The 70,439-nt window shown below is 32.9% G+C and overlaps 1 protein-coding gene across 7 annotated transcripts; it reads left to right on the top strand.

The window, feature by feature from the left end:
• Positions 1-29,109: 29,109 nt before the first annotated feature.
• Positions 29,110-63,221, top strand: LOC148622347 (uncharacterized). Of its 7 annotated transcripts, XM_088572200.1 has the most exons (22): positions 29,227-29,430; positions 38,038-38,134; positions 39,021-39,128; positions 39,310-39,812; positions 40,239-40,312; positions 41,506-41,570; positions 42,457-43,584; positions 44,259-44,357; positions 45,478-45,609; positions 46,034-46,156; positions 46,824-46,895; positions 48,068-48,192; positions 51,259-51,348; positions 52,824-52,913; positions 53,165-53,281; positions 54,951-55,104; positions 56,132-56,278; positions 56,867-56,922; positions 58,471-58,541; positions 59,342-59,370; positions 59,639-59,777; positions 61,102-63,221. In XM_088572200.1, the coding sequence occupies exons 3-22, from the start codon at positions 39,032-39,034 to the stop codon at positions 61,181-61,183; spliced, it is 3,393 nt and encodes a 1,130-aa protein (XP_088428326.1). In that variant the 5' UTR covers positions 29,227-29,430; positions 38,038-38,134; positions 39,021-39,031; the 3' UTR covers positions 61,184-63,221. The 7 variants fall into 7 exon arrangements, with proteins under 7 accessions (XP_088428325.1, XP_088428326.1, XP_088428324.1 ...); XM_088572199.1 differs by lacking the exons at positions 29,227-29,430; positions 38,038-38,134 and adding an exon at positions 29,110-29,191; XM_088572198.1 differs by lacking the exon at positions 38,038-38,134.
• The last annotated feature ends 7,218 nt before the right edge of the window (positions 63,222-70,439 follow it).

Genomic DNA, 70,439 nt, shown 5'->3' with positions numbered 1-70,439 from the left:
ATTTCAGCTATATTCAGACGATACTAGTTCATGTCAAATGAAGAAGGGAGTTTTTTGTTTTGTTTTTTGGGGGGTACAGGGGTGCAATTCTATTTTCTAATATAACCTTCTTGTTGGCAGTACATGTAAAAATAGTAAAATAATGGTATTCATCAATGTCTTGAAACTGAATAGCAATCAAATACGTTTGTATTTCATACATTTTAACAAAAACGTAATGTTATGAAAATTTCATTTTTTTACTATTTCCCTCTTTTGACGGAGAGCTGACTAGGTCATACCAAAGACATAAATTAGTAGTCGCTGTTTATTCGCCAAGCACAAGGAGAAAATGTCGAGTGGTTGCCTCGAAAAAGTCAGAATACCAAATACTTATAAATCAGTAGTCGCTGTTTCTTTGCCGAGCATAAGGAGAAATGGACGAGTGGTTGACTCGAAAAAGTCAGAATAATGTGTCCGAATATCCAGGCTGTTTCTTCTGTGAGGAGCGCGTTAAGATCTGATTCGGCATGTCGGTAAGGATGCCGAAAGTGACTCTTGTGGTTTTGTACTCAAAATTCAATTTTGTGTAGACAATAGTGAATTTAATTCAACAACATTTATACCGAGTTTAGTTCTAATTAGTCAAGTAGTCTCAGAAGAGATGAGTTTTGTATAATTGATAACGAAGACGACGACGACGACGACGACGACGGACGCCAAGTGATGACAATAGCTCACATAGACTTTGGCCAGGTGAGCTAAAAATAAGTTCAGATTAACAAACTTTATAATATACTACAAATTTAAATTTTGTCATACAAAATAATCTTTCAGTGCACAAAAGTTAATTTTGTCATGACAAAATTCATTTTTGTATCACAGATTTTACTTTTGTTACCTAATAAGAATATTGGGTAACAAAAGTCAACTTTGTATGCAAATTAGTTTAACTTGGATTCTGTGAACTAATTTGCATACAAAACTGAGCAATATTATGACAAAATTAAATTTTGTGTTTACACAATGGAATTCTGTCACAACAAAATCACCTTTGCATGCAATTTAACACAAAATTCACTATTGTTTCACCTAAAACTTCGTCGACTGTTCTAAAAAATGACAAACTGTTTGAATTGTGACGGTCTCTCGCATCCACAACGCCTGCTCAATACGTGGCGTCGAATGGGACTTCGATCTTTTTGTAATCAAAATCAATTTTGTGTACACAAAATTGATTTCCGTCATAACAAAATCATTTTTGTCGTTGTTTACAGAATTCTGTGTCTAATTCTCTCTCATTACGATTTTGTAACAAGGCTTCTCATTGGATATATCAACCGCGGATCTCGAGAAAGGGAATAACATATGGTTGATACGCTGCAAAAGTAAGTAATACTTTTATTAGGTATTACCTACTTTTGCAGTCATAATATTGCTCAGTTTTGTATGCAAATTAGTTCACAGAATCCAAGTTAAACTAATTTGCTTACAAAGTAGACTTGTCACCCAATATTTAAATTGAATAACAAAAGTAAAGTTTGTGATACAAAAATGAATTTTGTGATGACAAAAGTAACTTTTGTCCAGTGACAGATTACTTTGTATGACAAAATTTAAATTTGTAGTATGTTATAAATTTTGTTATTCTGAATTTATTTTAACAAAATTCACTATTGTCCGCACAAATTTGAATTTTGAGTACAAAACCACAAGAGTCCTATTCGGCGCCCCGTACTCAAGAGCGAAAATCCAAAAGCTCTAAACCCTTTTTCCACCAAATTGCAGAATATTATGGTGCTCATAATATTTTAAGATTCTTCATTTTCATTTTTTATGTTTTGGATTTCTTGTCCTTTTTGGGAGCATATTAGTATACAAAAGCAATGTAGAAAAGTCGAACTTCCCATTATTGATAAAAGAGAATTTGTTCGTATTGTAAATAATCAACTAATCACCTATATATCTAGAGATGCAAGTTATTTCTGTGTACATTGTTGCATATATCTGAGGTCGTAGAAGTATGAACCGATCGAACAGAATCCATCCGTTCCCTTCTTATTCGAAATAACTGATTTAATCCAAAACGAAACTCTTTACTAAGACAGCATGTTATGATGAAGTTAGAGGGAGTACATATCCAGTAGAAAACGTTTAATACAGCATTAGCAGTCCAGAGGTCAAAGTAACTGCTCCAAATGGGTATCTTCGACAATTTTCTGGTGATATCGATGGCGTGTATACAGACGTTTGGTATTTTATAAATAAGAAGAACTCCGGTGATACACGCGGTAGTGTAGGTTAGCCTTTTCTCAACACGCTCAAGTCGCGATATCATTTTAGGACCATTTATTAGTTTCTTCCGACTTGTCGAGCTTGATTTGACGGATTTTAGCAAGAGGATCTCCAATATAATTAGTATGATACACGGAACCAGATTGACAACGATAGTGTGAGTAGCTTGGAGAATTGCTGTGTAGTCGGAAAATTCGACAGTCAACCACGATGGGTCCCCAAACGCGCAAACTTGAATGGATGAGTTGCCATTTTGACTTAAAGGAATATCGACTTTAACGTAGCTGTAGTGAAAGAAGTGGATAAAACGAACCAGAACTGACAGCACAAAACATGTTACGATGAAAGTATGTGTGGTTCTTGAGGAACAAAGAGTTTCCGCTTTGAAGGGATGGGCAATTACCACGTATCGCTGAATTGTTAACATGATGGTTAGAAAGTAAGATGCATATACAAAAATATTTGGAAGCAGTTCTGTTAGATAGTGAAATGGTATGCACCATTCGTACGGGATGTACCGAAATTCTTGTTTGATAACGAAGAAATAGAACCAGAAAACACTTGGAAATATCGGTGCCACACTATCAGTCACCGCCAATGCAATAAGACATAAATGCGTCTTTGATGTCAATTTTCTGTCCATAAAAACATATATCATTACAGAATAAATTACGATATTCAGTAAGGTCCACACCGGCATAAAATATCCGAAGAGAACAAATTCAAATCCATGTCTATAATAAACTCTAAAATCAACAACGAATATTTCTGGAGAGGAGTCTTTTGTTATATTAGTTAAGTTGGTCCAGGAATTCATATTAACTGTGACTGCTTTCCACCAGAAAAGTATGATGAATATATCAGTATTCATTTACGTTATTACGAACTGTTTCAGTCTACAGCTTGAGGTATAGTCTAAAATAAAAAAATTACAACAGATGTTAGTGACAGGTTAACACAGTAAATAGTGGCACGATGGCTGGTTTAAGGTCCTCGTCAATCATTCAAGTACAACATTATCTGGTATTGTAAGCCGTCTACAACTGTCAGTGTGATATAGTATCCCCCCCCCCCAAAAAAAATGGAAAAAATAGTTCTGTTGGCGTGAAATCTTAACTTATCAAAAAATCTTCCCCAAAACATTTTGCTCGCTTTATTCATCCTTTAATTTTACTTATGCCACCCTATACAGAAATCCAGGATCCATCCCTGTTAAACCAACGAGAACTTTTTTCTAGAAGTTGACTCAACTTTACGATAAGCAAAGGAAAAACAATTTTCAGGAAATCAATCAGACTTAAAGATAAATATATTTCTGTAGTGTCCTTTACCTTGAGCTTAGATGAGATGGATCTTTTAAATATTGAGATTTCTAGTCAAAACAGTGGAAAAATAAATGCCAATTATCAAACTAGCATGATGGGATCGAAAGGAATTTATTTTGCTGATGCATCCAGTACAAATGTATCTTGCATGGGAAATGAAGAAGCCAGAAAATTCTTTTACGTATAAAAGATATCAAGTTTAGTTTTAATCAAATCTTTTGATAGCATTTCTGTTTATTTCGCTTATATTCTGGAAAATCGTCATAGTAAGGCCGTTTCTGATTGCATACAATTCACAAAAAGTACTGCAGAAAATAATAAACGAATAGCTGATAAGTCGAAAGGGTACTGGAAAGCTGTTGATGAACTTTTGTCAGATGACCTTAATACCGATTTGGAAGACGAAAAAAGAATCAGAGCTGCAGACAATAATATAGCCTAAAGGGTTAAATCCAAACATAAAAGGAAAGGGTCCACAGAAGTAGGCGGAAGACCGTCTTCATTCTCATTCAACAGTGGTGGTAGTCATGGTCTTTTCGTGCAGCTGGGGCTGCGGGCCCGTAAACGGCTAACTATAGCCATTGAAAGTTGGATATCTCTATTTAATTGCGGGTTTTATGGATACTGCATCGGCTAGAAATATAAGAATGGTGGAAGCATCCATACCCGATATACCAGAGGGGCTTCAACACAACTCAAGCCCTCAAGCACTCCAGGTTTTCATGTACAACAGACAATTTACAATTTATGAACTTAATAATTGTATTTGTCTTTTTTATTATCTAAAAGTGGGGTATTATTACATTGATAAATTTCCAAATCATCAGAACTTTGGCTTTGCTGGGATTTAGAGACATTTTTTTGTATTTACTATTGTTTTTTTTTTTTTGTTATTCTGTCAGGTATATTTTACTGACTTTGTTCATCCTTCGTTTAAAACTTCAAAGAAAAGGCGGTGTCAAGGTGACCGTATATTTATATGATGGTTTAACGTAGGCGGAAAATGAGTTTTGTAGTAGAAATCCTGTCTGTTTTTGTACCAAATAAGGATAGATGTATCACAATCTGGTTTCCAATTCAAAATACAATAAAGAGCTCCACTTTAAGCGCGTGATACACCCGTTGCCCTTTTAATTTGTCCTTATGCTTTTAATGAATTTATATGATCAACTAGAAATACTGTGAGCCCTGTCAAATGCCCCCTAAAAAAGGAAACGGACGGGCGGACAACGGTATACCATAATACGTCCCGTCTTAGACGGCGTCTAAAAATACCACTCATATTAATAATGCAAATACCGGTGTGCTGCTTCTGCTTGGGCCTCGAAAAATTGATTCCTCAAATTATCTTCAGAAAGTTTCTGACTTGATTGGTTTACCTGAAATTATTTTGTAAACTCCAAAAAGATAACCATTCAATTTTCTGGCTAAGTTTAGTGGAAAACTCCTTTACTACAGTTATAGGTAATGTTGTGGTTGCACATATTATGACTACATGTTTATTTGCTGTTGTGAGAATTAAGGGGCACAGGCAATATATTTGAACTGTTTTCCCACATGAATCAGAGAGCCCTTTTCAAAGAAAATATTTGTTTGAACCAAGTTCACACTTTACGTGTAGGTCCAGATTTTGATATTTATACTGATGTTAGTGATTCAATTCAAAAGACATTGATATCTCTTTCAAGTTCACCTGACCATAGGCCATGTGAGCTATTGTCATCCCTTGGCGTCCGTCGTGGTCGTCTTGCTTTGATTTCAACGATAATTGGTTTATATATAAAATGGTCTCTTGACATGAATGGTGATGATGAAAATGTTAGATAACCTTGGTTTAACAGGGCATAGGAAGGCCCCTGCCCAAATTTTTTCCAGAGGTTCTAAAACACTTTGAAGGCATTCCAATATTTTACAGTGCCTTAGATACTCTTTTGAACTTACAGCATTCATCAATATATATATGCTCTTTTTCACCATTTTTTAGCTCACCTTGCAAATAACTCAAAAACCGTTGCCTTCAGCAAAATTATGGTAATATTGTTCACCATCAAGAGACGGACCTAAAATTATTCAAAAACTGTTGCCGTTAGAAAAATTCTGGTTCAGGTCATAAAAATGTTATTAAAAGCATTTCTTGCATTTGACAATTCAGTTAATTTCAACGTAGCCTGTCTCATTCGTCAAGTTTTTTAAATAAGCAAATGGCAAACCATGTGAGCGATTCAGGCTTCCTTGGTCTTCATGTTATAAATGGCAGAGATGCCTTCTAAAAAATTGGCTTGTGAAAATAATTTACTACTTCCTACGGTTAATCTTACTATTAAATGCAAAAATAAAATTAAAAAAAAACAATTCTTAAATGTTTTAGTCATATTCTATTCATAATATTTTCGGGAAATCCACATGTTTCATGGCTGAAAATTTTATTCTAGGAATGTTTATAAATGTTCCTGGTCTAGATAAAGACACGTTTTAGCTATTTGATAATAGGTAAAATACACACTAGAAACGTGTATAGTTTAAATAATACCAAACCCCTAAAGAAATACAACTTTACTTCCGACGAGCAGACTGCCCCAGATATTATATTGTCATTAAAGCCACAGTCAAAGAGGAGCCGTTGCGCTATGGAAAAAACTGACATCATTTTAAGGTTTGTTAAACTTGTCCTCAGCCTCAATACCTTCCAATTTGTATTGAAACACTGAAGTCAGTCAGGTGGGGTGGCAAAAAGAACCCAAAAAAATGGGCCAGGCTTTGCTTTTTTTCTTTTTTTTTCTTTTTTTTTTTGTCGAGCTATCACTTCGGTTTCCTAAGTTAACATGTTTTGAGACTACGAAAACGAGTATGAAAAACGTTAGTGACCGACTACGTTCGTTTTGACATACCATCCTCACAACGATGCAATCTAGAATAGTTTGATCCACAGTCCTCAAAAGTGAATACATGTCTTCATTCGCTTCCTATCACTGCTTTCCGAAAAGGGAGGAGTCAAAAGCGCACCTTGCTACAGGCTTTTTTAGAGAGCTATGAGGCGTCCTTTTACAAGCTACAAAGGCACATGAAGTCGACATTGCAGGAGATCACTGTTTGCAACTGGAGAAGTTGTCGGGCTAGCGAACGTTTCCAAGTTTTACCTGAACGTCAGAAAATTTGTACTCTTTAGTTTGCAAACTATCTTGACTTATCGCATATAAGGTGATACCGCTTTTATCGGTAATTTGAGCAAAATTCCTTTGATGTGTACTTGCTGATAACGCTTGGATCGGCAAACTGACGATACAAGATATGATCGGGTCAGTTTGCAATAAGCATGCGCCAATATTTTTCAAGTGAATTTGATGAATTATTAAGAGACATGTCTTTACCCCAAATCTCACTGCAATAGAGTAATATTGGGGAGATTAATATATCAAATATTTTTTCAAGGACTCTACAGGGATTCTTCTTAATTTTGGAATATGCTTTTCTAGCCTTATCGACTAATACATTAATTTCTACATTAAAATTACCATTGAATTTCATTATAATACCTAAACATGTATACTCAGTCACAGTTTCAAGTTCAGTGTGATCAAAAAGAAATGTATTTTAAGGTTTTTTTTCCATTTGAATTAAATACTATAACTCTTGATTTATTTGTGTTTACTTCAAGTTTCCATGATTTGCAATTTGAATGCAGAATATCTAGACAATTTTGCAATCCATTTTGACTTTCTGATACTAAAATAATATCATCTGCATATAAAGGTATGTTAAGAGAAGACTTATCATTAACCACTGGATCCGTATTAGACTGGTTTAAATATTTGACTATGTCATCAATGAAAAAGTTAAATAAGAGGGGCATAATATATCCCCTTGCTTAACGACACGCTCTGAACAACAACTTGATCCAAGTCCATTTTAAAACTTTATTCTGAAATGAGTATCTGTATACATTGAAATAAGAATTTTTGAGAGTAGGGTTGGCAATTTCTTTTCGAGAATTTTGTAAAATAGACCAGTTCTCCAAACGGTGTCCGAAGCTTTTCGCGGATCGCGTGAGACTCACGCATTTTGAAGCTGATTCATTGCGGCCCTTGATCTAATGTTTTGCTTAAAATTATCTTTCAAACTTTTGCAGAATCTCATGCATTTACGCCTTGAAACTAGGCAGCTCCGGGTAGCCCTGCAGACTTTCTTTCTATCAATTTACTCAGGAGTTCCTTGAACTAATTATAAACAGCTTCCTTGGAAATGTACCCCCGCTTGGTATGAATATTAAGACAGAGTACATATGATTACTTTAACACATTTATTATTGTCAGTTTTGATCATTTCTTTTTAATCTTAAACTTCGCACATTTCGTCACAAAGTTCAAGATCTTTAATTCGTACACTCTCAAGGTTGTTTGCGTTTCTTTCGTCAGTTGTATAGTGAAACCGTACATGCCAAAATTTTGGGACTTTTTTTTCTATTTATCACGATTTATTTATTTTCATTATTATTTTTTTTTTTTTTTTTTTGGTTCTAACATATTCCTAGAATTAGTTTTTTTTAATTATAATGCAAAAAAAAACATATCAAGATATTTTATTTTTATGAAGGGGCTATTTGTCGGTCCAGACGGTAAAATAGCCGAAAAAATTATTGTTCCGTCCAAATGGACTAGTAGCAGAAAAAAATATATGTCCGTCCAATATTTGCGCATGTCTTCTATTACGTAATATCGAAGTTCGGACGCTCGACAGATACGATGGCCGACATCCGTGTTGGCAGTCGTTTCCCCCACTTATAAAGGATTGCAGATAGCCATTAGGGAGATTGAAAAAAATACGAATTCCGAAAGATTCGAGGAAGATTGACTCCGCTCGGAGGGAGGGGATCAAACGTTTTTTGAAGGATGATCTCAACTACTACTCTCTTCAACACGCATACATTATAGATTGGCAAAACGCTTATTAGTAAATCTACAGGAGAAAGCCCCGTGCAGGTCCGGGTGTTAAAAGAATAGGCCTGCAGCAGCGCTAAGCTTGTAAAAGGCGACTAAATAGTGCTCAGAAACCTAGCCGGGGGCTAGGCGCTCTGCCCACAGAGCAACTGGGATGTGTGCCCCAGGTGGTGGAATGGGGAACCCCTGGCGTGTTACATGCTGGGGTTGTCAGGCTATAATACGGAAAACCTGACCGCAAACCATAGTGGTGCATCGTGTTGGGAAAGATGCCACGTTCCTCGCACGTTAAAGAACCCTGCTGGGGTATTCGATAGGAGTAGGAACGTTTGCGCTCCGCCACAGGAGGCTAAATTGCCCGACCTTACCCACCCCCCTTTTTCCAGTGGCAATCAAAATTTGTCGATCCTATTATCCTTGTGACCCATCCTTTTTTTTCATTTCATGTTCATTGTCTGAATATAGCTGAAATATTGCTGCTTGGACGTTAAACCCCAACAAACAAACAAACAGGAAAGAGACCGAATCAAATGTATTACTTTTCTTAGCAGATCTCGAACATTTAGAAATATTATCATTTACTGCAGCGTCCAAGGCGTTTTCAAGATGTATCCCCGTGTGACCGAAAATCGTTAAGTGATTGACTCCGAGCCAAACAGTCATCACTTTATCCTCTAATTACCTCGGGCTTGGCGGAGAAGCCGTGACCACCAATTTTAAAGACTTTGGTGTAACTCGGACGGGGATCGAACCCACGACCTGTGGCCGATATAGGCTTCCGTACATCCATTCATTTTTTTGCCGAAGTTTTTGTACTGTTAAGATAGACTTACAGCAGTGACATTTTGTGCGGCTTTAGACGTGACCTTCGAATAATGTATGCGACCAAGCAAAGGATACTAATTATCAAGTAATAATTGTTAACTTTATTTTAACACCATTTGACTCAGATTTCAGATTTATTATATGGATACAAATTTCCGTATGATTGAGGGGTCCTCACTTCCACCAAAATCTAAAAATAGATCCGGGTCAAATTTCTCTAATTCCATGCGATGTTGCTAAAATACACCCATATAGCTTTTAAATTTTGAAATAAAAACCACCATGTCATGCGGCGTTTCTGCCCGTAAATTAAGGTTCAAAAAGGGGTATACTTTTTCAAACGGCAACTTTTCAGTAGCCATCCTATGCCTTAAGTGCTCCATAAAATAAACATATATGGGCTGCTAGCTTTCAAATTCGATACTTTTGGTTCCTTACTGTTCGTACAATTTTTTCATGAAAATATATTTTTTATTACCCACCAATCGTGAACGTTTCTGTATTTTCCACTGGGCTACATGTTGAGGTCAAGATCTGGCTGAATACCGAGGAGACATAATTGCGCTATTGTAACCATTACGCTCAGAGACATACTTGATGTGTTATATGAGGTCAATATGAGGTATTACAAAAAGAAAACGACACAGAAATGAGCAATAATAATACAAAGATAAATACAGATACGTATGGAGGGCGAAAGGTGATAAATCTAACTTAGTTTAGCAGATATTTTTTTAATGAACACAGACTCTTTGTAACACTTTGAAATTGCGAAAAAGAGAGTAAACCACTCAAAGATACTCATTATAGTACTTTGTCAAATACTTTTGTCTTAGATTATAAACAGTGACATTTTCACAAATACTATGTACATGGAATTGGTCGCCAATATTCTCGTTGCGAAAAGAGCATAATCTGCCAGGTTTTGGAATGTTATACCACCTTCCTTGTTCAATTGTAATCCAAATCCTTGTATACTTTGGTAATTTGACTATATAAATTTTAATATGGAAGGAAGTCTTGAAAAAAGAGTAGAATTCGCCTATGGATGAACCAGAAATTGGCATTTTTTGTTATTTAACAGACCAGAGGACCAGTGATATCCAATGTATTAATAAAGAAATAATTGATCCTTTTATTTTCGCCGTCTCCTTTTGATTTTTGAAGTCATTGAGAATGACTTACATGTGATTATCTATCATCAAACACCTTTACAGACAATCAATCAATTAAATCGCATTCTTTTCACGTGCAGTTAAGGATCATTGCGAAATAATGCAAGTATTACATTCCATGATAGTCATTTGATCATAACGATGGTGTCTCTGAAAAATTGGTTTGAAGAGATTGTTTGCAGAATCAGATGGTAAACACGGACAAAACATTAAAATATATTTTGAACATCGTTCATCCGCTATAATTTCTGACTTGGAAAAGGCACAAAAATATGGGGTTGAACTAGTTTGCTGGATGCTGATACTTATATATCTAACCTATGTGAAATAAACATGCGTATAAGAACAGTCATAAAATTTCATTTGATTCACTTCCGACTCTAGTTCACCGGCATAATACATGTATTGTGGCAAAGTCAACATGGTTTGATGGATTGGATCCAAACTTCTTTAAATGCAGACGAGCTGAAAATACTTTCAATCCCTAAACATCTCGACAATTTAACGCCACGTTTGATAGAAGAATTGTCGGAAGCGTTTTTCTGTGGATCTTATTTGCTTTATGTGCACAGAAACATGACTGTTCAAAGGTAAAATATTCTTCTGAAATATGATGCTTCTGGTCACCGTAAAATTGGAAGGTTCTTTTTGGACAATTAAACAATGGAATTGCACGATACTTGACAAAAGTGTTAATGAAAATATGTGTTGATACCGGTACTTTATTTTGTAGTTGTTCATGAAAATATTATTAATATATTTTCAAAAGTGAAAATTTATTCATCCTTTTCTGATATTTTTTTTTTACAATACCGTCATTACATTCGTTAGCACAACTAGTAATTCCCAGTTGAATGTTTGTTATGTATGTCTGTATCATCTGGTAAATGTCTTTAATTAGATGCCTTATTCCGACGCAGTCGGTATAGTTTCGCTTTTTACCCTTTGACCTTAAAGACGCTCTTCAATGGAAACGCAAGTCACCTGATCAAAATTCTGTTTCCAGATTGGCCAAAGACTGATAACTTAGTGGGGTTCGAAAAAGGAAATTGAAATTGCGTGTCTTGCATTATTTCCTGATGAAAATTATAAGTAAAAAGAACAAATTTTACTGCGTCGACTATCTTTATTTTAAAAGATAGTACTTGTTTTTAGCATATGATGATGTGTACTCGAATTGATATAACTTGTTATTGAATAAAATCATGTTGATTAATTGCGTTTTATAATTTTTACATGTTCATTTCATTTTCACTTTTAAGTAATGTGCATGTGTGTTAAGAGGGTGTCCATGCAAAAACCAGACAGTGAGTTGAACATGACAAATTTTGTTTTCAACAGAATTCCACCCATTTCACATCACAAATGCACAACTCAAAGTTGAATGTTGGTTTTTGATTAACTGCAACGGTTAAAGAGGGAACATTTACGTAGAAAGCATTGATATTCATTGAAAAGGCAGATAATTCTTTAATTTTGAGCAAAATTTGGTTGCTTAGTTAGGGAATTTTCCGAGACATCCATTTCCGCTTTTAAAAAATCCTTTTACTATCTGACATATATATGGTATAAATATTACAATGGAACAAAAAATTCAGCGGGATAAAATTTACCTTGTGCCAACCATTTCATAAAATTTGCCTGATTTTTACTTGGACAGCCTCTTAAATTTGGGGTAATAATGAATTTAATTCAACGAGGTACATTGTAGCAGTGCCATGGAGAAATGTGACATGGTTAAAGGCGGTAGAGGCTTGGGACAGAAAAACAACTTCCTCGGTGAATTACATAGTGTGCTTAGTCATGTACGCACTATCTTCAACGAAAGGGTTTAATATCCTGAAGTAATTTTAAAGCATAAAATGATCTATATTTTAGAATCCTAATCTTAAAGATATATATAATTGTACGATATTTTTTGGTATTGATATAGATGCTCTCCAATCATGATCTTTCAATATACAAGTCGATTCATTTCAGTATAATAGAAAAAATCTGAAAATGTTAAGTATAGTGAAAATTATGTACGCGTTCTACTGTACGGAAGTCCTGGGGGACTTTTTAGTTACTATTGTTAGGACTTATTTGTTGCGAATTACTTCACAGTTACTCGTCTCATCACGTGTAAAAGGGGATGATATCGCCCATTGTAGGTAGATGTACGTATGCGCGGCCCGTAAGGGTATATATTTGTTTTTATTAAACTACCTATTTCAGTTTTTTATTTTCATTTTTTCAATATCCAATGACAATTTCAAATAAGTATTTACGAATGACAAACAAGTATTAATTAACAACAAACAAGAATTAACTAACAACAAACAAGTATTAACTAAATTAACAAATTAGTATTAATTGATAACTATCTAGTATTAAGTAAAAACAAATAAAAACAACTGCAGTGTTCGATCGAGGACCCCCCCCCCCACCCTATTTTCCAAAAAAAAATAATTCTGTTTCTTTTAATACCGTCATCCTATATAATTGTCCAAAATAAGTAGGCATTTAAGATGTCTTTGTTACACCATAAACATTGTCTTGTGTAATATTCATGCATATTTGCCATAGTGTTCAAAATTTGTGCATCTGGCACTCATTCGGGAAGGAAAGTCGAATTCTGTACACTTACTCCACCGCTCTCGATTTGGCTTCTGAGAAACTAATTATATAAAGATAATTAACAGGAATAAGCACGAACAGCTTGAAGTATTCCCTTTTCTAAAACTTTTCTTTACAAGTTCCAAAGTCAATTTTCAATTCTCAAAAAGGAAAATATTTAACAATGGAAATTGAAAAGTTGTCAAAGTATTGAGTAAAGCAACACATTTTACACTTGGAGAAATGAGTTACCAATGAATGATAGGGTATTAAACCCCCTTTACAGGGCTTCCATATTTGTACACACATGTGTCACCAATTAACAAGAATATTTGCAGGCCTAATATTATGCTTGATTAACCATCAAATCGCAATACATTTCTGACCTAATGTTTGCGGTTAATTGTTCCATGTTTTCATGATAAGTAAAAAGTTATCAAAACGTGCCGATCAAAGAAACCCATATTCAGAAGGCACAATCGCACATACTTCTTTCTGTTAAAAACACTTCATTTCCAACTTAAATATAGAGGCTAGTATAAGAATAGTGTCGAATGTAGGAATGTAACTGTGAAGGATATTGATTTTCAGTATCGTTAAGCATAAATGTACGTTCATGCTACATTTAATTAAAAAAATCAAAAAGTATTGGAAGTCCGTAGTAAGATTCGATGCAAGTCGTTTCGGCCACACAACCACCTTGGCAATAGTCACTCTGGCCATACATTTTTTTAAACATTGTTTACTGTTATAAATTTAACATAAAATCGTATTTTAGTAAAATAAAGATGGTTGACTAGTAAACTTATATTTATAAGTAGAAAAAAATATGCATAAAGAATTGATGGACAGAATAAATACCACTCATGTCTTTGATGAAATTCCTTAATTATAAAAAAAACTATTGAGAAAAAAGTTGTATTTAAGAAACAACAATAAAGATAATTTAATTGATCAGAAAACTGTCATTCCTGAACAAGTATGGACGCAGATTGGTATTGTCCGGAGAGCAAATTTGAACATACATACGTTTTGTCTTGAATGTGTTTGCAACAATAAAAATAATTTAATTATCAGAAAATTGTTATTCCTGAACAAGATGCTTGAGATTTTTCAAGTAACATTAAAAGGATTCTAAAATGCTAATCCATTATTCACCATTCATATTATTTGCAGTTTGTAAATCAATGTGGTTTTTCGCAGTAGCGGATTCAGAAGGGGTTTGCACCCCCTTTTTATTGGAAAATTTGTCATTAACATGTGTAAAATTCCGATTTAGCTAATTTCCGCTTACAAATTGTTATTTTTACTATTTGTACGTGTGGAAGGACAAATAATTATAATATGATAAAAATGACATCTATTCGTTTGCCAGCACGGATCTCGTGATTTGGACGGACAAATAATTGTTATTACTATTCGTACGTTTAGACGGACGAATTTCTACGGCCTTATTTTATGCGGAATAAATTGATATGAAATATTTGGGGTTTTTTGTGTTTCGTAACGGTATTGTAAGTTATAGTATGATCTGTTTATTTCTTCCTGTTCTTAGAAACCGTGAAATGAAAGTAAATTATCCAGACTACGTTCAAAGATGTTTTTATTCTTTTAGTTCCAGGTTTGTGTTTTTATCATAATTTCGTTTATCCTTAATAACTAAAAAACGTTTTACGACTATAGATCAATATGAAACTTCTCAGTTTTTAGTATGATCAGACCAGCAATATGATCGCAACACAGACGCTTGTTTCAGTTTTGCCTTTTATTTTTCAGACATTTTACCTACTAATTATTTAGTGTCATATTTTGTCTTCAATCGTCCTTTATTCACTGGCATCTAACATTTATCCGTATCTCTAGAGATAAGAGAATTAAATTAGACTTGCTACATCCCCTTTCTTAAAATTCAAGAATACCTGAAAAGGTTCATTCTAACAGATTCACAGTGCTCAGTTAGTAATGGCGTAATCTGAGGGGTTAATTACAAAGATTTTCTTGTCTAATACATATAAAATAATAAAGAGGGTAGGGTATCATGTAAATGTGCATGGAGGAATATAATTCCTGTCAAAAGGAGATAATCCAACAAGCGTTTTACATTTGAATTTCATTTGAAGCAGGGTATCCTCTTTGTGAGTTTGCTAAGATCAAATTTTCTATCAAGCCTTTTTATTTTCACAAAATTTAGGTCATGCAGCTTTTTTTCTTTGCCGCAATATAAATGTAAAACAAATATTAGGACAATTATAGATCCTGCTTTTCATTTTTCTTATAGCCGGACCTGGCTTTTTGTTTCTTGAAATTTCAATCCTGCCTTTTTATTTCAAATTTGATCTTAGCCCCATCCCATACAAATCAAACGGTAGTTGCTTAAAATGTGTAGTTCATTATTCGCGCTTGAAAATGGTTCGAAATTTCCCTTTGATTTTCTATTTGTACAAGTTTAAGGAGTAAATTTATGAGGGTATATACAGACAAAATATGTAACCCTAACCCTTTTACATACAGCCTTTCATCGTACCAGGGATTAAATCGCATTTTCACCAAATCGGGAAATTTGAAGAAAAAAAACTGTTTGTAGAATAAAGCCGCCATTGTTCTGTGCACGACCGCATTTCCTCTCGTTTGTAGCTGGTTTAACGTTCATGTTTCGGTAGTAATTGCCACTGCTTCCATGTAGAACGTTTGCATTTATTTTTTATTCTACAGTACTTGGAGGGTCTAAAAGGGGCTCTGGGTTGGAACTCCTTTTACTTAGAAATCTTTATTAATTTCGGGCAAAATTTTGGCAAAAATGTGCAAAATAATATTCTTGAATCACCCTATTCAAAATCTCTCGATCCGTCCATGCATGTTGCTCTATTGTGGATGTACCATACTAAAATCCCAGTCATTGTTAAAGCATAAGTAGTAAGAAACTCTTTATTTATATAAGTTATATTAACAATAAGTTGACCATTGTTGGAAAAAGAATAATGCTGCGCTAACAACTGCAAATTTAAATATTCTACTTTTGATAGTGAGTCAAGTATATATTGCGGAATGTATATTGACCAAAATAACATTGGAAATTGTTTTTCGTGAGTAGATATTATCTTCAAAACTTCTTTACTTTCATACTTGAAGAAATACGAATAAAATAATTAAATTTCAAAAACTTATATACGCATGAACGAAAAATGTCCATGATAATGGCTGTCCTTAAGCGATATGATAAAAATGTTTCTGTAATTATCTATTAATTATTTTTTTCAAATAACAGTTTATATGTACATCATACAAAAAATAACTTAAGGCAAAACTATCTTAAAAAATACATGTATAACCTGAAAAATAAACGAAAGGTGGTCATAAAACCCTGACTACAGGTCTATGAGAGGAGGAAAAAGGCTAATACATTTTTTTTATATACACACTTACATACAGACATCAAAATCAACAACGCTGTTTGCTGTGTAAATAGCATCTTAATCTGGTTTTGAAAATCGGGCAGTTATGGGAAAATACTCACCTGTTGGGAGATGTGCGTGCTAATGAAAAAAAAAACCGGAGGGTTCAAATAATTTTGCCAGTTAATACAATTAAATCAGAAAAGGTGTTTAAAAAAGCCATACTAATTGCACCAGCTTTAATTTTTTTATGCTAATCTTTACTAAGTACTTTTACCTTTACTCTTTTAAGACAATGATTGTGATCTACCGTCTATGTGCTGGATTCCAAAACTCCACAAGAATCCATACAAATAATTATGTTTCAACGCTGGATCGATGCGAATTGTCTTCCGAAGCTACTACTTTCCATACTAACCACAACACTTGTTACTCCCGTAGTGGTATCGATTCAATGTGGATCCTGAAAAAATTCGAAAGACTTTCTGGAATCCCTTGATGCTACGTTATTATCAGAATTTATACCAACTTACTACAATATGTATAGAAATGCCCATCCTTTATGAACCGAAAATTTCGACAACTGGTCATCACGAAACGGTAATTCCTACAGCCGGTCATTACGAAATCACAGCCATGTATTATGAAGTTAAAAACGGGGCATCAATACGGGACCATTATGGACTAAATCAAAATGGCGTTCATTTCTTACAATAAGTGACAACTTTTATTAAGCGTGACCTAAAAATTTGATTAAGAGATTTAAATTTGCGGAAGATGGAGCTGGGTATATTGAATTCTTTGGTATGTTTAATCTTGTACTATTAATTTACGATTATTATTTGCATTATGGGAAAAGATAACAAAAACCTTCATGATTAATTTTCATAAATATTTGCATGATTCAGCGAGAAATAAACTTAATGGTGAAACCATATGCATTAATAATGAACTCTATGTCCTGAAATAAAATTGGTTAATAAAAGTATCAATGTTTGGCCTTTTGTATATTGACCCTGTAACATCGCAATGGTATAGAAAATAGCATCGGAAGGCTATAATGGCCCTCGGCGTTGCCTCGTGCTATTCAGTCATCCTTCGCCATTATTATTTCCTCGGCCATGTTACAGGAACAATATGGAAAAAGCCATACATTAATACAATAATAATACTGAAAGGATCAAGACTCAAGACCTATAATTTTTTTCAATTCTTATACTAGTATTATCCATATTCAGTTGAAATTCCGACTTAAAAACATTACATCGTTGTTAGTCCAAAAGAGACGATACACAAACAGCACCGTGCCAAAAGTGAGTCCCATTTTAAATCCTCACCATAGAAACTATACAAAAAACACTTCTTTAAAAAAAACAATAGTAAAGCCATTTCACAAGCGATTTTAAAGAACGTTTAACCTACTGGAAGAGAAATATCTACTTGATAAACCATAATAAGGGTTTAAATTTCTTATAATGAAGTCCCCTACTACTAATGATTAAAGAAAAATTAAAATTATGGAGTCACAATTTACCTATCAAAGCAAGTAATTTTTTACGTCATTTTTTTCTATCTAGTTCAAATTATTGTTATGCAAATGTCATCTTTTTAAATTTTCAACCCTATTAAACTTTAAAAAAAAAAACTTTATTCTTTATCGTTCTGTTGTAACGATGCTAGGACAGCTTCACAATACTCTTTTTTTGGAAAAGTATTTTTATATAGATTCTTTGGGTATCTAAAAATGAGACTCACTTTTGACATGGTGCTGTATATACAAATACGTAGTGCTTGGTAAAAGTTCCTCGCACGTTGTAAAATCATTCGTAATCATCTCCCAAATATACCAAAGAAAATGTTTTCTAAATGCTGGAGTTTTTTTTATCGACAATATATTTGCCCAGTGTGGTGGACGCGTTTTTCAACTGACTGTCGGCATTCCAATGGAAACAAATTGTGATCCGCTACTCGCTGACCTATTCCTTCACTCTTATGAAGCATGATCCAAAAGAAAGAAAATCTTTAAACCAGATCATTTGATCTCAGTTCTGCTATTTAGATGAAGTATTGTCTTAAAACAATCTTTGTTTCAGGGATTTTATACATTGAATTTAACCCCATAGAACTTTGAGATAAAAGATACTACATATACTGTGTAGTCAGCCTCATATTTTGACCTACACTTAAGGATCGACGGAAAATGAAAACTCGTGACCAAACTATACAACAAACGCGATGACTTTTCGTTCCGTATTGTAAAGTTTCCTTTAATCTGTGGCATCGATGATCCCTTCAGCACCTGCATATGGAGTTTCCATATATATATATCACAACTCATAGGATATGCCTGAATTTGCCGTGACTGTATACGCCGAGTTTTTGTTCCGTGTTCGACTTCTTACAACTAGACTTCTGAAATCATAAAGTTTTATGGTCGTCATCAAGAACTCGCAGATCGTTATGGTGTGCACCATGAAAACCCATTTGTTTACACCAGACTTTACGTTTTATGAGCAACTTGGCGGTTTTTTTCTAGAATATTTCATGTATAAGTGCACATACAGTTCTTGAAAAATAATGAGTTCAAAATGAAATATGATTATTTGTAAATAAATTTAATAAGTGTATATACCCAGGATGGAATTGAACTAATGAAGTTATTTCAAAAGTACTTACATAGTACTAGTATAATAAACATGTAATCTTCATATCTTTATTTGCAAACTCAATATTAATAAATTGACATTATTTATTTGGGAGCATAAATAATTGAAAGTGAAATGAAATAAGATAAACATCATATACGTGTAATTGAAAGTTACATTGCTTAAACTTATAGCTTTGTAACTTGTTTCAAATTTGTTCTGATAATCCTTTAACAATTTTAACCATTGAGGTACATGTATGCTAAGTGCAGGGTAGGACACTGACTCAAATTCTAGCCAGTCCTGAATTTTAGAATTTGTCGATATACTTACTATATGGCTATATAGATTTTTGCTAAAATTAGCCAGCCCTGCCAAAAAATAGCCAGTCGCGGACTGGCAGGCAGGCTACTATTTCTAACTCTGGCTAGTGTTACAACCAGTCTGACTTCTCCAGTGAGAAGAACTGCATCTTCTTTGGATATGCAGCGTCACACATCTTTAAGCTTCACTGGTTATCATATGTTGTCTATGAACCTTCCCAATTTGTGCTGCTGAGCTCAGCCTGAAACTGTCTTCCGCTTTTGCTGTTAATTTTGTTCTGCTGGAATCGTGCTTCTTTCATTACGATTTTGTTGTATCTTTGTTCTATGTCAAAAATGAACACTTTAATTTGGCTCTTTTTGTTTGTATGCTTATCAAAATGGGATGCGCTTCTTTGAATCAAGTTATTGTCTAAGTGCTCAGTCATATCATATCATTTTGAATTTTGTTCTTCAGTTATTATTTTTATCTTTTTATAAATTTATATAATGGGTAGTTACAGGACTGCAATTGGCCTTTCCAATTTTCATCTGAAGAAAATCTGTAGATCTACATGCTTAAAATCGGAACCTTTGAAAGATATATTAATTACTTACCTGCGCTGCACATGCCTCGTCTTTGGACTTCGATTCTCCAATCAGTTAGTCCGAGGATTAACATAGTTTTCTTGTTGTTTGTGCTTCATTTTATCCTAATCATGGGAAATGTTGAGACAAATCCTGGCCCTCCGATAAAACCACAGAAAATAAAATAGCAAATCATAGACATGTTTCCATTATAAGCTTGACTATAAGCAGTATCAGAAACAAAATTGAATGTAAAAATAATTTCTGTGATGAAATCTCTATACTAGTACTTAATAGCATGAAAAAAATAGCAAAAGAAAAATTCGAACAAATTTTTTTCTAGAAAATGAGTCCACCCCAAAACTTACTGGAAAATTATGAAAACGCTATAAAAAAGGTTCCTCAACTATGCATTCTCTAAGACTTAATCAATGATGAGATAGTAAACGAAGACGTGGCAAAATCTAACGTACATAACAATTATTTTTTCCATGATCTCGTCACTCGACGAGGAAAATGTAGAACTTCCTACTTTTGAAACTCGAACGAACGAAAAAGTATCCGATATAATATTGGATATACAAAAAATCTCTGATATTTTGAAAATTTACAAATATCAAACAGAGTTTCTTCCAAAATTTTCTACGGTTCATCATTTATTAGTAATGTATGATTGTATTATGAGCTTCCTAGAGAAAAGGGAATTCAACTGTTTTATATGTTCTGTGATTTCTCAAAAGCTTTTGGTAATGTATGGCACAGAGTAATGACATACAAAATAGAATCCTATGGTATTGACGGAAGCTTACTCACCTGGGTTAAAGACAATCTATATGCAAGAAAACAAAGAGTGGTATTAAATGAATCATCATCGTCATCCCTTTGCAATGTTTCAGATGGTCCCCCAAGGGTCTGTTTTAAGGCTTTTACTTTTTTATTATTTATATCAACGATATTGCTGACAAAATCATTTCCCTATGTAGATTAGTTGACGATGATACCTCTTTTAATATTTCTAGTCAAAGCACAGAACACATTAAAAATGTAGTTGATCTAGATTTGACAGAATTGAATAACTGGTCTTCTAAATGGATGATGTCTTTCAATCCCATGAAGACGGAAATTATGATGTCCTCGAATAACACAGATAGTAATACAAACATATTTTGTCCAAAACCCATCAGCAACTTGTTGTCACTTTTACTGTTGGATGCTAAGTGGAGCTGCCATGTCGAAACAATCATTAACGGTGTCAAAAAAATGCAGCTTAATGTTCTTTGTTAACTCAAATTTCGAAGTTTCCAGACATAATATAGAGAAACTGTATTTTGTTTTTATACGACCCTTATTTGAATATGCATGTGAAGTTTGGGGTAATTGTGGTACTGGCTATATTAATAAATTAGAAAGCTAACAACTTAAAGCGGCTAGTATCCTGGATAGAACTGATGTGGGGATTTTTGATCTGTTGAAAAACATGGTCGCTGGTACTATTAATAGAACATAGGGGTCAGACAGTAGTTTTTTTTTTTTTTGCTTATATCTCCAAAATCATTAGGTTTAGCTAATTCTGACACAAGTAAAGGGATTTTGTATAGAGATTTTGGATGGAAGAAGAAAACCGCGATTGCAAATGTTTTATAATATTCAACATGACAATGCCCCTGAACATCTTACCAAACTGGCTCCTCTTCCATCCAAAGCACTAGTCAATATCCCTTACGGAACGGTGACGATATCATTGTTCCGTTGTGTCGTCTTTAATTGACCTAAGAGTCGTCATTCATACCCTCCACCATTTGCGAGTAGAACAAACATGATTTAAAGATTAGACATGTAAATTCAAATCAAAATTTAAAATGGAATTTAAAAATATGAATTGTAATAAAATCAGACCACCCAAAATCTTTTATTATGGCTCAAGGAAACTGAATATAATTCTTTCTCAATTGCGATGTTCCACGTCATTTCTAAATTACGATCTTTTCAGATGTAATATTATTTCTGATCCATCTTGTCGCTGTGGATCAGCAGTGGAAAATGTCCATCACTTCTTCCCCGAGTGCCCACATCATTTTAAACAAAGACGAATTTTGATGAATAAAAAATTAATTGGCTTCCAGAAGGACAGGAAATATAGATGTAAGACTACTCATTTGTGGAAGTTCTGAATTGTCTGATGACGAAAATATTAAGATATTATAAAATGTCCTTAACTTTATTCAACTTTTTAAGGATCTGACAGATTTCTAGTCTTTTAAACCTTTACCTAAACCTTTATCTTTGTTTTATATACTGTTTGCTTTACATGCACATACTAAAATATTGAGTTATGTATATTATGAAATCATGTTCTAACTACAAGTTGTCCATTGTATCTGGCGAGAACTTAATTCGTAAGTGAGATTTCACTTGTGTCCAATCCTACTGATTTATTTGCAATAAAACTAAACTAAATTCACGGTAGCCATCAAATAGTAAAGAGACAAGTGATTAAAATCAGAAAAATATAATACAAAGCCATTTATAAATAAATATTGAGACAGAAATCCAACTAATTCCAATTTATCATTTCACAAAATAGGAATAAATGAAATAATAAAAAAATACAAACAAAATAAAGATCTACACGTACATGTGTATATAAGGTAAAATTGTTTATAAATACAAATCACATAAATTTGACGTTGCGTACGTTGTTGGTGTCACATTCGATTGAACCGGGGCTGGTTAGGAAAACCGAAATATTCCTATTAGAATGTGGAGTTATAGGAGGCTTTATAGATATCAAAATGTTCGAAAATGGTTGTTGTTTTAGGATTACAGTCATAAATTTTTCAAAGATGCCGTTATTTGTGGTGGGAAAGCAGTATTTGATCACAAGATCGTCCATTTTCATATTTGGACGGGTAACATTAAGAAATGCTTGCTTCCCATTTCACCAATATATCTAAGTTGTTTCTTGGCGTATTTTGATAAAACAAACTTTTTTGGAAAGAGCAGTTTGTGCTGCAGACGATGTCATATTTTTCATGACGTAATGATCAGATCAAAGCATATTACAATATCACAAATATACCCCCCCCCCTCTTTGATGTGGACATTGTAAAATTGGAAAGAAAGCGATTTGAAGACAAAATGTTAGACATTTTTTTTTTTTAAAGTTATGCGAACAGCTTTTTTAAATGGAGATTTTTATTAACTATATTGACAATTTATTACATAACCCCAATGAAAATATATATATATAATGTTCAATCAGTCTTTTTGTTAAAAGCCTTTTTGTCCGTATTTCAATTATGTCACAAATCGACGTTGGCCATTGGCTATTTTCTTGCTTATGGTTGTAAAATATTACAACGAATTGTATTTTTACCAAAGTATATTCACGCTTAAAAGACTGTATAAATATTCAGAATATCATGTTCATTCTAAAAAAATAATGAGTTTTATTGTATAATAGCAGACAAATACGCACGTATGTTGTGATGTCACGTTGTCTTTTTCCCGACGTTTCCAACACGTTGCGTGCTACCCGCTTTTTTCGTTAGATATGATTGAACTAATAACTATGAAATTTTGAATTTTACATGTATATATGCTGCAGATAGTATATTCTAAAAATAATGGTACTTGGTTGAACATGTATCTAAGCGCAGCATTTTGTCTGTGTCTAACCAAAATGTCACAACATCTGAAATTTGTACATTTTATTTATTCACGCGTACACCATGCGAAATTCGAACGAATTGTTCAAAAAGGCAAATTAATGGTGTTGCGTCGATTTCTTCATACACTTAAAAAATGTATTCACCCTCCTCTATGGTTTTATCATTTCATTTTTTCTTGGGCTTAACAAATGGGTTATATACATATGTAAAACCGTGTCTCGCAAAAATGTCACAAATCGCATTTTTGACGTTTTCAACGTAACGTTCTGTTTTGCGACGTAAAAACTCGTTTAACGTCAATTTTAAAAACAATAAAAAGTATTCAAATGTTACGATACTAGATTAAATTATTACGACTGTGTACATAATAAATAAACAAAATTACGATTTTAGCGGATCTGATAAAATAATGAAAAAAATGTTGAAAAGAAAACAGGAAAAAGAAAACATAACATTATACGACCGCAAGTTTTTTTCGTCGTATAATAAAGACGGGAGATTTCTCTCTCAAATTTTCTCAAAGATGAAGATTTGTCAAGGTTTTGTTTTCTCGAAATTTTTAGCAATGTTTTATGTTTATCAACAGATCTTATAAAATTCCGGAACGAATACCTGTATTCCGATTCGGAAATATCAACATAAATCTACATTAGAGATATAAAACCAAATAGGAAAGATTCACTTTATACCTTTTCACAATATGATTTCCGAGGGGGGTGTGCTACTGACTTTTTTGCTTGTAGGTTTGTTGGCTTTCCGCTTTAGTGAGGGTGTTTTACTTTTTTGTAGCGCAGCACGAAGTTTGTTTTCATAATTCCTACATTTTTCTCATATGATAAAATTTCCTTCAAATCATTTTTAAATGGTTGATGCCAAACTATTTACTATATCAGAATGTAATCTGATCATTTCAATTGATCAAAACGTAGGAAATATTAATATCGAATAGGATAATTAATTAAAAAAAACATGTCGTGTGTGTGTTTTTTTAAGTAAAAAAATAAATAAGCACACTTCTTTTTACATGTAACAATTATAGAATAATGTACGTGGCAATCCAAAAAAAAGACGTCAAATTTTGCCGATTTCGACGTTACCAAAAAGGTCACCAACACCGTACGCTACGTCTCTATATATTTACACACAAGTTCCCGTTTCGCCTTAGTTAATTCGCCCCAAATCTTACTAAGGCGATTTGGGAATAATTTTATATACCAAATTTGACAGCTAAGGCGAAATGGGAACAAGTTTTTAGGTCATCAAGGTTCAAAAAGTAAGCTAGAGTAGGGTGTTGTGTTAGAATTTTAGCCGCAAAAAACTCACAATTTTCGAATTTAGCAGAAGTCAAGTACTCTCATCTGTTCAAAGAGTAATCAAGGGGACCAAGGTTATAGTGGTAATCCAAAGAATGTAATCCAGGGACAAAGACCAGACATGGAAAACAGACATACACGAAAAAGAACATAAAGTAACTAAAATCATACATACAAAGTAACAAAAGTAAATGAGCAACTCGGACTCCACTAAAAACTGGGAGCATGGACCAGGTGTCCCTGTAAGGTAAGCGTCCTCTGCTTTTCTAGAAACACCCGCCGAGTTGCTCATAAAAAGTCAAGTGCGGGGTAGACAAACGAGGAAAGGAAAACTATGACCCGTTGAATAAATCAGTTTTCATGGTGCTGATGGATACACCATAACGATCCACGAGTTCATGATGACGACCATAAAACTTCTGTAGTGATGACTTCAATCTTGTAGCAACATAACCCTGTTCCAGAAGCCTATTTGTTAGAGTTCTAGCGCGATACAAAAAGTCTGCGTAGTTTCGGCAAGCTCTGGCATAACGTATGTGTCAAAGTGTCACTTAAATATTTTTTTTAAAGTATTAAACCATCTTAACGATCACTTTCGATTCTTGCTAAATACAGTGTTGGTATATTTGCTGGCAAAAAACAACTCCGCGATGAACAGAAACACCAACTTTTACCGGGGATTTCTACTATAGACTTTGAAAAATCCTTGCTTCTAAAGAACTATTTCATTCCGAACCATAAATAAATTTGTATTACTTGTTCCTAAGTATGGGTCCCCTAGAGAACATCTAAGTTTTTTTGGTCAGAAGGATATATTGGCCTAATAGTCTACCTTCTAAAAATTACTGCTCTTACAGTTATATTTTCTTATTTTTTAGACGATCGATTTCAATTGTTTTGTCATCAAACCACTAATTATAATATAATACACACGGTCCGTGCACACGACCAGCTTACAAAGCATTTCTGGTAAAATGACAAAGAACCCTCCCCCATAAAAACAAATGAAGAAGAAAACAAAAACACAAATTTGGAAGAAAAGATTTAAGGCACTCAGTTTACTTGGTGTGATGGAAACTATTTAAAATGACATCAGTAATTCCTGATAGTAGGGTAGTGGACTTTTAAAAACTTCTAGTTTTCTAGTTTGGGTTAATAGAATGACATACGGCTGTTTTTAGACTCAATCGAAAGAAGAACATTTCAAGTTTTAAATTTTGTATACGTCGTCGTAATCTACCATATGGTCACGGTTTCTGAATTTTCATGTTTTCGGAGTGTACCCTCAATGCATTCTTACGACGGTGACTTTTGAATGCGAGTTTTAAAAAAAAACAAAAGGTCAATAGGTACTACTGCATAAGTTTTAAAAAAAAACTCCGTTTAAAACCAAAATAACTAGACTGGGGTAAAACCCAAAGTTTACCCAATTTGGAATAATAGCATGGAATCTCTGATTAATGATAAAAAAAAATCATTGAACTTTATGATTCAGTTGACATGCTTTGAAAAATTCGAAATGAACAGTTGAACCATGCGACTCCGACCCATATGAACACTTACATTTGAAATTCATAAACGAAATCCTTGGAGTAAATAGTAAAACTACAAACATTGCATGCTTAGCAGAACTGAACAGAACATCTCTACATCTAAAAGTTCAATTGAATACGATTAAATTTTTAAACCATATCCTTAACTCCCCTGATACACTAGTTTACGAAATGTTCAGGGAAGTTAAAAACAACAACCTGTGGATGTCCCATGTAAAACATATACTAAATAAATTAGGGTTCTGTCATCTTAACTTACAACTTAATAACCTTCAATTTTATATCAAAAGAATCGAACAAAGACTACACGATCAATTTAAGCAAAATTTAATAGGCTCAGTAGCTATGAGTGAAAAAAAAAGTCATTTTCTCGTAAAATATTTATCCCGTCTAAAAGACCCCCATATATTGATTTATGTAAATCTAAAATAGAAAGATCTATCATCAGTAAATTTCGTTTGAGTGCAAATGCACTAGAAATAGACAGGAGTCGGTACAAAAATGTATATAGAAAAAAAAAACGTATTTGTAAATCATGTGATAGTGGGAACATAGAGGATGAACATCATTTCTTCCCAGTGTGCACCCACTACACACCGCAAAGAAATCAATACAGAATGAAATTGGTCAACCATAATTTTATTTCTTCATCAAAACCTCACCTCACACCAAGAGACATAGCATACATATTAAACAGTAGCTCTATAGAAATACTAAAAATAACTATCAAATTCATGAATGAATGTTGGAATCAAAGGTCAATTTAATCTAACAGAAATTATATTTCATACGCGTTTAAACTATAGATTAACCTGTTTTGATCAGATTTACACCACTGCTGCACCACGATCATAAATTTAGTTTATAGCGAGCGCTCTATGGTTATGTCATGTACTTTCTAAATTTTCCTTAAGGTTCCCCAATATACTAACGACAAAAAAGTCATGTCCCGGAAGTAACAAAAAGTGACTGTCCTTATGGAGAAAAAGTTATTCATTTATTAAAAAAAACTCCCCCATTAATAAAGAAGACAGATTTTCAAATAGAAATATTGATTTTGCTTGCTGCTTAAATATAAATAAAAATATTGCACTTGCGAAGCAAAAATTTTCATCCGGGTTGACCCCCCCCCTTTCTATGTAATTATTATTTTTACGAATCTCGCACTGATGGTACTATATGTTAATAAATATGTAATTTCATATTGGCCCTGTTATTGGTCGAGGCCAATATGATCGACCGAAACCTATAACAGGGCCAATATGAAATTACATATTTATTGACAATTTTATTAACCAACTCAACTATATGATTTGTAGAACAGTTGTTTTCATGTTTCAGCAAGAACATGTAGGTTAATTTGCATTAATCAGTCTTAAGTATCTTTTTGTATAAAATTGAAGATTTTTGTGTGTTTCTGCTGCTTTAAGTCCTGGTGATCAAAGTTCCTGAAATAACACAATTCTGAAAGCACATGTTAGATATACAAATGTGCAATTGAAAATATATTATGCTCCTTATCCCCCTTTTCTTTTCTTTTTTTTTTGGGGGGGTGGGGGGTGGGGGGGGGGTTCTATATGCACATCCTTTGATTCTAGTTTGTCTTGTTTATGTTACATAATGAATGCTTTCATATTTGGTCTGAAGCTTTTTAGAGCTTGTAATTGTATTTGAATGACATGCCAAATCAAAGTTTTCTTACCTTATTCTAAGTTTCTTATTTGTTTGGTAAATTATATACATGTTAAGATGCACATATGCATAAATAATCCAGCAGGATAATGAAGTGAGAATATCTAATTCGAAATGGCGGTTTCAAACGACCGGAAGTTCTGATGCCGTATTGGCCCTGGTTTGATCCATATTTGCCCTCTTTTTTTCGTATAGGCCCCATATAGATGCCCGGTTATTAACCAACTACCCAAAATACGTTAAAATACGTCAAAAATTGACCAATTGATATGAATTCAAACCAGGCACCTATTCGCGGCCAATATGGACCAAACCAGGGCCAATGCGGCATCATAACTTACGGTCGTTTGACACCGCCAGTTTTAGTTAGAATTGGATTTCATGAACTGTGATCACCAGAACTAAAAGCTGCAGAAACACAAAAAAAATCTTCCATTTTATACAAAAAGGATATTTACGACTAATTGATACAACTGAACCTACAGTACATGTTCTTGGTAAAACACGTAAACAACTGTTCTACAAATCACCTAGTTGAGTTGGTTAATAAAATTGTCAATAAATATGTAATTTCATGTTGGTCCTGTGATAAGTTTTTGGTCAATCATATTGGCCTCGACAGTCATATTGGCCCTCGGCGATGCCTTAATGGGGACCAATACGACCGCCTCGACCAATATGACAGACCTCAAACCTATAACAGGGCCAATATAAAATTACTTATTTATTAACATAGTAAAGCTCGCGGTGCTCGCAGATTTAGGCAATGCCTACCCCATATTAGTCTATAGTTTAGTTTATATGTAATCTTGGTTGCATTGGTTCTCCTATTCAGAGGAGGAAGTAGGAAGAAGAATTCTGGTATTCCCCTTAACTATATATGGGGTTTGATTGCCTTAGTTAGGTGAGTTGACCAGTTCCTTAAAATAGCATTTGGCTCAGAAAATTATAAATAAATCCTTGTAATGAATCATGAAGGAACAATTACACAAAATCTTTGCGTCGTGGTCGTAAACAAATGAGCCTATGATGCATGCTCTAGAAAGTTCGAAAATATTTCAGACATATCTATAGATCATACCACGTGGATCATACTTAGTACATGGGGATATATGTGCAATGGCGCAGTCTGTTTGTATATATGTAAGACCAATTTTTTTTCTGAAAGATGGATAGTAGTAGTTACTATAGAGAGTGGTATTTCGGGTATCGGGACACGAGCCCGAACCAGCCGGTGGAAACAGGAGTTCGGAATTCTCGGACTTTTACGTGACTTTTGAAGTAAAATCAGACTTTCGAACGGTATTTTGTGAAAACCATGCTGTCACATTGGGGGTCGTCTGAATTTGAGTTTCGTGTACTCACATATGGACATATATTCCACCAAAATGTAAGTGACACATTAAGGTGAATACAAATGAACCTGAAAATCGTAGTTTGAGATAATTCCAAACCTTCTACAAAAAACACCGAACTTTTTAAAATTTTCTCCATTGTGTTTTTTTATCAGCAGCTTGCTTATGAACTTCGGCATATTTGTCGCTAAATTAATGTTTTATTTGAGTATATTTTTTCATTTCGAACATGACAGTTTGTTTTTATTTCAATTGTTTGTTATATTTTCTTGTTTTTATATTTTTATATATCAAAAAATTGATTAGCAAAACGAACGAACATTAATGATCTGCATTCATTAATGTTTACAGTGCCGCCATGATGAAAATACAAATATTTTATTTAGCTCGAACACAGTTACAATAATGAAGAACTATGATAAATAACGTAAGTGTTTATCATATATCATGTATTTGTTAATTATAATTTGTCTAAATCATGTGCTGTAGTCTAAGTAAATGTGTGCAGTATAAATTACAGGAGATATGGTACACAAGAAACTTTCTTAAGCCTTACATGTGTACTGACTACTGTATACATGTTCCATAGTCCATACAAACATTTTTATAAAGACATGAAGAGTTGTCGTTGAGTCAATGACTGTTGATTTTCATTTAAATGAAACAGTCTATGATACAAACTTGTTGAACATGATGAAGGTAACACAAACAAAACCTTACAAGAATCTGTTATTTGTGTATACTATACCCCATATTTCATTTTTGAGAACAAAAATAAATTCATATACAAGGTCAAGGAAACTCCAGTGAAACAAGTATTGCTGAATAGTTGACCAATAGCAATCAAAAACAATATTTAATGTTCCTTGGTATTGTACATGTAAGTCATATGAGAACATTTCATACATAACTTGAAGAAAACTACATGAATTATATGATTTGGAAATTAATCTAAACATTAACATATACATTTGTATGACCTTGTATATAACACAATTTCCAATTTTTAAGAAGTTTATCGTGCTATTTTTTTTTACTTTTTTAATAGATCCATAAATACAAGCTGTTGACTTACATTGTATATCAGTAACTAAGGATAATGAACTAGTTTTATCAGTCATCAGATTTCTTTTGCACAGTATGTTGTCATGAACATGTACAATTATACCATAGTCATCACAGTATGATAAAAGTCTATCCATGTTGATTTTCAGTATCTCTTTCCATATTAAAAGGAAATATTTTTTGATATTTTCCAGAAAATTTTGGATGCAGCCGTCATGTTCACCTATCAATGATACAAGTTACCAGACAAATCATACATAACAGGAAGCTCTCTTCAAATGAAGTATGATAATAGATTGTGTAGGTATTTGAGGTTCAGTATACAATATTTTTATGCCTTTTTAAAAAAAAAAAAAATTAATATTGATTTGGGGTGTTCCAAAGGTAGGACCCACATCTTTTGTTGGGAAATGTTGGAAGTAATGTGGAAAATTTTTGCAAAAATGAGGAAATTATTATATTGGACCCCCACTTTCAAAGTCTTTTGATTGTTCACTAGAAACTCATTAGTCAATTTATTTTAGAAATGTATTTGTGTTATTTCTACATGTGTAATGTAGATAGATCCCATATGTGTTTATCATTTAAAATGTAGCACTACAGTTCCCATGACACTTAAATGAAGGTTGTAACATAGACATAATATTTTAGCATAATGGGATGTTTTGTTTGAATAAAAAAACATCCAATGATCCATATAATGTAGGGTTTACTTAAATAGAGGTCTACTTCAATACAGGATTCATGAATCACAATAACTTTGAATATGAGTATTATGTATATTTATTACTGATTTTTATACTTCCAGGTCATCCTTGGCATATATATGACTGAAAAGAATTCATACATGTATAATTTAGATGATCTTCAATGCTGTTCAAATCTCTGCTTGCACTGTAATGAAAGCTGATATGAAGCTGAAGTTTGAAAATAAATATTTTCAAAATCATATTTTTTATTCAAATGTACAAGGTTTAAATGTGTTGTGCTTCAAAAGTAAAAGTCACTTTCATACATGTATACAATAACAGCCATGTATACTTCTTGACAGTACCATCCTGGAATACAACCTAGAATCCCTTGCACTGCAAGCTGTCACTCTATCAACTGAGCTAAAAAATTACTTCATTGTTTTCTGTAGATTAGGTTGATTATGGTCTTTTGTAAATAGTTTTACTTTATTTATTTTTGGGCCTTTTTATAGATTGCTTAATGGTATGTGGTTTGCCCATTATTGATATCCATGTGGTGATTTCACTTGTAGAAGCTTAATCGTTACTTGCTTTGTTTTTTGAATGACTCATTGGCAAACATAAATGGTACATGTATTTAAGTTTTCTACTTATGACTAGTGAGTGCTAAATCTTTCACTACTTCTCGAACAAGTAATTTTGTGTAACAACTATTTGGCTAAGCAACTGTTGATTCTGTGAGGTAGCACTATGAAACCGCCTCAAAATGTCATAATAGTAGAGTAGTATAAAGCAGGATCATTTCATACAGTAAAACATTCTTGTCCTGAAATGCAAGAAATTATTGCAGTATGCATTGAAACCACAACCAATCAATGAAAAAAAACAAGTTCCATAGGTAAATAGAATGAAATATAAACATTCACAGACATTAAACATTTTGAAAAAGAAGAGATTTATTGTTGAATTTTGAGCTAATCATAATCATGCCATGTACTTGCACCTATAATTTACATTGAATTGATCTGAATTCATGGTTTCCTTGTATAAACTCTACAAGACTGGTAAATTGTGATTTTTTTGTTCACAAGTTAAGAGAGATAATCATACCATAAGCTCATGATGCACCTGTTTAATAGGACATCTTATCGAATGATAATTATTAGACAACTGTGCTGGTAATACCTGTTCATTGGTCAGAGGGGGTTGGCACATCTCCTTTTTACCAGAAAATTAATCATTTTCATGTGTAAAATTGACAAAACATGGAAAATAATGTGTTAGCATCACCATCACTTTGGCTTGCACCCCTCCTTTTCAAAGTGTCTGGAGCCGTCCCTGTTCACTAATCTGTAAATAGCTTTCATCATATTTTGCTTTAACCGTCTAGCATGAAACAAGTTGCCTGTTTTGAAACTATTTTAATATTCTCCATTAAAGCAATAAAGAAATAAATAAAAAAAACAATACAATGCTTAGGTAGCAAACCATATTATACTCCAGCAATGCTAAAGGTTGTCTGGCAAGCTATTTTCTGACTTGGTGCCATCCTAGGGTATATGGGAACGGAATTTCAACCTCTTACGTTGTAGGAGTAACAGGGACGGATCCAGGATTTTAGATAGGGGCGCACAGTAAAAATTCTGCCGAGCGGAGCGAGGTGACACAAATTTTGAGGTTAAATTTTTGAAACATTAGAGTGGGTGCAATGTTGATATCTTTTGTGGTAAAATTAGCGAGAAATTTTAAGTTTCAACTTGAAACCGCCTAAATCTGCCCATGACAACCCATGCTTTGCAAATTTTAGGGGGCGCACTCCCCCACCAGAATACGCCTCCGAGTAACCATGTTGATTTTTATGAGTGGGGTCGGGGCTAGGATCACATTTGAAATAGAAAGGCAGGACAATGATATATGATTTTATATAAATACAAAGATGCAATAGGCGAAAAAAAGGTTCTGGTTTGAATATTACATAAAAAGATCCGGACACAAAATTTGACTATATAGCCCCCTTTTCCCCCTTACGATTCAAATGGATATAGGAATGTATCATTATTTACCTGGGAGGGGGAACTGGTCATTTTGAAATCATGTAAAATTTTCTTGACCCCCATGATATTCTCTTATCCCCCGTAAAAACTTTTTTTTTAAATGTGATACCCCCTCTATTAAATGTGCGTATGGAGTTTTCGTATACATGTAACAACTACTACATTATGCCAGAGCTTGTCGAAACTACGCAGAGTTTTTGTATCGCGCTAGAATTCTAACAAACAAACTTCTGGAACAAGGTTGTGTTGCTACAAGATTGAAGTCATCCCTAAAGAAGTTTTATGTTATGGTCGTCATCCTGAAATCGTGGATCGCTATGGTGTATCCATCTGCGCCATGAAAACTGAATTGTTCAACGTGTCATGGTTTTCCTTTCCTCTTTCGTCTACCCCGGACTTGTCTTTTTATGAGCAACTCGGTGGGTGTATCTAGAAAAGCAGAGGACGCTTACCCTACTGGCGCACCTGGTCCATGCTCCAAGTTTATAGTGGAGTCGTAGTTGCTCATTTGCTTTCGTTAATTTGTATATTTGATTTTAACAAAATTTCATGTTCTTTGTACGTCTGTTTTCCATGTCTGGCCTTTGTCCCTGGATAACATTCTTCTTATTACCGTTTTAACCGTAATTCCCTTCACTACTCTTTGAAGCAAAAGCAGTTGAGATGTTAAAGAATTCTTACAATAAAAAAATCAAGTCTTCAATTCCAAAACTTGATACTTTGGAAAAGTCTTATCAAAATCAAGCAGAATCAGACACAGCACTTGAGATTCAAGATATTGGTAAGGAAATTGAATCGTCAGCAGATAAGTCGGACCAATTTGATATAATAACTGTAAATGTTTTAGGTCCTGATGGTTATGTTGATATGTAAACTTGATTTTACCAGAGATCATGCATGCGACAATGAAATAAAATGTTTAATGGTGGTAAAATATGTTTTAATATGACTGGTGTAATGCTCTGCTTAACTTAAAATTTGGATCCCCCTTGAAATCCATGTGCAAAAAAATGACCCCCCTCTTTGAAGTTGTAAAACAACTGAACCCCCTTTTCCACTTTCAGAAAAAAATGACCCCCTGGATATATGTACTTGGTATGTTTAAATTTTCAAATGTCTACGGTTTGAATATTATTTGTAAATTGTTATATAAAGGATGCCGAATCTAGAGGTTTAACCTTAAAAAAAAGCTGTTATGCACGTGGCTAATTACAATATTCGTTATGTTTCGGCTAAGTTTACAGCCAATGAAATGAACATCTCGTTAGCGAGAACACAGGGTTACTTTATATATTTATCGGGCATTTTTAAAGAACCCAAAGCTTTTCCGAGAGGAAATAATCGCCATTTTCTTGCAGCATATTTCTCTGTTTCCTTCCCCTTTCCCTATGATATCCCCTGCCCGAACTAAGTTTCCCGAAACTGAAATTCATATCTGCTGAAATTTTATAGATGGAGATATTTAGAATTGAAGCAGTTTAATGTCAAAAAAGCTGTTCTATGGCACAATCGAAAATGTAAATTTTCCAATATATGCATACATGAAATTCATTGTCAAAATTGGTATTTTGGGTATCCTTGGCAAGGGTAGGTAACTCATGCTACAAAAAAAGAATGTAGCTAAGAGACTTCTAATAGTATACCTTAAATTTTCATGACTTAAAAAAAAAATAGACAGTCAAGGGGCAGGTCGAAATAAATTTAATTAAATAAGTGTAAATAATGTAATAACACAATTGTGTCGCACTAAAATTCTCACAAGTAGGCTCCTGGAACAGGGATATGTTGCTACAAGATTGAAGTCATCACTACAGAAGTTTTATGGTCATCATCCTGGATCGTTATGGTGTATCCAACTGCGTCATGAAAACTGATTGTTCAGCGTGTCATAGTTTTCCTTTCCTCTTTCGTCTACCCAGGACTTGACTTTTTATGAGCAGCTCAGCAGGTGTTTCTAGAAAAAGCATAGGACGCCTACCCTACCGGTGCACCTAGTCCATGCTCCCAGTTTAGTGAAGTCCTGAGTTGGTCATTTGCTTTTGTTACTTTGTGTGTATGATTTTAGTTACTTTATGTTCTTTGTTGTGTATGTCTGTTTTCCATGTCTGGATTTCATCCCTGGATTACATTCTTTTGATTACCGCTATAACCTTGGTTCCCTTGATTACTCTTGCCTAACTGAATAACAAACAGGAAAGTCCATATTGTATTTGTCTCACAAAATTACACTTCCGCCACCGATGATTGAACCTTTGACTGTTCAGCTGACAAACCAGCGACAATCCAATGCGCCTAAAAAACTAATCCTTTAGCCAAGTCAATTTACCACTATTTAAATCGACCCATGCAGGTCCAGGTGTCAATAGAATAGGCCTGCAGCAGTGCTAAGCTTGTCATTAAAGGCAACTAAATAGTGCTCAGGACCCTAGCCAGGGGCTAGGGCGCTCTGCCCACAGAGCAACTGGGTTGTGTGCCCCAGGTGGTGGAATGGGGTACCCCTGGTGTGTTACATGCTGAGGTTGTCAGACTACAATACGGAAAACCTGACCGCAAACCATAGTGGTGCATCGTGTTGGGAAAGATGCCAGATTACTCGCACGTTAAAGAACCTTACTGTGGTATTCTCCCACACTAGGAACTATAGGGCTCCGCCACAGGAGGCTAAATTGCCCGACCCTACCCACCTCTCCCTATTTCAAGTGGCAATAAAAAATTTCTTGACCCCCATTATCCTTGTGTCCCATCCCATTTTTCATATCGTCATCATTTCATGTTCATTTTATCATCCACTTCATGTTCATCGCCCGAATATAGCTGAAATATTGCTGCTGGGGTGTTAAACCTCAACAAACAAACAAACAAACAAAATATTTAAATCTCACTACTACAATGCAGGTAGGTCGACCTTCCACAAAATAACAAATGGCAATACGGAAAACAAGATGTAATACAAAAACTAAAGCATTTGCAATATGAACTCCCACAAAAAACCTGAAGTGACATTAGGTTATCTAGCAGGTATGTCCTGTTCTGCAAGTTGCACCTGTCTGCTAAGGAAAGAAATATTAGTGTTAGATTTCAAATGGATTTTTGTGAAAGCTGTTAGTTTTGTATGTCATTTTTTATCACCAATTTTGATAGATTTGTCATTCTAATGAAAAAAAATATTGCCTGGGTGCTTTTTCATACTCTCTAGTGATTTTTGCCCCAGAACAGGAAAAAACATGATTTTCAAGATAAAAAATTTTTCTGCCTAATTTATTTTTAGTGATTCTTTAAATCATTTCACCAGCAGAAAGTTTATCAAAAGGAGTTGGTAAGGTGTCACTAAAAAGCAGAAGTGGAATACAGTGAAAAATTTGTAAAAGCTGAGATAAATTTGGTTTAATCTACTTTTAACTCGTATATATAAACCTCCTACAAATTCAATAAAAATAAAAATCTCCCACAAAAAAATATAAGATTTGTGGAAGGTTTTTGGTTTAGTAATTACTATATTTTCTGTGAAAAATACTAAGTAATTGCATATTTACATAAAAAATGAGACAGTGTCAATGGGGGAGAATCTCTAACATAAACTGTTCTAAAGATTAATAGGTATGTTTACGTTGTCACTTTGACATGTTCACCATATCCTTATAACTCTAACATAAAGTTATTCATCATGATATATTGATGCTATAATCATGTTCTCTACACCAGCTTATGGAAACAATATTTTTTAAACACATCAGTTGTATATGGCAAGCTAAAGTGGACAAAAAGCCATATTTTTTAATATTAAAAAATGAATTTCTTATATTAAATTATTTTTTAATACCAAAAAATCCTTTTTCTAATATTAGAATTTCATTGAATTTATAATGTTAGAAAATGAATATTTGATATTGAAAATTATCCATTTCTTAATTTAAGAAAATCATTTTCTAATAATAAAAATTAATTTTCTAATATTGAAAATTCAATTTCGAATATTAAAAATGTTTACAAGGGTCAGACTAATAACGAAGTTTTAATTTTAAATACTAAAAATTCATTTTCTTATATTGAAAAATGATTTTTTCAATATTAGAAATTTAATTTTATTTATTATAAAATAATTTTCTTATATTAGAAATTGATTTTTTAGTATTAGAAATTTATTTCTTAATATTTGAAATTGATTTTTCAATATTAAAAATTCATTTTCTTATATTAAAAAATCAATTTCTATTATTAAAAAATCGTTCTTTTATACTTTTTTAAATTAAAAATTGAATTGTATTAAAAATGATTTTTTTATATTAAAAAATTATTCTTTAATATTAGAAATTTATTTTTTTGATATTAGAAATTTATTTTTTAATATTAGAAAATCATTTTTCAATATAAAAAATAAGGCTTTTTGTCCACTTTAGCATGCCATAGTTGTAAGCATATTAAAATCACTCCTTTATTCATTTTGCATATCCCTCGCCACTTCAAGTGGTTAGGTACATGTATTATGTGATACCCTCCTAAAAGTTGCTTGTCCACCTGTCTGTCCGTCCGTCCCCGACCTTTCAAGATAATTATTTCTTGAGAATGAATCAATGAATTTTTCAGGTTTTCGATCCTTCAGAACCGGAATACCTCATGTCACTGGTCAATTACTGGAACTTCCCTACTATTTCTGAACACTACACAAAAATATAGTCCAAATGTAATTCCTTTTATATCATTCAGTACCCCTTTTATAACAAGAAAATGTTTCATGCAATTTATCTGCTCAATAATATTCTATTTTTTATGCAAATAAAATTAAGATCTAGTCTTCATATCAATTCAAGATTTGAGGGACTGTTTATTTTTTTGCCTTTTAAAAGATATTTTGTAGTAAATTTACATTAAGGGAATTTATTTCTTGCAGTGATATGTTGAGAAGGATAAAATGTGTTAAATATTTTCATTTTAACACACTTACAAGTCAAATTTTCCATTCTATTATTAATATTTTGCCATTGATAAACAGGAAGTGATCATGAAAAGCAGTGATTTTAACGAAGTAAAATTGGTGGGAAAATTCAAATTGATAAAAGCGTCCAGTTTTTGAAAATCTTGTGTTAAGGAAATTATTTTCTGAAGCTGATATTGGCTTTAGTTAGGTATAATTGTTATGTAGGATAAATACTCTGTTAATATAGCTTTTGGTTGTAAATGCACATTAACTTAAAGATAGTTTAAAATTGGGGGAAAAGGTGAAATGGAACAAAAATTTGTAAATGTGTGTGAAGATGGACCACTAGTATAGATTGACTTTAAGTTTATGCATATTAAAAAAGAACAATTCTTAATAGTATTTTTAATGCAGCATATGATCACAATTTTATACATGCTACAATTTTCACAACTATCAAAAACTGCCATTTGTTTTGAAACTTTGCATAGTTGTTTAATACCGTTAAATACAGATTAAGTTCTATTTTCTGCAAAATCCAAATTGTGTTTTTGAGCCCATTTTTAACATTTTGCTGTACTCTTTCTTCTCAATGTAACATGGCAGGGTATCACTTAATGTTCCATTAATGCCCTATATTTTTTTTTTTCAGGCTATATGTAAATGTATGGCTATTACTCAGAATTTTCATCTGCAACCCGTGGAGCTACACTAAATGTGAACGGAAGAAATGTAGTTCTTACAGAAGGTGTTCCATATGGTAATCCAGCATTATTTGATATCTGTTTTAACAATATATGTACATCAAAATCATTAAATATGCTTCATTTTAAACTATATGATTGATTTCTGTAAATGTTTTACTTAAAGATGTTATGTGTTAATACCATTTACCTTTAAATCCTAACTCATATCATGTATATTATGTCTGTCTTTTTTAGATGAACCACCTTCCAGGAAAACACAAACAATACTCACAACTACACATGTTAACCCTGTACAAGTTCTAGAGACACACAAACATTTAGTTTCTTTGTTAACTAAGGGACATGATTCAGAGAAGAATCTTTTAGAGTTATGGCAGGAATTAAAGAAACAATACAATGCAGTGCTATGCAAACTTTTGACCCCGGAGGCCAGTCATACTATTGTATTTGTTATGCACATGTTCTCTGAGAGAGGCCATGAAAGTTATAAAAGAGAAGTAGCTGATGGAAGATTTGTGAGAATTCTAATATTGCTGTTTGAAGAAATGAGCAAAGGAAAAATTAAAAGTTCAGAGGTGTCATTTAATGTGAGGACAGAGAGTGATGAGAGTTTGACAAGCCCGCCTGAGTCACCTACTTTAACTAGTACAAGTGATGTCAGTACCGAGTCCTCCTTTATGTTTTCTGAGTCTATTGCCCTTGGGGGTTATGATGATGACCCATATGGCTCTGTCCAGGTATTATGTGAACAGTTTATACTGTGTTCATTTCTTGGCTTTTACCAGGTACTCAGTGATTGGTCCATGTGAGTACATTGAATAAAAAAAAAGTAAAAAAGCATTTTTGTATTCCAGTTTTTATAAGTTTTTTAAATGGGTTTATATTGAAGTAAGTTCATTTTCTTGAAAGTTATTAACACTGAATGGTTAAACTGGACCAATAGACAAATTCTAAATAAAGAAAAAGATCTTAATGAATAATATCAAAATTAAATTTCCTTTGAACTATTGAATTTAAATAAAAACTTCTTAGCCCTGTTATACAGAAGGTTTTTTCCTAAGGAAAAAGAACATTTTCAGTAATATATCTTATAACTCATTTTATGTTCTAACCACAAACAGTCTGAAACCTATTGAGCATGATAGTTTATTGATATTTTGTAGATTTTATCTAGTAGCCCTGATGATCTGTCATACTCCTGTAGGAGAGAAGCAGGAAGCATGCACAGCCAAACAAGGTACACATTAATATTATATTCCTTTTTTAATGATATTACCAGTATGTTTCAGAGGATAAAATTAGTTAACCAGTATTTATTTAGTGATGTACGGTGACCAGAGTAGGTAGCTATCAAAATGTTTAAACAACCTCTGATGAATTTTTTTCCAAATCAGATATGCTGCCAGCTGAAATCTAAGGAAGGTGTCTATTGATTTTCATAATTTAGGTCTTTCCCTGTAAGGGAAAACCTTACTATTATTTGGTGGATTATTTCTGCTATTATTGTTCTTAAGTTATTGAAATTTTTGTAGTCAAAAATGGGACTTTGTAATTATGCAAAACTTGTCCTTGCTGCAACTTAAGCAGCCTTTGACAGAATTTTCAAATTAAGATATTTTGTATCCTGAAACACAAGAAAGGTATCTATTTGATTGTAATAATTCATAATTTGCTATTATTGTTCTTGAGTTATTTACTTTTATATATAGAAGAATATGTGCTTATGGTACTATTTATCTTGTTATTATAATAACCCCCTCAAACAAAGTTTGGATTTACCCCGTCTGGATGTCTGTCAGTCCATCCATATTTTATATGAAGGTTGAGCATTATATGTATTTTGTTAAATATATATGATGGTTGTTACCATGAATCTCACTGACAAAATGGAAAATCGGTGAATATTATTTAAATGGCAATCAAAAACTGGTGGATGTGGGGGGCATGGAACATTGTATTCTTAGCACGACATAGGATGCAACATATTACATGTTACATCTTGTTACACCTTGTCTTTTAATACCCCTGCTTGAAAAGCTGAAGGTATATAGTGAGTACATCTGTCCATCCGTGTTCTAAAACTCTTCACAACCACTGAATGGAATTTGGGGAAACTTTCACAGATTCTTTATCACATGATGCCAGTGTGCACCTTTTGTTTTTCCATCTGAATGACTTTTGGGGTCCTGATGCAAAACATTGTATGATCTGCAACTCCTCTAAAACATGAATAGAATTCAATGAAACTTTCACACATTCTTTGTCACATTGTACACCATTGGACACCTTCTATTTTACTTTTCCATCGGAATACCTTTGAATGTTTCCTGTATGATTTCTAGGGAGGGAGCTTGGTGTATCACTATGTGAGCTTTGCTTGCAGTTTTTCTATTTTTTTTTTCATTACATCACATATCGCTCTCTTTTCAGAAGTGAAAGAATACCTACAGTGTTAAGTGTTGAAAGTAGGGCCCAGACAAATCCTGCATTGAGAGGTGGGAGATTTTTTTATATTTATAAATGTATTGTTTAAACATTATTTGGGGAACTTAATAACCTATGTTTAACTCTAGTGTAAACATTCTCTGCTACTTTAGATGATTGTAAAAATATTATTTGTACAATAGAGAGTTAACCAAATCTCATTATGGCTAAAAACATTAATTTGGTATTGCTACAGTCATGCTGTAGTGAAGATGAACAACTGTAAATTAAAATATTATTGCATGCATTACAGTTTTTTAACTTCAGCCAAAAATCTAATATTTTTTTTATAAATATCCAAGTTTGAAAAGGTCAGAAATTTTATAATGTGAGCTCTAATTAATGTGAGTTGAAGTCAGTCATATTTAGCGCAACAATAAAAACATCACAGTAATTTCTAAATTTACAAGTCTTTTCAAATTCAAATATTTTGCATACATTTATTAGCTCAAATGGACTAAATGTCCATCTGAGAGTTGCATCTTGCAAATTTTTCAAATTTTGCTCAACTTCATTTAAACAGATTAAGTACACTGGAAGCAGGGAGTATTTCCTTAGTGAGTTTGCTTACAGTATTTCATGGGTTCAAGGTATGGAACCTTCTGTTTCTGACCCAAGACTATTTTGATTTCTTTTACCTAGGTCTGAGATCTTAGATTATTTAGAATTAGCTGTATTTTGGACCTCAGTTTTTTTGTTGTTGGATTTTTTAGACCTTTTATTCCAAATGTTGATCTGTACTGGACCTTCAACTCTGAATAGCTACTTCTTGGTATTTATAGTTAAATTATTTGAGATCTTCAGAAGGAATATCCTTTCAACTGTACCAAAATTCCAAGATGTTATTTAGAATTATGCGATTTATTCTTTATTTTATACTTTTATTTATTTTTTCAGGATCACCTGATGAGCAGCTCTTCTCTGGAAAGTTGTTAAGCCAGATTAAAGCACAGTTGGAATCTTCTGTCTCACGGAAACTAATTGATGTAAAAAACACACAAGAAAAAGAGAGAATGGATATGATGAATAGGTTTGAAAGGATTGAGAAATTAATTAGTCAAAACCAACAAACTACAGAACTGATGCAGGCTTCACACAAACATGTTATGGATGAGGGTTTACAGAGAACAAGGGGTAACTTACAAAATCTGTCGGAGAAATTTGATGACATGGAACATTTGATAGAAACAAGGATCCAGGAGATGAGGGTACCAGGAGAAGGTGCTGGGTCAGAGAAAATTCAGGACCTTACCCATGAGGTTAAAGACTTACGGAGAGATTTTGGTAAATTTCAGAATGAAACATCAGAAAAACTTAATACTTTGTCAAGGGATATGACACATGTCAAAGAATCAATGGTCTCTTTTCAGGAGACACTTTTAGAAATGAAGGAATCATTAAGCAACCTACCCCAGTATTCGACACCATATCAATCACTGCCTTTATATCATTCAACAAGTCATCCTAGTCTAATCCAACCTCTTCATTTACCTGACTCAAAAGAATTCTCAGGACCAAGAGTACAGCCATCATCAGAATCTCAACATAAACCATTAAAATCTGCATCATCAAGCTCATCAACTGATGGTTGTACTAAAACATGTGTTCATCCCATTAGGGAACCTCCTAGTCCAATCAAACTCTCTGGATTTAAACAAAGCATACCTCAGGAACAACAGGAGTTACCATTTGATTCGGACATTCACTCAAGAAGTTTAGATCAAGAAAGTAGAAATGCTCTAGATGAGGTTTTTAAGGAGGCAGAAAGCAAAGGTCTTTTTGACTCGGATGAAGAACATCAGAGTGAGCATAGTTACACAAGTGTTCCATTTAATCAGCATGTGATGGAATCAAGTAGTCTGAGTTTACCTGGCGCCACTGGACTTCCTGATGAAAGCTGGAATGACAGTGGAACCATGCCGATATCTAAATCTGTATCCCTTTCATTACCATCAGATGTACATGTGCATGCTGATGTTGAAGAAGACTCAATTGTGAGCATAGCACAAAGAGAGATGCAAATAGGTTTGTGTAGGAGTAGATAGTCTGGCACAATTTACTTAGTATAACTCGTTATTTTTTTGCATTTTCTTGTGGTCACTAGTAAAATTCCACCATTAAACCTGCAAAATAATTATTTGTATTGCAATAATTTTGAATTGTTAATTATCTCCATATAGCAAAAAATAAATGTCTGCAATATATTCTGAATGTAAAACAACATAGATATTCACTTTATGTTTGGTTAAGATAATTGTGAACTATTTTATGCTTGGGATTTTATAAAAGTTTTGAGATTTTATTAAATGTATTTTTTCTACAGTTAAGTATCAAGCACAACTTCTTTTCCCTAATTATACACACCAAATTGGTCATCCGTTTATAGTTTAATAAAAAGTATACATATAAAATTATTTGTATTATAAAAATCTGCAGCTCATTGAGAAACAATATTTAGTGTTTACATCTGATATTGGATGCCATTGGAAGCAAACTACTTAACACTATTTAAGTTATACTAATAAAATTTCATTTGTGTTAAATCATATAATGGCTGAAGGTTAAAGATGAAAAAATTAGGATGGAAGGACAAAATGCTTACTGTATTTGGGTCATTATTCTGAGTCAGTTAAATGACCTGATATTGATAATTTTATTGAGTACGTTTTAATAATATATACATGTGTTTCTACTTTTAGAGCAGGCTGTTGTGATTGAAGCCAATGAATTGAGAAAGAAGTTTGAGTTGCCCCTATCATTAGAGGTCTTGAAAGTTCTGATACAGGCACACATAAATAGTAAGTATGACATATTCATTAGTTTGATTATACTTTGATAGCTATTTAATTAGTAAAATATAGGACCTCATGTGTTTTCAGTTTCAAGATGTGAAAACGTAAAATATCACAGCATAATACTTGGTTATCTTATTTGTGTGATTCTATAAATAAGAGATATTTTTATTTCCCAGAATATGAATATTGACAGGGATTGGATTTTCTTATGTGTAAATACTTTAAAGTATTTACATTTCAACCTGTTTTTATACTTCCTGACTTCTGATTTGAATTAGATAAAATTAGATTTCCTTTGTGTGAAGAATTGTAGAAATCATGAAATGCTGATAAATAGTGGAAGAATTATTATTTCTGAGGTACCAATTTTTGTGGGTTTTTTTTGGGTTCCAAGGAAATGTTGAATTGAAAACTATAATGGTCTTATGAACTTCACTAAATTCAGAATCCACAAAATTATTACATTTTGACAAACCATGAAAAGGAGTAGGTTCAGTAAGGTCCTATTTTGGCCCCTGTTTTTAACATTTTTGAAAGATTTGTTTTGGTCTATACTTGTCAGTTTATTTGAAGGATAGTAAATACATCTCAGCCGATTTTGGTGATATCATGAATGTTTTTGACCTAATAATGGTCTAAATTAACACAATATTAGTAAAGTTCTAAATTTTGTTGCATTTTTGTACATATTTTTCAATGGCTTTTGCCTAAAACAGAAGTGGCCGCATCTGTGTTTATCCAAGATATTGGTATATATGTTGTATCTTACAATACTACACAATATATATAAAGATCAAGAATGAATGGGCATGCGGCCACATTTGTTTTTCACAAAAACCATCAAAAATATGGTTAAATATTGAGATTTTATGGATTTTTCATCATTTAAGTACTTTTGTTGGTGCTACAATGACAAAGTGCATTTCTGTTCTGGCCTAAATCTTATTGAACAAGCTGGTGTAAACATTTATGTGTGCAAAAACGATAAAAATCTTTATTTTGATCATTTTCAAATTCTGAGGCCAAAATTGGCCATAACTGAACCTTCTTCTTTATACCCAGGATAAAAATACTGAGACAATATATCAGTTTCTAATCATTTGTCTGTTCTGTGTCTCTACAGCTACTGGTGAAGATTATAAAGATAGAATATCTGAAGGAGGTATTGATACAGTACTCTGTATAGATATATCAGGAAGTGTGGAGGATAAGGCTAAAGAACAGATTGTCTCTGTTGTTTCAGACTTTCTAATGGGTAAGGTAAATGATATTGTGAAATTAAAAAAATATTTCAAAGAAAGTGATCTCTTTCAGCATAGTCCTCGAAAATTTTTAGTATAAGGTGCAGTTAATCATGTAGTCATTCCATAATATTCAGTTGTTCAGAGTTGTTTTTTAAGCGGTTTAAAACTTAATTTCTGATGAATTAGAGATTACAGTTTTATTTTAGCTTGATCATAAATTTTAAACAGAGATTCTGTCTTCTTCATGAAGAATTCTTATGTCTGTACTTTTTTTTTTTTAGGAAACTAGATGTCCTTAAGCCATGTGTTAGACCTTATAATTAGTGCTACTCTTCATATTAAATAAATACATGTACATAAAAATAAGCTCAAAGCCTAATATTAAAGCCACAGAATTACTTTCTGTGTACTTCTTCAGTGTTTTATTCTTTTCAGATGCTGAGGAGTTATCAGTGAATCGGGACTTGTCAGAAAATATAGGAGTTGTAGTATTTGGGACAAAGACTGAAGTCCTGTCACCTCTCACAGTGGATTACAGTGCTATTCTGGAGAATATTTGTAAGTTCTTGTATCTTTGTATCAGCATATCAGTTTGAGCCAAACAATAAATGTATTGAAAAAAGATTGAAATAAAGATAAAACCTTCAATGTAAGAAAGGATTATTATAGGGGATTAGTAACAAATTATCCTTACTTTTTATAGATTTTTTTTTTTTTTAGACCTTAGAGTAACTGTCAGCAATGGTATTTAGTTGCCAGATATTTATGATAATATACCTGAAGATTCAATACCATATATGGTGGCTTTGACTGATTTTCATTTTTGTCATAGTCTTATCCATTGAGGTAGTAGGGGCCAACAACAAACATTTTCTTAAACTTTGTACAAATTACTAATTTCTTGACCAATTTCAATGGAATTACTTAAAAGTCTTGACTACACGAGGTTCTGTTATCAGCTGAATTAAATTTGACCATTTTTTATATTTTGATGTGACTAAATGTGTCAAATATTTTATCACAGTCATAATTCAGAGATGTGTCAAGCCTGAATATAGTTTCCATTCTTGCTTCAATCCTTAAAGGTTGTATCAAGTTGTCCTCCTCAGATCTTTTTATTTCAATTTGATATTTGTCTTGTAAATAGTTCAAAATAAGTTGACTGTGCTTTTTTTTTTTCAATTCCACTTTAACAATTCACAAACCCTTAAATGATATTTTACAGGTGATTTAGAGACTGGTGGAACTTCATCACTACATACTGCTCTTGTTCTCTGTAGTATAATCATGGAAAAAGGTAGTTCACACTTTCAAAGAATGTAGCAAACTTTTTGTTGAAGCAACTGGCAAAAATGGCACTAATCAAGAACTCTGATGGATCTGTATGAAATTGTACTTTAAGTTCCACACTGTGAAAGAAAGGTTCAGATTATATTTTTGGGTTTATAGTCCATAGCAAATAATGGTATATTGTATTTATTTCTTGACCAATTTCAATAGAAGTCTTGAATATTTCAGATTCTTTGATGTGTAGAAATAATACATTTTTTGAGATGCTTTAATTTGGATACCGTTATTAAGTTTGTCCAAATGAGTTTCTTAAATGAAACTTGCTTCTATAAAATTGTTTGAATTCTTATGGTTCTTCAAGATGATAAATATAACTGTTATGATTTTTGGGTGAAGCTGTTTTCAAGGTGGTCCAGACCTGGGTCCAAGATGGTCTAGACTTGGGTGCAAATTAAACTTTGTCTGATTTCATGGTAAAATGAACACTTTGGGTTCTTACAAATGCTGAATCGTATTGTAGAGTTACTAGTAGTTATTTTTTGGCCAATTTTCATTTGGGTTCATACAGGGTTAAAAGGGTATAAAGTTAAAGATTTTTCTTTCATATGCTGCATTTAACAACATTTTGATTTTTTTTATATTTTACATAAAAGGTAAATGTCAAAGACTTTCATTATTGTCAGGAACTTATTTAATGACAATTCAAATTGAGAGCTGTATCAAACCTGAATGTTATAACTATTATTTCTCCAATTGTTCAGGTTTCAACTTATGTCATTTTACCAAGCTGTGCCCCATTTTATTCTTATTTGTAAAATATATGAGACTTAAATAGTGCAATTTAGGGAACAAATGTGAAGTTGTTTTAACTGAACTTTTTTAACTGAATTTTTGACCCATAAATAGAAATCAGTATAAGTCTCATAGTAGAAAACCTTTTTAAAGAAAAACACTTTGAATTTTACAGAACTAGGATGAAACTTCTTAATTCTATTTTTGTAGGCAATTTTGATTTATTTTGGTCTTTAATGTGATTTCATTTTATCATATGCATCATTTTATTGATGGGAGAAAGAGAAATCAAATTATCGTTAATATAGATTTAAAAATATTAGTTAGTGTGGATTTTTTCACTAGTATATTAAGGTTTATATATGGAAGTGTTTACTGTTTTTAAAGGTGGTCCTATGTCAGTTGGTGGTTACATTGTCCCTCCTCGGATTATTGTGTTCAGTGATGGGCGGCCAACAGATGATGCTCAGCTGAACAATGCTATGGTGGAATATGGAACTAAACCTCCACAAGTTAGTCTGAAATAATAATTAAAACAATTAGACTTGAGTTTGTATACTTTTATATTTTGTTGCATAATACAAATAATTCAATAATCACAACTCACAAAATTTTTTTTTTATTTTTTTGTTTTGTTTTGTTTTTTGTGTTTTTAGCTTTCCTTGCAAAGGCCATGTGAGCTATTGCCATCACTTGGTGTCTGTCGTTGTCATCCGTCTTCGTTGTTAACAATTATACAAAACTCTTCTTCTCTGAAACTTCTTGACAGATTAGTACTAAACTTGGTATAAATGTTCCTTGGGGTATCCTGCATAGAACTGGTGTGGGGATTTTTGATTTGCTGAAAAACATGGCCACCGTTACTAAAAATAGAACAGAGGTCAGACAGTAGTTTTTCACATATATCTCCAAAACCATTAGGTTAAGCTAAATTCTGACGTAGGGGTAAAAATGTTCAGCATGATGAGATCTATCTCTGGTCAAATTTTGGCTTAATCCTTTAAACCATGTTGGTGTTATTGCCCTTTTTCAACGATTTTTGCTATTTTTAATGTTACAGTGAAACTTCTCCAAACTGGCCACCACTGGGACAAGAAAAAATGGCCGGTTTGTAGGGGTGGCTGTTTTTGTGAAAAATAGCAATGCATTATAAGAGCTGTTTCCATTAATGTATTCTATAACCCTACACTTTGTCAGTTTGTTGTTCGAGACAAGTTTAATGCCAATTCAAAACTTTTGTCCTTTTATTACATTTCAAAGCTTGCATCATTTGTAAATGATTTGATTTTACAAACGGTACTGCCGACAAAATAATATTCACAGTTTTGAAAGAATGTGTATTAAAGATCCAAGGGCTATTGATGTAATTAATTATTTGTATTGTTTTCGTAAATTAACTATCAACAAAGTCTAATAATTTCACCCCTATGTTGTTTTGGCTTGGGTACAGGTCACATTAATTGACAGTTAAAATATCGTAAAGATCATACTATTAAATGACCCCTGTTGCCTGACATGTGTACACACCAATTAACAGCCAACCAGTGACAAAATGTAATGTCAGGATTAAATTTGTTGTCTAAACTACTGTCCCCTTCAATTATCATCTGTCCACTGATGAAATGCAAACCAGTCAGTGAATGAATTAATGGTTACGTAATATTACGTAATCATTAACGATTTTTGTTGACACATTTATTACAGGTGAACAATAAACGGGCGGCCGGAATTGAGAGGTTGTTTTTATTTGAAATATGTAACTAAAACTGTGAAAAACTGGCTGATGTATGGTTTTAGGAGGTAGCCGGGCTATTGAAGACCAAACACACAAGTTTTAAGGTATATAGGCCGGGACTTTTGAAAACAGCCGGTTTGAAGAGAAGACCGGTTTTCTGAGGGTCCGGTTTGGAGAAGTTTCACTGTATTTCTCTCCAAAATCTTCTCCTCTGACACTACTTGACCAATTGAAACCAAAATAAGTATGAATGTTCCTTGGGGTATACTGCATAGAACTGATGAGGGGATTTTTGATTCATCGAAAAACATGGCCACCATTACTAAAAACAGAACATAAGGGTCAGACAGTAGATTTTTGCATGTATCTCCAAAAACATTAGGTTTAGCTGAATTCTGACAATGGGTAAGTGTTCAGCATGATGAGACCTATCTTGGGTCAAATTTTGGTTTAAACTGTTGAGTCATGTTGGAGATATTGCCTTTTTTCAATGATTTTTGCTATTCTTAATGTTATTTCTTTCAAAAATCTTCTCCTCTGACATTATTTGATCAATTGGAACCAAACTTGGTACGAATGTTTCTTGGTGTATCCTGCATAGAACTGTAGTGGGGATTTTTGATTCGTCGAAAAACATGGCCACCCTTACTAAAAATAGAACATAGGGGTCAGACAGTAGTTTTTTGCATATATCTCCAAAACCGTTAGGTTTAGCCAAACTCTTTCAATAGCTGAAATGATCCTTATTATTAGGACTACAAAAGTCTTCAGGGATGAAAGTTTTCTGATGGCTCCTTGTAAGAGTTATTGTCCTTGAAAGGGGACAAATGACCTTTTTTTAGCAGTTTTCAGTCAATATTTTCATAACTGTGATAGATTAAAAGAAACTCTCATTTTTGAAATGATTCTTACAAGTCCTACCAAAGACTTCTTGAGTCAAAATTGTTGGACAACTTCTTGTTAAATTTATTGCCTTTGAAAGGCAAAATTCAACCAGGTGGGTGATTCAGGCTCCTGGGAGCCTCTTGTTTTTGTCTATATATTTGAACTCTGCATTAAGACTTACTTATCAACTAAGAATTATAAATTAAGATATTATTAGATTCATTTGTATTGAATTTTTTTGTAATTAAGTCTGTATGAAATGATTGGAAGTGTAGTTTTATCCTTGTACTTCATTCAATCATTTCATTTTTCTGTTATTTTGCAACATAAGAATTTCCAGACATTTTTTTTAAATACATGTACATACAGAATTTGATATTCAGATGGTTTTTGCAGTGGATCTTCGTATTGATCATTTTATTATATTCTGTTCAAGCAATGAACTTAGTAAAAGTAAATATACATTTGTCATGTTTGTATGGGTATATGTTAAATATCTGAGCTTTTCCCCTGAAAGTTTATAGTTGTTGAGCTGAATCCTGGTGCATGTATATGATCGTGTTTTGATGGGTTTCTGATGAAGTATATGTTATATATGCTGATTTTTTTTTACAAAATTATCAGCTCAAATTTCCAAACTTAAGTTAAATATTTAATTCTTGTACATACATCACACAGAAACCAATGCCTTATCAAACATAGTTGTTGTGTATGAAAAAAGGTCAGACTTTCAAATATAAAGGTAGTCCATGGAAACTTGTTATATCCATGATTCAACATTTAGTTTGGGAATTTATTTGTATTGCACAGACTGATATACTTTTAAGAATTCCAGTAATTTTTATCTAATTAAGAAATTGCAATAATAAAATAATCATGCCCTATTAAGAGCTAAATTTCAATATGCATTGATTTACAAGTTCTTATTTTGAACTAAATTTAGCCATGTATTTTATAGATAGGAGAAAAGGTTAAATGGATGGTAGGCCAGCTTCATCACCATGGTTACACCATATACTCCGTTCCCATTGGTGCTCATATTAACAGGGTAAGAATACAAAATGCTTTGACTATCTATAAATTAAACATAAAAAATATTTACACTGAAACCTGTCGAATAAAATCCTGAGTTAACTGAAACCTGTCCAATAAAACCCTGAGTAAACTGAAACCTGTCTAATAAAATCCTGAGTAAACTGAAACCTGTCCAATAAAATCCTGAGTAAACTGAAACCTGTCTAATAAAATCCCGAGTAAACTGAAACCTGTCTTATTAAACCCTGAGTAAACTGGAACCTGTCTAATGATATCCTGAGTAAACTTAAACCTGTCTTATGATATCCTGAGTAAACTGAAGCATGTCTAATGATATCCTGAGTAAACTGAAACCTGTCTAATAAAATCCTGAGTAAACTGAAACCTGTCTTATGATATCCTGAGTAAACTGAAGCCTGTCTAATGATATCCTGAGTAAACTGAAACCTGTCTTATGATATCCTGAGTAAACTGAAACCTTTTTAATAATATCCTGAGTAAACTGACACCTGTCCAATAATATCCTGAGTAAACTTAAACCTGTCTTATGATATCCTGAGTAAACTGAAACCTGTTTAAAGCAGACACTGTTCCCTGCAGAGGAAGGTACATGGAAATACTGGTGTCCTTCCGGTCACACATGTGGACACAATTTTTCGGAAACCACTTGACAGATTTTGTAGTATAGTCACCATTTGTTATTGATCATATTGTGCAGCTATTTTGATTTATGGGGTTATGTTGAATTATATGCTACACTATAGCAGGACTTTGTGGAAGCAACTCCTCAGATAGGGCTTAACTGATTTTGTTTAAATTTTGTATGACTGTTAGTCACCATATGTATGTGATCATATTGTTCCCCATTTCATTTCAACAAATTTTACAGGTGAAATGGCTACGCTATAGGAACACTTTGTGAATGCAACTCCTTTGATACCGCTAAATGAATTTTGTTCAAATTTACTGGGATTGTAAGTCACCATATGGAGTTGATCATATTGCACCACCATTTCCATTCGACATATTTCACAGGAGTAATGTGACTTTTGTACTACAATTTGTTTTGTGGAGGTGTGGACATATGGCTACCAAATTGCTTGTTAAGTCTTAAATATATTTTGAACTTGGGTATATTGAACATTTGTCTAAAGCACACAAATCCTCCCATCCAGAAGAGGTTCATTAAATACAGGTTTTATTATATAATACAGATTGTTGAAGATGTTATTTCTAGTGTTATTGTTCGATTCATATTTATCCATGAAGAAGAGAACAGGATGAAAAAAGATAGTCATGAAAAAAGCTATGTTAAAAAAATAAATACATTATGCAAGTATTGTGACTGATAGGTATAATTGATAATAGTTTTTATTGCATATTCTAGGTACTTTACAGAAGATTTGTTTTAATATAATTTTTTTTTTAAAATCAGCCTAAAATTTCGTGTTCGTGTGATTGTTTATTTTATATTTTTCTATCAAACAGGCATTTTTACAAGACATAGCTACTCTTGGTGGAGGTAAGATGGTGGACCTTGAAAATATAAAATATATTAAAAAGTATTTCCTGTACCAGGTAAGCATTAGGTTGCAAAATTATAGAAATTGTGCATGTTAATGCTTGCTATGACTTTAAAAACTGTCTGAAAAAGATGTTTAACTTGAAAAAAAGTAACTGTATTTTTTGCCAAAGATTACCCCAAATTACCATAATTAAATTGGTCCTAAGCATTTGATTAAGCATTGAAATTTTTCAGAAGTTTGTTTCATGGTCCTTGTACATTGTTTTTGTATCAGAAATGTAAATGAGAACTTATTTTTTTTAAGGTGACTGCAGGGCATGTAATACAGAGATGTCATGAGATTGGAGACCCAGACAAGTGTGCCGAGTACATAAAAAGAGAGGTTCATACAACTAATTCAGGACTAGACGAGGAGGACATAGTATGATCTTAATATTCTACTTTTACAAAACCTCATTTGTTCTGTGACTAGTTAAGCCTGCATCAAGCATTTGCATTAGTTGGTGTCATTTTTGTCAATTATCATGCTCAAAGACATTCTCAGCTAGATTTTTAGCTCACCTGGCACAAAGGGCAAAGATAGTTATTGCCATCACTAGATGTCGTCTGATGTAACGGTCATTTTAAAAGAAAGAGTAATCAAGGGAACCAAGGTTATAGCGGTAATCAAAAGAATGTAATCCAGGGACAAAGACCAGACATGGAAAACAGACATACATAACAAAGAACATAAAGTGACTAAAATCATACATACAAAGTAACAAAAGTAAATGAGCAATCCGGACTCCATTAAAAACTGGGAGCATGGACCAGGTGCACCGGTAGGGTAAGCGTCCTCTGCTTTTCTAGAAACACCCATCGAGTTGCTCATAAAAAGTCAAGTCCGGGGTAGACAAACGACAAAAGGAAAACTATGACCCGTTGAATAAATCAGTTTTCATGGTGCTGATGGATACACCATAACGATCCACGAGTTCATGATGACGACCATAAAACTTCTGTAGTGATGACTTCAATCTTGTAGCAACATAACCCTGTTCCAGAAGCCTATTTGTTAGAGTTTTAGCTTGATACAAAAAGTCTGCGTAGTTTTGGCAAGCTCTGGCATAACGTATGAGTTGTGATATGAACACTCCATGCGCAGGAGCTGAAGGGATGTTGTCACAGATGAAAGGAAAGTTGACAATTCTGAATGAAAAGTCACCACATTTGTCGTAAAGTTTGGTCAATAGTTTTAAAAGAATTCAGCTTAGAAATGAAAAGTATGTTATCAATTATGTGAACTTATGTTGGATCACAGCCACCTGTTTTATGAATTTAATCAGATTTTAATTAAATGATGGTATGCATAATATGGTAGAATGTACAACCTTGTGTTACTGTAGTTTAAACTCACACTTTATTAGCTTTATTATTGTGAGTATTATTTACAAAAATGCCATACTATTGAACTTTTCATTGCAGGAACGAATGATAGTCATTTTAATTAATTTGAATTATACCTCAATTCAATTAGTGGATGGTACCCGGTATACAGCAGGAATGATTTTTTTTTCTGCTTTTTAGTGGAACTCCGCTAATTGAAATCCAAATTTTACCATTACAATTTTTTTTTACTGTTTATTCATTTCGATTTTACCAATTTATGTTTTGTTTGATGACCTCGTAAAATCATCCCTGATATAGGAACCACTTAGTCAATTTGTCACTCAAACAATTCAAAGTTCATCACAATTATCTCAGCTGTGAATGGATGAATTTATTTCAAACTTGGTGTGTAGCTTAATAAAGATGGGACATATGTTGGATTTTAGGTGCTATAGGATATTAACTTCCTGTATAAACAGGGGGTATGCCTAGCCTGACAACATGTGCAACTTCCTGTATAAACAAGGGATATGCCTAGCCTGACACCATGTGCAACTGCATGTATAAACAGGGGGTATGCCTAGCCAGACAACATGTGCAACTGCATGTATAAACAGGGGGTATGCCTAGCCTGACAATTTGTGCAACTTGGTGTTATTTTATTGTCATTTTTGTAGTGAAGATATTACTGAAGAGTATCATGTGAATCTGAATTGTTTTAGATCCATATAAGAGATATAATAGATAATTCTAAAGAACTCGAGGATAAAGAATATCATAATTTACCTCCCCTTGGTACTAGAGTGCAAGTTAAATCAGGGGAAGCTACTGCTGACCCTTTGGCCTATGGAACTGTGGTGCAGAATCTCCCAGATGGTGAGTTTATTTGGTTAAATATTGTCTGTCATTACTTCGATGGTATATGTAATAATGCAGCCCTTCATAAACTGATCAAGAGACTATAATGAAATTTTATAGGAAAGTTTGGAATTATATAATTGTTGCTGAAGGTAAATGGAGATTATCAAACTGAAGGGTTTATGTTTTTTAAATCATTAGATTAGTCCCAACTCCTCATTAATCACACAAGGGATTTTTTATGAAATTTATTGGAAGTTTAGACATTATATATGTTTGTGTGAATGAGGGAATATAATTGTTTTGGGAGGACTCCAATGAGAGATAATCCAACTAAAGGCTTTAACATTTTTAATTTAAATCCATTTGTAGCAAGATATTATCTTTATGAGCTTGCTTACTGTATTTCTAGTTTTCCATGTAATACAGAATAAATAATTTCTGAATGTCTCGGCCTCAAAACTGCCATTATTTTATATTTTCAGCAATTATATAGTGCTACAAGTGTTTTAAAAAAAAAATTTGATATGATGTTATAAAATACTTAACAACTGAATTAGTCTGGTTAGTCTTGACTGCTGTTTTTAACTCTTGGATACCAGTTCTTCAAATGAACAGACAACTTTTGCATTATCCCTATACATCAGATTCGGTTTTATACTAGAAAAAAACAGGATTTTAGATTTGAATAATAGAAGACCAATAATAGTAATGTGTAAATACGTTTCTAAACATAAAGATATCTTAAATGTATCATGTACAAACTCTTTGTTGTGATCAATTCATGTTTCTGTTCCCATTGCAATGTCTGAGAACTTACACCTGTTGACCCCAGTTGATCTCAATATAAATGATGATATTTTGCATCACTGAAGGAACAGTGAAAGTTATCTATTGTGTATGTTATTGAAATCAGGTTAACATATAGTTTGTCTCTAGTACATTATTTTTAAATCCTCCAAACTAATACTCTTGTAAAAATGAAGTTTCTCCTTATGATGTCATGTCCAAGTTTTCTTAAAATTCTTAGTTTTTTTTTAAATAGGTTGGATAAAAGTTCAGCTTGATGATGGATTGATCAATTTCTATCACTATGGCAACAGTGAAGGGGAAGATGTTAAGATAGTTCAAACACCTCATCAGCTAGGACCTGATCAGCTAATAGAAGCTGGTGTATGTGTTCGTGAAGCAAGTAAGCATCTGGAAGTGTTTGTTTCATCATTATAGTGTATTAAATATCTGCTTCACTTTATTATTTTCTGATTATTTTTTTCCAAATTTAATCAGATACCTATGATTTTCTTAAAGGAGTCTATTTGTCTGACACTAAATTTGGGGGATATCTTAAGATACATTTCAGGACTTTATCTGACAAAAAATCCTAGTGTAAATTGATCTTAATTATGTAACAATGCTATTCCCTTTTATGACAACATTTACTTATGACATATGTTTCATGTATAACTTTTTGTGAAATGTATCACAGGTTTGTTTTGAACTTAACAATTCTCTGAAATTTAAGACTTCACATTGTAGCTCTTTGTGGCATGTGCAATAAATGTTGGAAATGATTGCATCCTTTTAGTATCCCTCCAACTATAGCAAATATTGATAAAGTTATTTTCTCAGTACATATATTAACATATATCCCCCTCAGATCAGATGACTTTATGCTGATACAGGTATCTCTGGATGATGCAGCATGTGATACAGGTATCTCTGGATGATACAGCATGTGATACAGATTTTGTCATGTACTATTTTCAATTTATTTTTATAGGCAACAAATTGAGACTGGGGATGACATTTAGAGTAACAAATTCTGGTTATGTTGATGTAAGTAACTGTAGAAAAAATAATTGTTGAATGTATCATGGGTGACTTTCAAATATCTTAGATTAGTAGACAGTATGTTACTAGCTAATGGTATCTTTATCTGAAGTACTTGTAAAGCTTAACAAACATATACATTTTGGTTTTGCTTTTTAATGGCATGACTCATTTTATTGTCAAAGAGTTTCTTTAAAATGTTTATTATAACAAGTTTCTGTACATATTAGTTCAGTATGCAACATTCATAAAATGGTGGGACTCAACTTCAGTATTGGTACTACCCTTCAAAGTGTAATCTTAGTACTTTATGTGTTGTCTAGGCTAACATGTTGTTTATATAAACAAAAATTCAAAGTAGTATGATTATACCTTGCATTAAAGTGTAGTGATATATAGTGGACTGGATCTCAACCATTCTGTTCATGTATACTTCACACTTGCATATTCTCAATCACAAGCACTTGTTTCAGATTTTCTTTTACCATATGGTTTGTATAAATGGTTTGCCAAACTGCAAATCAAGTGCCTTTGACCTACTCCTCATAAACCACTTTCTGAATTGTTTTTAATGCAATTTTCAGGGATTTATTAGGTAATGCTGTTATGCACCTATTTCCATTTTTTAGCTCACCTTGCCTGAATGCTGTGTGACTATTTTTGACCAGGTGATCAATTCAGGCTCTTGAAAACCTCTAGTTTGCCATGAATAAATTTGGGTTTTTTTCTGTTTTCTTTGGACTTACCATTGATTCTTCTATATCTGGCAAACATTGATTATATTGAATTATTGTTTGCTCACCTGGCCAAAGGCCATGTGAATTATTGCCATCACTTGGCCTCTGTCGTTGTTGTTGTCGTTTTTTCAAGAAATTTCTCTGACACTACTTGACCAATTGGAACCAAACTTGGTATGGATGTTCCTGGGGATATCATGCATAGAATTTTTGTGGGGATTTTTGATTTGTCACAGAACATAGCCACTTACTAAAAATAGAACATACGGTCAGACAGAAGTATTTCCCGTATTATATCTCCAAAACTGTTCGGATTGGCCAAATTCTTTCAGTTGCTATAATGATCCTTATTATAAGGTCTACAAAAGTCTTCAGGGATCAAAGTTGTCATATGACTCCTTGTAAGAGTTATTGCCCTTGGAAGATAAAAAAATGACAGGTGTTTTTTTTTTAGATTTCAAGCCAATATCTTGAAAACTATAATAGATAGAAACTTTCAGTTGCTGAAATTGTCCTTATGGTAAGTCCTACCAAAGTCTTCTGAGTCAAAATTTTTGGACAACTCCTTGTTAAATTTATTGCCCTCGAAAGACAAAATTTAACCAGGTGAGCGATTCAGGCTCCTGGGAGCCTCTTGTTATCTTCTGTCCTGGGTTTATATTAGAACTAAAGAGTTAAATGGAAATTCTAAAAAGTATATGAATGTTCTTCGTAATTGAGATAACAATGTGGAGCATTCTTATTTATGGTACTCACACGATTTATTTACTGCCAAGTACTATTCAAATTTTAAATAATCAAATATAATTGGTTTTAGGTGAGATGGGAAGATGGTATAATATCAAGACATAAGTATGGAGCTGATGGAGTCTTAAGTTTGGAGATAGTGTAAGTTTTGTATATACAGTTGGATTTAAAACTCTTTGAAGTCTTTGCTGAGTTGGTGATCATTCAAGTTACAGACAGTGTAAAAATTTTAGAAATCTTGTACTATATCAAATTGTTCAGAAAATGATTTATAAAAAGGTGAATGGTTTTCTTAGGAATTTATTTGAACTTTTCAAACATAATATATATTTTTTTATATATTGGATATATATACCTCTGTTGTACATAATGAAGTCATATTTTTTTCTATTCCTCTATTAATTTTTATTGGTGTTGATAAGTTTCAATTGAATGTAATTGTAAAATTTAAAATAAAGTCACTAAGAATAACTTCTGGGTTCTCAGATCCCCTTTTGTCTCTTTCAATGCTCCTTCATAACCAAATTTAACTTCCATATACATGTAGATTAAATAACAACAGAAAAAGTCCTCCTTCATCATTATACCCCCATGAACAAAATTTGGGATTATAAATAAGAATCACTCTTTGTCTGTCCATTCTTCTGTCCACATATCTTGTATCCTGGACACAAGGGATTTTTATCAAACTTTATAACTATAATTTTTGTCAGATGCCATTATTAATAAAGGGAGATAATCTAACATCCTAGTTGGCATGTGAAAAATGCATTTCCTAGTTAATTTTCACAAAAAATCACCTGAGATGCAACAAAATAATTTTGAATAGTTTAAGTCTGTCATCTTGTTCTATGAGGTAAAATATCACTGTAAATTTAAGTATGTTTGTTTGTAAATGCAATGGTCACTAAAAACTAAAAAAAGTAATTCTGTGTTTTCAGACCTAAAGGAAGACATGATTTGTACCCAGGTAATAATAATAAAAATTCCAAATGAAGAATTTTTTGTTTTGCATGGGTAAATGATAAATGCCCCTTTCAAAATATAGACATGACACATGCATGCAATCATTTCTTTTCAATTTATATGTAACAACTTAGTATATCAATTTAGAATCTAGTTTTGAAAACTCTTTCTGCCTTCAGAATGTATTGCATTAATTGGACTTGTTTTATCAGATATGGTTCTTATTACTAGTTCTCAATGGAACAATGAATATATCTAGTTTGATTCTTTAGCTATGTCTAGAGTGATATGGCAGTGGCAAGACTTGGATACGAAAGACTGGAATGAATTTAATGATGATAGTCAGAAAAAACTCGAAAAGTCATATAAAAATAAAGAGAAAACAAGCTCTCTATTGTTTCAGACAGAAAGGTAAATATTATTAGTTGTTACTTTATGTGTAAGAAGGTAGAACAAGAATAAGGGAATTAACTCATGAAATCTGTGATATGTTTGTATCATATTCAATTTAAAGCCTTTCAAGCATTCCTTTGAAACAGAATGAAATCAGTCTGTGTTACTTCAACGCTTACATGAGATTGATGTCAAATGCTGAATACAAACTTTCCAATGATTTGTAAGAGTTGTGTCCCTTACCTTAGGTCTACTACCTTAAGTTAGAGAATGTTAATGTGCCTATCTTTTGACACATGAGGTTCATTGGTAATCATTACTTTATTTGTTTTATCATGTTAACAGATCTTTCTCTATATGACAAGATATTCCAAAATATCCATCAAAACATTGAGAGTAATTGTGATGTATCTCAGTCATCGAATGAAGATGGTGTCACATGTGAACAGTGTGTAGTAACACTTCTAGATTTTTTGCACAACAAAAGTAGTCCCAAAAATAAATGTTCAAAGAAAGTGATACATGTAGAAATGCCATAATTGGAAATCCACATCCAGATATTCTACATGATATTGTCAGTGTCATATTCGAAATATAATCATTTTATATTTATTGCTATCAGTCAATCCACATTGTGTTGAAATGTCACAGCTACTTATTGAAGTTACTATAAGAAAGACTTATTTATAGACACTTTCCTCTACTGTATACATGTAGCATATACTAAAGGTCAAAGTTCATTGATTACAGGAATTTTATGAATGAAATTAATACATAACAAATACATTTATATGCATCTACAAGTGTTATGTTAACTAATAGGTTAAGAGCAAGAATTGTAAGATTTAGTTGATTAAATGTGAAATATGATGGATAAACACTAACATAAGCACAAAAATGTACTGCTTTGGTATGTTGATAAAAGAAATAATTCACGAAGCTTACTTATTTTTTACAAGAAATTTATTTTACTTAATTTGCAAGCAATTTATTGACACTAATTTCACAGACAATTTATTTTCCTTTATTTTGCAAGCAAGAAAAAGGTTGGTAAAAATAGATGCTGGTAACAAGTTCCTCTTTAGGTGTTTAACAGGGTGTAAGGGGCAAAAATAAATTGCAGCAAAATTGAAATGATATCTTGAAACCTAAAAATAAGTGTCTATAAAAATAAGTTTGTTTACAACATAAGTAAGAGCTCCTTAGTATATATTTCCTTTACTTCTTATTTAAAATACAAGTATGTGTATACATGAATGACAAAAATAAAACCCTCAGTCTTCAGGTAGTTTTTTGTAGGCTGTGTCAAATTGTAATTTTCAATTTTCCTTTTTATTTGTAGGGTACGAATTTATTTTGAGAAGAATCATATGAGGCTGCCCTCAAATAATAAAATATTACCAGTCAGAAGACTTGAAAGCTAGCATTAATTTTAAAGGAGACTTGACACAAAAAATATCAATTTATAAATGTTTATATTTATAAAACAGTAGTATGTTAGACCACGGATGTAACAATTTTTTATTCATCAGGTTAGCACTAATTAAAATAAGAATGATTTATTTGTGTTTTCACAACGACTTAATTAATATGCATAAATGAAAACTGGAGGTAATGCTCAATTACCATATACGAAAAATGCTACGTCATTGGTTTTCAATCAACCATGTAGGTACATTAAAAAAGTATACATGTGCCCGAACAAAATTAATACATCCTCGAAAATAGCTTGTATATATGATGCAGAGTGGTTCCGCAGATCTGTGTTTGGGTGCAATAACCCTGTTTAGAAAGTTAGAACACTATAAGATCTTGTTTTCTGTCAGCTTTTCATTTTTGTTAGGTATATATCCCCACGTGGTGAATACACAACTACTTTGTACTCTATTTTTTAGGACTTGAACAGTAGGGTACAACTAAAATACTGACTCCCTGTGCATCGTTCTTTCTTTGCCGCTGGGTTATATTAATAAACAACCGCAGTAGACTTAATTATTACCAAGAGATAGCGTGGGCAGCTTCTTTTACCTTTATATGGTTTTGCGACCTGTGACACAGGTGTCAACTTTCGATTGACATGCAGGTGTATGACTGTGATAATAATTGAAATATAATTGAATTTCTTTTTTCTTATGGATTTTGAAATAAAACATGGAGAATTGAATCAATACGCAGCATATAATTGGTGATCCTAGGTGAGTTTAAGGGAGCTTTTCTGGTACAGATACTATATTATTTTATAGGTCAGTTAAAATATTTAATTTTAGCAAATAAGATTTACAACACAAGGAAGCTTCAGCACAAAATCTTTATGGGTTATTAAATAAAATTATCAGAAACCAATTAAAAATGAACAGGTTCGTAAATCCTCTGTACTGGTAAACTTGTCAGGAGTAACATTGCATGAAAAATGGTGATTATATTTTCATTGAAGATTGAGTTCGGAACAATTTAAATCTTAGAATGTGAATTTGATTTACTTTATATAAAAAGTTCAATCTTACATGACAGAACATCATGAATTATGTAATCTTTGAACAGAAGTGGTGTTGTCTCTGTTGATAGTCTATTCTTCATACCTGTTATAGTTTAATATTTCAGACAGTGTGTTAATTTTCTTGAATTGGTTTAAATTGTTGCAACTGTAAGTTTATATTCGCTGGCAAACCAAAACTTTCAATATTTTCACTCTCAGTTATAGAAATCTTGCAACACAAGCACAAGCTGTAAGTATTTCAACCACTTGACCTATGAATTGAGGACCAATGATGTAACACCGTCACATAACCATATGGCGATGGCTTCCATCATCGTCGATTTTAAATCAATTTATCTTCATTTAAACAATGTGAGTGACTACAAGGTGCGTTTATCAAAGAAACTAAAAATTTAAAAAATTAATTTTTGTGTCACGTCTCCTTTAATCTTTCATTTATAATGATTGAAGGGAAACTGTAAAGGTTTATTAGCATGTCTGTACATCCAACCTATTTTGAGGTTCTTAAAGAGCTATGTTCAGTTTATATCAATTCAACCTTGAAAATAAACTTAGTCAAATCAGTATGGATATTACCTAATATTTTGTAAAATGTGTTCTTACCTTTTTGCAGTTCATCTACACATAGCATGGAAATCCTATTGCAAAACAGTACTGAAATGCATAAATTCTGCCAAATTAGGTAAAAACACTTGATTTTGTTACATTTTTCTTTTCCGAAAATTTTTTGCGACATGGGAAGTGTTAAGAAAACTTGTTTTTGAAACTTTTTTTTCAAGTCGTGCTTATTTGATACAATAGCACGGCTGGTTCATAAAAAAAACATTGTTTTTGAAATCTTTCATTGAGTTGGTTTATTAGACTGTTAATATAGTTTTCCAGTTAATTGTAATTCACTGCCATTTATGTCACTTGTGTTGAAATCAGTAGAAACCAATAAACAATAAAGTAAAATCTTTGCTAGAGTTCTTAGTTTCTTGTTGCATATCAACAATTATGACACTGTAACAAAATAATACATGATAAGACAGACACATACAAAGAAAGATAACTCCATCTTATTTAAAAATTGCAATCCATATCAATTAACATGTACGCTCTTCAAAGTATATCTCAAAGCCAAAAATGATAAATATGATAACTCAATCACACTACAAATCTTATGCTTAAAAAATGACAAAAATAGTAGTACTAGCAATACTAGCAGTATACAACAAAAATAGTAGTACCTAATACCAGCAATACACGACAAAAATAGTAGTACCTAGTACTAGCCATACATGTGAACCTACTGGCGGTAGTTCAATTCTACCGGAATTAGAATCTTTCTACCGTTGAAACAGAAAATCAACCGCTTTCCGAACATTATACCGTAAACAAAGTTTGGACGCCATTCTTTTCATTTCTTGAAAGAGAGGATCGAACAACGACATTACCTATATATCTGAATAGCAAGACTCATAAAAAGTATAGCACTTAGTTTCATAACTCTCAAACTCAAATAAAATAGAATGCAAATAACTTGATATTGAATATTAACCAAAGTTAATGAAAATGTAATAGAAACTAACCTGAGATGAGCTAAAGACCATTTGAATATGTCTAAGTGAACTGGACCAAATACAACTGTCTTCACGCTCACAAAATCCAATTGATTTTACTAACCCCAAAAAGTACTCACAAACCTTAACTAATCAAGAGAGATCTAAATAACACCAGGGAATATAAAGGTAGACACATATAAAATCAAAGTACTGAAGTCCAGATAAAACGGAAACTCGTGTCATACAGTCCAGGTCACAGTCACATAATAAATCTCGGAAATCAGCACAAATATAAAAAATATCATAAAAAAACAACATATACTACAACTGCATTTATCATGAATTGTTATATGATTTACAAGATGGTTACGTTGCAAAATTATTTATACTTCAGAAATCTGTAGTATTGATTGACATTCAGTTTATACATGTTAGGAAAAACAGTTCTGAATAATATGAAAATGAAATGCAACGTATGATCACAGCTTTAATTTACATCATGTATTCTTTGAAATTTTATTTATGCCAAAATTTTCACAAAAACTTCCTGTGCTAGCAGCACTTCGACTAGGTGGTATGTTGTGACTTGAACTTTTTGTATCATTCTATCATATAACCAAATTTTAGAAGTTCAGAATGCATTTCCATTGATGTTTTAAACAACAACATGGAGATCTTAACCATTGTAAGAGTCATTCCCATAACATTTTCTTTTTAATATTCTGAATAAACAAAGTATACTTTTCCCTGACAAATTATAGTTTTGATGGGGTAGCCGTAGCATTTCTCAACCTAGGTATGGTACAGGTATGTCCATCATTCATCATATATGATTAACTTAACTTCACAAATCACTGACAAAATGGTTAACATATTGAAATCCTGAAAATTCCCGTTTTTATTATTTAATAATCGCTGTGACCTAAAAGCGGAGATTTTAGCTCCTGTCCTAAGGGACATATCATAGATAAATATCTTCATCATCAATGTACAAGAGCTACATTTGAATTATATACACTTTGTGTATGCTATAAACGATTATTTTCTTTTATATTGGGGCATATTGTAGTGGTGTAGGGGTAACATTTTTTTCGCCTAAATGACCTTGAATAAGTTTAATTATGCATTGCAATGGCTCTTTACAAAGCTTTGAAAGTGTATAAATGTATTTAAATATACAAAAGCTTGATTAGAGTGCCATATTTGAAAAAAAAAATGCCATTACAGGTTAAATGGAAGAAAATATAAAATTCCGAAAATTCCCCATTTTGTGAAAAGCTCATCACTGTCATGAGGAAAATGAGAAATAACTGTCAGAAATGAGCAGATATATTGAATACATCGGTGTTTAAAATAATCCCCAACATGTCTTGTTCACATCGTATATATGCTAAAACTTTTGGTTCATATTTAAGCATTTTTTTTCCAGGAGTAAGGGGGGGGGTTCTACATAATTAGACTTGAAAAAGTTCAATTATATATTACCTGGGCTCATTTGAAAGCTAAGATACTATTTACATGTACTGTATTATACATAAGCTTGTTTGAACTACGGTATTAAGAAAAAATGAAAATAACGGATGATATAGAAGAAAATCTAAAATTCTGAAAATTCCTTTTTCTATAATTTTATAATAGTTGTAACCCTAAAGGAAAATTTAAATGCTCGAATTGATCAGACATATTGGATACATCATTATCTAATAATGACTGCCTAAAATATAAGTTTTACACTGTCGGTATGCCGTGAATGAGAATTTTGTTTGATATTGAGACCAATTTTCTAGGGGTATGGGTTATATTTTAAACTTTTTTTTATAATATCCTTCATGAAAATTATGTTTTATAGGTTTTATTGTGTAGAAAATTGAATTATCTATCGAATAATACAAAATTTGAGAAGTTTGACTTTGTAGAGCAGTGTCGAATTTATGCGACTTTTTATGAGAAAATCGAAAATCTCATTTTTGGCTATTTTTGATAAATTCTGGCTATGATAATCACCACAAGTCAGAAAAATCAATTGTGTTAGTACTAAACAGAAAATACCAAATAGTCCATGGGTTGGGAGGGTCCACCGTGCACCCCCCCCCCCAATTCATGAACTTCATGGTGATTTTAGGTACCTTTATACCTCCCATTACCGAATCAATTTGTCGCCAAATAATATTCTCGGATTCTTTTTCAGTACAAGCTTATATTTGTACTCCACTGTCAAAATGCCAAGATTTTTGCGACTCAATTGTATGAGCGTCTAAGCCTTCCTGGGATAGCACGTGTACATAAACTAAACAATTGTAGGTATCATCGTATAGCCTAGCTCAGCTTTACAATAAGATCAAGAAAAATGCAGTAACACTAAGGGTTATGGGATAAAATGAAAAAAACGTACCCCTTCCCCGTCGAAAAATCGCTTAAATTGACATATTTTTCAATGTCAAAACCCCTGGAGAATCAATGCTTCGGTCAAAAATGGCTTATTTGGTATGTTCTGTTTAGTATTATCACAATTTATACTTCTGGGTTTTTTTATGAATTTTGGCGATTTTAGAAGTCAAAATTTATCAAAGAGTAATCAAGGGAACCAAGGTTATAGCGGTAATCAAAAGAATGTAATCCAGGGACAAAGACCAGACATGGAAAACAGACATACACAACAAAGAACATAAAGTAAGTAAAATCATACATACAAAGTAACAAAAGCAAATAAGCAACTCGGACTCCACTAAAAACTGGGAGCATGGACCAGGTGCACCTGTAAGGTAAGCGTCCTCTGCTTTTCTAGAAACACCCGCCGAGTTGCTCATAAAAAGTCAAGTCCGGGGTAGACAAACGAGGAAAGGAAAACTATGACCCGTTGAATAAATCAGTTTTCATGGTGCTGATGGATACACCATAACGATCCACGAGTTCATGATGACGACCATAAAACTTCTGTAGTGATGACTTCAATCTTGTAGCAACATAACCCTGTTCCAGAAGCCTATTTGTTAGAGTTCTAGCGCGATACAAAAAGACTGCATAGTTTTGGCAAGCTCTGGCAGAACGTATGAGTTGTTATATGACCACTCCATACGCAGGTGCCGAAGGGATGTTGCCACGGATGAAAGGTAAGTTGACAATTCTGAATGAAAAGTCATCACGTTTGTCGTAAAGTTTGGTCAATAGTTTTCCTTTACCATCGATTTCTAAGTGTAGGTCAAGATATGAGGCTGACTTCACAGTGTCTGTAGTATCCTTTATCTTAAGTTCTTTTGGTTAGATGCGATGTATCAAATCCCCCAAATTAGGATTGTTTAAAGATAATACGTCATCTATATAGCGGGAAAAAAATGCGATTTTCGATTTTTCGGCCAAAAGTAACATAAATTCGACTCTACAAGTTATTGCTCAACTAAAACGTCTCAAATTTGGTATCATTCGATAGATAATTTAATGTTCTACATGAATGAACCAGAATAACTAATTTTCAAGAAAGGATTTTCAAATTTGTTTTTAAAATATTACCCCTACCCCTAGAAAACTGGTCTCAGTATCAAACGGAATTCTCATTCGAAGCATATCGTAGAACTCATATTTTAGGCATTCATAATTAAGATAATGATGTTCAAACTATATCTGATCAATTCAGGCGCTTAGATTTTCCATTTGGGGTAACAATTACGTTTTGAGTTGATTTTGTTTGCTATCATTATTTTTATACATATAAGGTTCCAAAGAAGCAACTACGATGAATAATTGGCATACATGTATCCAACACCATTTAAAAAATGCTAATCTACCACATAAGAATTCTATGTTTTTCACGGAAATTTTAGTGGGTATGGGGTACCATTCTTTCGTCTAAATGGCTTGGAATACGTTAAAGTATGCATTGCCTTGTCTCATTAGAAAGCTTAGATGCTACATAGATGTGCTTGTTTATGCTTGTTTATGCAAAAGCTTGTTCGACGTAGGGTTACTATTAAAAAATAGCCAATTACCGTTGTAGTGGAAGAAAATATGAAAATCCGAAAATTCCCCTTTTTATGAAAAACTCATTATTGTCATATTGAAACTGAAAAATACTCGCCTGAAATGACTTACTTTCTTCATAGATAGGGGTGGCAATTTTTTAGATAAAAGTAAACTGAAAGTGAAAACGAAACAATACACACAGAGGCCAGACATTCCTGACTTGGGACAGGCGCAAAAAAAAATGCGCCGGGATTAAAGTACTTAGGCGTGATCACAACCCTCCCCATGCAATTTTAATTCTGGCCACTGTGGAAAAAATATTACACAATGTAACGCACCTGAGTCCCTAGTTAAACTGATTATACGTTACACAAATGAACAAACAAAGGACTACTAACAGTTAACTGACATTACTTCAGCAATGCTTTTCTTTCGTCTACCCCGGACCAAATAAAGTGGACGTGACATATTTTGAGCAAGTCGGTGGGTGTTTCTAGAAAAGCAGAGGACGCTTACCCTATCGGAACACCTGGTCCATACTCAAGATTTTTTTTAGAGGAACCGGGGTTGCTATTTTACTTCTATTACTTTGTACCTGTTAATTTGGTTATTTCATGTTCATTAAATATTGCATTTCGATTGTTGACTGGTCCATTTTTCAAAAATTATTTTCAGCTTTCTCGACCCGTCGAAAGTGCCATCGCCGTGCCGGGAGTGTCATAGCAAGTCCAACCCAGCCCAGCCTGGGACATAACAGCAAACCTATGATATAAAACTCCAAACGCAGGTGCTGAAGGAATGTTGCCATAGATAAAACGATAGCTGACAGTACGGAATGAGAAGTCATCGCGTTTGTCGTATAGTTTGCTCATTAGTTTTCCTTTTCCGTCGATCTCTAAGTGTAGGTCATGATATATAGGAGGCTGACTTCAAAGTGTCTGTGGTGTCCTTTATCTCAAGTTTTTTTGGGAAGTTACGTAAAATACACCCATTTCTTACCCTGGTTTAAAGAGTGATTCATTAAACGCATGTGCAGTGAATGAGAAACTAGATAGAAGTGGTGCACTAGAAACATGTCATGGTTTTGTTATACTGCAAAATGTTACATATACATTACTGTTGCCAACATTTTGACAGTGACTGTTAGAATTTCACACTTTCAGGAGGACTACGCAAGAAAATGGATAAAACGAGATCAAGAAGATATTGATTCACCATCAGAGTGGGTAAATGCTGTGAGTTCTTTAATTTTGAAACGTATGAACGTTTTAAGTAGGTCAATGAGTGTCAAAACTACGTCAGTTTTCAGAAATACATTGCTTACTATACGTGACAAATATTTTGTCGTATCAGTAGACATAGCCAAAAATAACAATTTTTTGTGGTAAAACGGTGCAACTTCAACCATTCACGCCAATCACGGACAGAAGCGTACATACTATAATAGATTGCACAGTATATGTAAATGTAAATGCAGGCTTCATGAAATAAGAAAAAATGCCCTTGAATATTCGACACAAGAGTGTGACAAGTAATGATCCAGAGATTTTGAAACGGGGTTCCAGAATTATTTGCTAAATTTTGGACCATTCTTTCAACACAAAGGGGGTTCGGATCTCCCCGAAACCATCTCGGGATGTGCCCCCCTTTTAACAACTTAATTTCCACTGAGTTATAACAAATTCTTTATAGCATCACCGACAAGACTCATTAGTTAAAGTTAGTCTAGTTAGATATAACTATACTAATGCTGTATAAGCTATTTGTCTAGATTTTCGGATGGACATTTTTTCATTTATGATTTGTTTTTGTTGTAAGTTTATTATAAGCAGTAATTGGTTGGCCTGCCTTATTTCTTTTTGGTCCTAGCCCCCCTACCCCGCCCCTTTTTTCACAAAAAAACCAAAGAAAATGATTTTCAATTATCAAAAAGTACAGCTATATTCATACATTGAGACGTGGGGTCAGTAAAATGAAAATCATTTTTAGATAACTTATAGATTATTCTATATCCAAGATATTTTATTGTATATCGCTATTTTTTAATTCTGGGAGAATATGGCAATTCATGTATCGTAGCTTCTTATTTATATGCGTATCCCCATTATAAAAGGAAATAGAAAAAAAAACCATAAAATTACACAATGGAAGTACATGTATGTCTATTCTTTTATGTTATCTTTGAAATGAAATTCACTGTTCGCCCACTGGGAATCTAACTTTAATTGACAGTATTGTAACGTTACTGTACATGACAGTACTGTTTCAGTGGTCTGTACAACAGTACTGTTACAATACAAAATAAAAATGTATAGATAAGCCTAACGTTGGTAAATTGTTGGTAGTGTGTATTCACCCCGCAATGGAAGGAGGTTTAGCTCGCTTTAATACTTAGATATAACCCACCATTTCGTTTGAAATGCATGTATCAAGTCAGGACCATTACAGTACCAGCTGCTCCGGTGGTATAATATTTATTTATTTTGCCAGATTTATCTTTGACTTGACTTGGTTATGGATCGGATTATTGTTCGGTAATTTTGTTGTTACCATTAATTTCCTTACCCTTTACATTTAACTGTATAGAGGCCTTTTTACCAAAGTTGGCTATATGAGTATCAAACTTTAACTGGTAATCTATTGTTACGACCAAAAGTTTAACTTCATCCTTACATTTAATAA

The sequence above is a fragment of the Perna viridis genome, chromosome 3 (assembly GCF_037379345.1).
Source record: "Perna viridis isolate PV_CMFRI_1.1 ecotype Kerala chromosome 3, ASM3737934v1, whole genome shotgun sequence".
Lineage (NCBI taxonomy): Eukaryota > Metazoa > Mollusca > Bivalvia > Mytilida > Mytilidae > Perna > Perna viridis.
Note: the sequence above shows the minus strand (reverse complement) of the source record. Positions and strands in the feature narration are given on the sequence as shown.

Coding starts and splice junctions, on each gene's coding strand:
- LOC148622347 (XM_088572199.1), top strand. CDS start 39,032: ATGTATGGCTATTACTCAGAATTTTCATCTGCAACCCGTGGAGCTACA. Junction 43,585..44,258: donor ACAAAGAGAGATGCAAATAG/GTTTGTGTAGGA, acceptor TTCTACTTTTAG/AGCAGGCTGTTGTGATTGAA. Junction 55,105..56,131: donor GGTGCAGAATCTCCCAGATG/GTGAGTTTATTT, acceptor TTTTTTAAATAG/GTTGGATAAAAGTTCAGCTT.